The sequence below is a fragment of the Notamacropus eugenii genome, chromosome 5 (genome assembly GCF_028372415.1).
Source record: "Notamacropus eugenii isolate mMacEug1 chromosome 5, mMacEug1.pri_v2, whole genome shotgun sequence".
Taxonomy (NCBI): Eukaryota; Metazoa; Chordata; class Mammalia; order Diprotodontia; family Macropodidae; genus Notamacropus; species Notamacropus eugenii.
In genome coordinates this window covers 153,524,255-153,596,343 of record NC_092876.1, presented here as the reverse complement: position 1 = coordinate 153,596,343, position 72,089 = coordinate 153,524,255, and the positions used below count along the sequence as shown (strand labels likewise).

At 37.8% G+C, this 72,089-nt stretch overlaps 2 protein-coding genes across 2 annotated transcripts; both read right to left on the bottom strand.

Moving 5' to 3' along the window:
- Window positions 1–13,006: 13,006 nt before the first annotated feature.
- Window positions 13,007–42,883, bottom strand: MMP27 (matrix metallopeptidase 27). Its single transcript, XM_072611250.1, has 10 exons — window positions 42,718–42,883; window positions 41,437–41,675; window positions 30,262–30,410; window positions 29,513–29,641; window positions 25,811–25,972; window positions 25,497–25,617; window positions 24,582–24,712; window positions 23,305–23,464; window positions 22,773–22,876; window positions 13,007–17,401 (listed from the first exon to the last, which is right to left on the bottom strand). Exons 1-10 carry the CDS (start codon window positions 42,817–42,819, stop codon window positions 17,160–17,162), a joined length of 1,539 nt encoding a protein of 512 aa, XP_072467351.1. The 5' UTR covers window positions 42,820–42,883; the 3' UTR covers window positions 13,007–17,159.
- Window positions 42,884–57,396: 14,513 nt separating this feature from the next.
- Window positions 57,397–69,869, bottom strand: LOC140508948 (neutrophil collagenase-like). The gene is made up of 10 exons (XM_072616873.1): window positions 69,765–69,869; window positions 67,912–68,156; window positions 66,635–66,783; window positions 66,421–66,546; window positions 62,925–63,086; window positions 62,226–62,343; window positions 61,480–61,613; window positions 59,294–59,445; window positions 57,937–58,048; window positions 57,397–57,500 (listed from the first exon to the last, which is right to left on the bottom strand). Exons 1-10 carry the CDS (start codon window positions 69,867–69,869, stop codon window positions 57,397–57,399), a joined length of 1,407 nt encoding a protein of 468 aa, XP_072472974.1.
- Between the last annotated feature and the right edge of the window lie 2,220 nt (window positions 69,870–72,089).

The window sequence follows — 72,089 nt, the reverse complement described above, 5'->3', positions numbered from 1 at the left end:
TTGTGAGCATTTGCCCAGCCCTTTCTCAGGATGCTTCTCTACCTTTGGTGTCTACCTGGCATTCAACTCTTGCTTGTGGCTCCAAGGAACTGTAGCATATGCAGTGGCCACACCCTGGTAAACCATCTTGGCAAATGAGCTAAACCCCGTTGGTGAGTTATTGGGGGTGTCTACCCCAACCACATGAAGACTTCCCTGGTGGAATGGGTGGAGGAGAACAATTTGTTCCAGTCACCTTGAAAGTGACTGAAGTAGGCACTGGGAATTCTCAGAACTTGGTCAGACATCAAAAATACCAAGGTCGTTGTCAGTTGTCTTGATTTTGGGCCTTTGATCACTCTGAAAGAGTGAGGTCGATGACTTTGTGCACCTCTGCCTCACTTATATCCAGTTCACCCATGAGTTAAGCCATCACCTGTGCTGTCATTGGTCCTCTTTGAAAATGAAAGACAAACCACCTCCACCACAGTGTTTAGCACAGTGCTTATTAGTTTATTTAACTTTATGTCAAATTCAATGCTGAACTCCAATTTCTTCTACCACATCCTCAGAAATGGCATTCCAACATTCTCCTGAAGACCTTGAGGGAGGAAGAACCTATTCCTGCTGGAAGTGACCTATTCCATTTTGGGATAGCTTTAATCATTAGGACTTTTTTCTTTACTTCAAGGTAAAAATCAGTTTCCCTGCCAATCACTGCTTCTAGTTCTAGTCTATAAAGCCTTCTGAAGAGATTACAAGTAAAATAGGTATATAAACATTCTTACAAGTAAATACAATATAGTTTTTACAGTCCCCTACTCTTTCTTCAACCTTTTATCTTCCAACAAATCAGTAGTAAATATATACAAGTGGAGAGGTAGCATGCTATAGTGTGGTGGTTCCCAATATTTTTTCTTCTGTGAATTCTTTTCATTAAAAACTGAGTTATGATCCTCCAGGGTAATTTAATATACTATTTTCGATTTTTTTGTTATTTGCTTAAAATAATTACAATAATAATTTTTGCTCCCTCCAAACTCCAGATTAAGCTTACATAATGTAATAATGATAATAAAATTTTAATTTTAATAAATAAATTAAATTAAAAATTAAGTAAAATTTAAATTTTTATTATTCTCATAATGAAAACTCTAATATAAAATATGTATGAATATTTTATGTGAGACATTCTGTAAAAATTAAAAGAAGCAATCCAATAAAAACTCATGAGCACTATTATCTGAAATAAATCATATTAAATTTATTTTACAGATTTTTTGAACATAAATAATATTTCGATGAAATAATTTACACTTCAAAAGATATTTGTCATAATGTAATAATCATATGTAAACTTAATTTTGATGTCAGCCTTTTTTACTTGAATAAAAGTTTGTAACATTTATCCCAGCACCAGTCTTTAATCTAGTTCCTCATTGAGTTTATTTCTACATTTTCATTTAAAATAAGAATTGAGGGAAAAGTTCATGCATACAAATATGTGTTGCGAAATGGTAGAAGAATTTTGCAAGCTCTCTCATTGAGAAATAGAAATTTATTTTTAGCCAATAGGTGAAAACAAATAGCCAGTTAAAATATAAAAGGGTTATTTTTCTACTGACTAATGACCTCTGTACTAAATGGTAAATGTACTTAAAATTCAATTGTATGTATTGCTTCTTTTTTTTTCTTTTAACAATATTTATATGTAAGCTAACTTTTGCAAGGAAGCCATGTCTTTTTTCTCCTCCACCACTCCCCTGGCACACCAGCTACCATCTCACAGAAACTCTGTTGAGTGACTGACCAATCAGTTCACTTGAAAATACACCAGATAGAAATAACATAAGTAAAGGATAAGTTTAAAATTGGAAACAGCCTTAACATTGTGATGAGAAGCAATATAAGATTTATTTCTGCAGAATATTTGAGACAGTCCATAATGGTTTCAAGATGGCTGCTAATGCACATGCCTAGCGATCATGGTTTTCAAACAGTTTGCAATCTATGCTATAAGAACACAAACATTTGTAATATCTTAATTGTATGATTACATAGCTGATGAGGTATAATTACAGGGTTATAGGAAGAAATGAGGAAGCTATTCTGGTGTGTTGTACAGAACACATCTGACTGTCCATTGAGAATTTGTAGCCTAATTTCTCAGTGCTCTATAAGCCTATAAATTGTAGAGAAGGTGCACACCTGCATGGTAGAGGGAGAGTCCTCACCTAAGAGTTCCCTATACTGATGGTCCAGTCCAGTATCTATGTACATAGTGAAAAGAGCACTGGATTTTGAGTCAGACAACCTGAGTTTGAACCCTGCCTCTATACTTTTTAGTTAATGACCTTGGACAAACTACTTCTCTTTCCTTAGTTTCCTCATTTATAAAATAATGTATTTGAACTAGATGATTTCTGAGGCCCCATCCAGCTCTAAATCTATTATCCTGGGATCTGAATATTATTAAAAATATTTATAGGCTGCCATGCTCAATATCTGTGAAGGTTACTATGACAAAAACAAATCATGACCTAGATCTTTAAACTTAGACAATCTGGTCCTTGGATGAGAGAAACCCATGTAATGTTTGGGTCACTCCCCTCTCATATTCAGGAGCCTTAGAACAACTACCCTGGGGTCAAGGTCTTTTGTGGGCTCACATTCACTTAAAATAAAAGTTTACAAATCTCTGCTAATCTGTTTGCTTTTTCTTTGATCAACCCAAGAACACAGCTGGTTCAAAGAAAAGCCATTTAGTGAAATCACATGATAAAATGGTTTACAGTTGAACAATCTCCTTGTAAACATTGAAGACATGATTCTACAAACATACACAGCGTCAGTGGGGAGAATGAGCATGCATGAGGGAGTCACACTTGGGGAAGTATGGAACACTAGGAGTTCACATCTCTGACATTACAGGGTCCCTGATGTCTTCTGGTGATGACATGCTGTCGCTCTAATCAGACCTATTCCTCATTGGATATAGCATTTCTGCTGGGAGTGGTGCTCTACTGGGTTTTTTTGCTCCCTCCTGGCCTTGGTTTAAGGAGATTTCTTTTGGTCCTCTTGGATTTCTTTTGGGAATTAGTCTTTTCTGTCTTTTGAGCTCATCCCTTCAGAGCTAGTCAGGCCACCTAACTTCTACTTTACTAGGGTCTGGTGGATAGAACCTCTCTCTGATAAGGGCAGATTGACAGTTTTATAGTCATGGCCACTACCCTCACATAACAAAGCCCCAAGGCTAAGATAGGTCTTTTCTTTTCCACAGATATAAAGAAGGAGATCAAAGTCATATGGTAAGGAAGAGAAAACCTAATTTAAGGTTGAAATAGTTTAAAATATTTCCTATAGATTATAAGATTCTCTGTAGGTTAGTTGCAAAACATTTGAACCAGATAAAAAAGAAATTAACGAGGCAAGATTAGAGCACTGGATCTGGAGTCATGAGTTCGAATGTGGCCTCAGGCACTTACTAGTTATGTGACCTTGGGCAAGTCACTTGACCTCTGTCTGACTCTGTTTCCTCATCTGTTAAATGAGAATTATAAAAGTACTTTCCTCTCAGGATTTTGTGAGGACAAAATGAGAATAAAGTGCTTTTCAAACCTTATAATTCTATACAAATGCTAGCTATCATGATCATCATTATTATTCTATATGCTTAGCCTAAATTCCTTTATTATGAATATTGTTCAGTAACAAAGGCTGATTACTTTGGTGCTGTATTTTGTCTTCTTCACATAATGAATTATAGGATCATCATATATGAAGACTTCCTAACTTGGTAAGACCTATTAGAGCTTCTCTCTCAGTGGCAGTCTTCAAAAATCTGGTTATCTTCATGCCATGATCAATGAATGAGGAAGCATGGTGGAATGGAAAGATGACTGATCATGGAATCAAGAAGACCTGAGTTCGAATCTTGCTTTTGACCTTATTAGATGTGTGACCAAGGGTAAGTCTTTTAACTCCGTTCTGCCTTAGTTTCCTCATTTTTAAATGGAAGATTGTGATGTCTGTAGTATGTTCCTCATATAAAATATTACATGAATGGGTATTATTATATTATTATAGAAGAAAGATTTTTATGAACTACAAAAGCATGGATGAATTGTCGCAGTATAAGGCGAGAGATTAACTACCCTGATAAGATCACAGATCCACAGAGGATTGAAGTATGGTCATCCAAAAATGAGCCTATTATCTGTACCAGGACAGTCTATTGACTTGGTCAAGGAAATTATGGACAGCGTTTCCTTGCTGAGTTGAGAGGAATCTCATGAAATTAATTTACTTGTTCCTTTTTACATAAGCACTTAAAATCCTGGAGCTGGAAGGAGTCTATGAAGTAAGATACCAGTCTCATTTTACAAGTAAGAAAACTGAGGCCTGAAAAAATTAAATGACATGCCCCGGGCCATACATCTAATTGGTGATAGAGCTTTATTTCCTCTTATATGGCTACATTAAATAAAATTAATTTCTCTTTCATAGGCTCTCCATCCTTCTCTCTTCTTCCTTTCTCCCTCCTTTCCTTTCTTCTTTTCTTTCATCCACTAAGTGACATAGTGGGTGACCCTGGACACTTAAAATCACTTAGCCTCTATTTGCCTCAGTTTCCTCAATTATAAAATGAGAATTATAATAGCACTCACCTCCCAGGGTTATTGTGAGGATCAAATAGATATTTACAAAGTGCTTTTCACAGTGCTTGACACATAGTAAGTGCTTGATAAATGCTTATTTCCTTCCTCCTTCTTCTTTCTTTTATGTTTCTTTCTATTTCTCTCCTTTCTTACCTTCTTTCTTTCCCGCTTCTTTCCTGCTTCTTTCTTTCTTCCTTCCTTCCTTCCTTCCTTCCTTCCTTCCTTCCTTCCTTCCTTCCTTCCTTCCTTCCTTCCTTCCTTCCTTTCTTTCTTTCTTTCTTTCTTTCTTTCTTTCTTTCTTTCTTTCTTTCTTTCTTTCTTTCTTTCTTTCTTTCTTTCTCTCTTTCTTTCCTAGATGATGAAAATGGTAAGTCATGAAGTTTGTGAAGCCATCAGTCAATCAATAAACATTTATTAAATGCTTACTGTGTGCCAGATACTGTGCTACATGCTGAGAAAACTAATACAAGCAAAAAGAAAGATAATTCCTTCCTTTAAAGAGCCTAAATTCTAACGGGGGAAGACAAAACAAAAAGGGAACTGAAAAGTGAGAGGCGAAAGAACGTTACCCACAAGGGAAGAATAGTGACCAAGCTTGGAGAATGAGAGATGGCTGTTTTGAGCCTTTCCTCAAGATGGAAGTTTTTGGAAGAATTCATCAGGGGGAGAAGGCACCCATAGACTCAGTCAAGAGGCAGTCGAGGCATGGTGTGGGTAAATGACAGAGGGCAAAAAGTCTTTGTAGGAAGGAGAGAAAAGCAGAGAAAAGAGAGCCCTGTTCTGCTCTAGAAAAGTTTCACCAGGCTCCTCTGCCTCTGATATTTGAGGTGGGGCTGGAATGTTCAAAATCAGTTCTCATCCAAGTTTTCTACATTTTACGAGCAATGAAATATTATAAAAGAACGCAGGATTGTACCAGGTCAGACTTTTTTTTACAAGTGCCTTAGCACAAAGATTTTAGCTGTTTTTAAGAAAAAGACTAAGTAGGGAAAGCTAGGGACTCTATTTCAGGAACAAATTTAATCTAATTTGACTGGAACCTCAGTTGAAGAAAACAAGTTGGAACATAAAATAGTTTTATATAGCAGAGTTACCACTAGAGGGCATATGAAGAGCTTCAAATAATGCCATGACTGGTGAATACAACATGGAAACCTAAAAATCAGGAGGTCTGGGATCATGGCAGCCACCAGGCTATTGGTAGGTTCCACATAAAAAGAGAAACTGAAGTTTGTCTAGCACTCTGTGCTTGGAAGTGATTCAAGTCCAGTTGAAACCTGTGACTTAACTTCTAGGTGGGAGATCTTAGGTTTATGTATGGCCTCTAGTACCAACTGTGTGACTAGGCAAGGCATTTATATTTCCTGATGTATAAAATGGGATGGGGAGGAGGTGTTTTTTAATATCCATAATTTATTCATGCACTATTGCTTAGCAAGGACTCATGGCAGAGAGAGAAAAATATTGTATTTGAAGTCTAAGTACCTGGATTCAAAGCCCAGTCCTGTCCCTTTATACCTATGTGACCTAAGTGAGATCATTTGGGCCTTCTCAGGCTTTCTCAGAATTTCCTTTCATCCCTAAATCTATGATTCTCTCACCCTTCCTTTTTCTGCTAGTAGTAGCTGAGGTATCATTCTGGTTGAAATAGTTTAACTCACAGAAACTAGGCATATTACTGTATTTTTTTAAAAAAAGAAGGAATGGAGTCTTGAGAACAGAGAATTTAAGTGTCATTAAAGGAGAGTTTACTCTTGTAACTTAGAGACTGGAAGAAAAAAACTAAGAGAAGTTCTTTCATGAGAGATAGAGTGACAACTGTCATAGAGAAAGTCTAAAGTGACATTTTGAGAGAATTAGGTTTAACTTTTATTATGTGGAAAAGGTATCCTGAGAAGAGACTTTCATTGACATTCTAAGAAAGGTAAATGATGCAGCTGTGGTTCCACTGTCTGTGAAAGAGTAAGCAATTGCAGTTTATGAATAGCTGTGATCTTTTTTACAGCAAATGCACTATTGACATAATTAAGAAAATATAACTTTGTATTGTTAGATATTCTGTAAATAATTCATATAACTAGTGACACTGATGTGTTTTAAGCCTGTGAGACTGGAGTTTGAAATTGAAGGAGATGGAGACGAGAGAGAGAGAGAGAGAGAGAGAGAGAGAGAGAGAGAGAGAGACAGACAGACAGACAGACAGACAGAGACAGAGAGAGAGACAGAGAGACAGAGACAGAGAGAGACAGAGACAGAAGAAGGGAAGTATGGACAAAAGTTAATTTCTAAGCTGGGGTAGGTACTCATGTAATTAATTAATTAGAGGGGTCATATAATTCTATTATTAGTAAATATCAGAATATACTCTTTCATTGCTTTAGAATCTAGGTGGAGAATGGATAGGGAAATGAGCTAGAATCAAGTAGCAAAGGGTAAGAATGGGTACTATTACCATCTAGAACATAACCCCAGCTATATACCAAGACTATATAGAGTTCTTAAATTTGTTATATATGAATATTATACTGTAAAGTTTTCAAAGCACCTACAATTAATTTTTAATATTTAATAAATTTAATTTTTAATAAATACAACTTATTGAGCAATTACTATGTACATACATTGTACAGTCTCTGATATGATGGAGATTCCGTTTTACTAGTGGAAAATGACATGCTCACAATAGATACATGAAGCAAAACATGCAAAGCATAAACTTAAATGTATACACACAGTGATTTGGAGGAGGGCAGTGACAAATAAGGAATCAGAAAGGTCTTTTGGAGGTGGCCCATGGCTCAGCCTGGAGGTGAGGAAGGACTTCAGAGGGTAAGACATCAAGGCAGATGATGGAATGCAGTGCCTGGAGACCAGAAAGTAAGTCAATTTGAGGGGACTGTAGGATGTGTAAAGTGGATTACTGTGTAATCAGTCTGGAATGATCTGTTACAGTCAGATTGTAAAGGGCATTAAATGTCATCTAGAGGAAGTTGTATTTTATCTTAATGGACATGAGGAATCATTGAAACTCCTTGAGCAGAGAAGTGACAGTATCAGAAATGTGCTTTAGGAAAATCAGTTTGGTTGCATGGAAAATGAATTGTGTAACAGAGACACAGGGGCTAGGATGAACAAATAGTCAATCAGCCACTCAATCAATGACCATTAAGTGACTGCAGATACAAAGACAAAAATGAAAGAGTCCTTACCCTCAAGGAACTTATATTCTGAAGGGGAAGACAACATGTTCATACACACACACGTTTATATTTACATAAAAGTAAATATACACACACACATATGTGTGTGTTTAAGACAGAGATATAAAGTAATCTTTGAGGAGAAGGTTGGTAGTTGAGGAGACCAAGAAAGATCTTCCTCAGAAATTTAAGTAGATTAATGTTGGGGTTGGAAGCTCAATTCCGTGTGGACAGTCTCGGGCGGGTAAAGGTGGGAACTTCTAAATCTTAGAGCTCTCACGAGACCCCCCCAGGAAACGGCTGGGAATCGAGGTGAACCGAGCTATCTCGTGTATTTCTGCCTCTTCCCGTGAGAAACGTGATGGGAGAGAGATCTCCCCGCCCTCGAGATTGTCCCGGATCTGGGCACACTATTGTTATCTAACAGCACGGTATTCAGATGCAAACTATGCAACTGGAGAGTTAAGTAGGATCAGGGAAGCCTGAAAGCTCTCTTAGCACGTGAGGAGCCAAAGAGGACACAAGGCTCCGCTTTTCCTCTTTTCCTTCTCTTCCCTCCCCCTCTCTCCCCGCTTGTACTTCTACTTCCAATCTCTTATTGTAAGATCTTTGCCTCCTTGGGAGATTCTTCGCTCCCTCCTAAGGAAGAATTCCCCTGCACTTGTAACTAGACCCTGAAATAAAGCTCAACCCTTGTTCGACTCTGGAACGTCCTTTCTCTCATACAAGCATCCAGTTTGGCCAACCGAAGACCTCGGGAGGTGAGGTAAGAAGACTCAGGTAGCCCACAGGCCTCTAGGCCTGGCAGATTAAGTAGATTTAAATAGATTAAGCTAAACCTTGAAGGAGACCAAAAGTCATAAGTAAGAAGGGGTATTCTAGTTTTGAGAGCAAGTCAGTACAAAAGCATAGAGATGGGAGATGAAGCACCTGATGTAAAAAATACAGAAGTAGACCAACATAACCTATATAAACATGGTGAGGACTTCATAAACTTTTGTTAAATGAATAAGACCAATTGGAAAAACATGCATTATCCTCAGTACTACCTAGCATTTCCTACTCATACAATGTGTCAGATGACCAAACTTTTTCTAGGTAGAGAAAGTAAGATCTCTTTCAGAGCTCAGTCAAACGTCTTTTGTGCACCATGGATGGTTTAAAAATTATAGCCCCTATATGTTTCTACTCATCAAAGGTTTTGAGTTCTCATATAATGAGCAACTTGACTGATTGTAAAATATATAGCTGTATACATGGAAAGCAGAATTTTCTGCATTTATTTAAAAGAAACATTAAAAACTGTCTCTTGGGTGTATAACTACCAACTGTGGTACATCAATGTAACAGAATATGATTGTGCTGTCAGAAAGGATGAACTGGTTAAATACAGAGAATCATGGAAAATCTTTCATGAATTGACCAAAGTGAAGTTGGCAGAACCATGCAAACAATAAGGCAATGGAAAGAGACTCTACTGAAAATGGGAAGGAGAACAAACACAAATGCAAACACAATTGTCGCAAAATTTCAAAGAGCAAGCTTGGCTTCAAAGAAGAGATATGAAAAGATACCTCTGCCTCACTTCTTTGCAGAGCTGAGATGTCACAGGTGCATGAAATATTGCATATGGCATCAGATTATTTTTTAATGTGTTGATTGGTTTTGCCAAATATTTTTTCTTCTTTTAAAAGTTTATTTGTAATAACAGATAGCTCTCAGAAGGGGAAGTGATAGAGGAGGAAGTTTAGGCTATATAAAAATAAATCTATAAATAAATTTTTAAGTACCTTTCATTGTACCCCCTCCCCCATCCTTCGGTTTCCTACATGTTTTGCCTGGAAGCTGCTTATCTTGTTTACCCATAGCCCTGGCTCTAGTCTCTTTTCTTGAACTAAACTAAAAACAAGTTTCTTTTCCAAGTCCTATTAATTCAATGAATGCATATATGCCTCAAACCAGTTCCTGAAACTTCAAGCCATGCTGCCCTCACATGGCACATTGACGTTGGGTTTTATAAACCATCTCAATGCATTCCAGGAGCCAGTTTTTTAGGGTCAGAACAAGAGAATATGCTTCCCTGCAGTAAGACAAATAAACAGCACATTTGAGGGTTGCTAGCACTCTTGATTTGGTCAGACAGGAAAGACACTAAGAAGGGGTTAATAATCTTTATTCTAGTCTAGTTTTCTCAGAATAAGATTGCTGATAACAGGAGCATACAGCATTCCCTAAACACCCTTCTCACAGGGGCTGGTGAAAAAGGTGGGCAACTACCCCTCCATCTCAGTAGGGTCAATCAAGACAGGTACAACTTGTGCATCCTCTAAATCCCCTCAAGCTTCGATGGGGGCCAGTTGAGACACACACAGCATTTGTGCATTCAACCTTAAGGGTTCCCTATTCACTATCTAGTGACTACCTGTTTTATAGGACAACAGGCAAAGAAGGCATATTGCCAGCAATAACCTCACAGGTTTACATCACTGTACAGCTGCAATGGATGCTTATATTATTTGCCATTATATAACTTTGCACAAGCACAGTGGAGATATTTTGAACCATAACTGTAGGAACTCATAGCTAGTACCTGGGAACTGGAGATTGTTATGGCTATGGATTCTGGGAAAAGTAACACTGAGAAATAATAACAAAATTCAATTTACATATATTAAAATCCACCTTATTTACACTAAAATTCACCTTACATACACCTACCTGAGCAGTTTTTACCTCCAGGGGTTGAAAAGATGTTGGCTGAAAAAACTGAAAGAATGGTATGTTGGCCCATGCTTGATATACATCTGGTGCCCACATCAAAACTGCTGAAAGTATAGGATAAACGCAAGCATTGTTGGATGACTTGTTGATATGAATCCTGAACCTCAATCTATAGGAGAAGTAGTTTATTGCCTAAGGAGTATGATCTGAGATCCCTTCATTTCCCTGAACTCCTTTCTGGTCTCCATCATTCTGCATGAAGTTTAGAGTGGCTGCACTGAGAGGGTTAGGGGGCTGACATGCTGACTTTCAGTACAGACTTGATGAAAGCAATTGAAAGATGCATGGTGTGCAATGTAAGATACTGCAGGTGGAAGAGCTTGAGATGGCATAAACTTGACTTCCCTCATAATGTGACTTACAAGTCTGGCATTTCTGAGGTCAATATATTTAGCACCCTTACAGTCTTGTGCTAGGATTGCTTAAAGGTGTGGTGCATCTCCCCTCTGTTCTTTAAAGAAATTTTGCAAAGAAACCACAGTGATTATAAAACCAGAGAAATGAGTTGCAGAAGTGCCAGGAAACACACATTGCAAAGAAGTTTCTTGATGCTTCTGAAAAACAAATGGATTAGAAGGAAAGACCATGCACTGGCATGTGCGCGTATATATGTGTGTGTGCTCTCACATGTGCGTGAATGGGTATGTGTGTATGGATGTAGTCCCAGAGGGGAGCAGGGAGGAGAGTACAAGAAGATGAGTAATAACTTCCCTCAGGGCACTCATAAGAGGGAAGCTAGCACAACACGTGAATTCCTAAAGTCCAGAAAGGGACAGTTCCAAGATGAAATAATGAAAGTTTTGGAAGCATTTTCCAAGCACTTTCTTAATTTACATTTGCATTTTCCGGCTCATATCCAAGAAGGAACATGATGAGCTGCAGACAGAGAGAGAGAGAGAGAGCCAGTTTTGGCCTCAGTAAGAGTTGGGCTGAAGTTCCACCTAGAGGCTGTGTGACCCTGTGCAAGTCTTTTAATGTCTTAGTGTCTCAGATAACGGCGATAATGAGTTGCAGAGCATTTGCTGATGTGTATTTATGGAAGCAGGTTTCTATTTCAATGAAATCACAGATAGGGATTGTTTCCCCCCTACCCTGTACCAAATCAATCAATCAATCAATCAATAAACATTTGTTAAATGTCTGCTGTGGGCTAGGCACTGTGCTAAGTGTAGAGGATATAAATAGAAGCAAAAGGCAGTCCTTGTCCTCAAGCAGTTTACAATCTAGCAGATTAGTTCATATCAGTATTAATAAGAGCCTGAGACTTTTATATAAACACTGTGTCCCCAGTATTCAAAGGTAAATTTGAAAGCCACAGTGTTTTCCAATTGCTGAATCAGATGACAGCCTGATGACAAGTAATGGTTCCTTTAACGTTTTTTATATTGTAAGGAAGGGTTTATGGTTCATGAGCAACAGACTATGATGACTAAGCAGATGTGTCTAGATTTTAGGGCAGCTCTGGTTTCATTGGTATTCCTTCCATTGATGCAGATTGCAAACCTTCCTCACCTTGACAGCTTCATCAGTTACTAGGACTCTCCAAATTCATTGTCTGGTGGTCAAGTTTCTGAGCATGAACAGTTTAGGTTGTATGAGGACAGTGAGTAGGATGGAAAGAAGACTGAGAATCATGGCATTTGGGAATCATTTGAAGGAGCTGACCGTGGCATCATTTCCTTCCTCAGGAAGTTTCTGTAGGTTCATATTGCCTCTACGTTACAATACCAAGTCCTCTGTTTGGCATTTAACGTCCTTTGCAGTCTGACTCCAACCTCCTATTACAAGCTGACCCTCCTTTTACTTGCCCCATAGCACCCATTTTAAACTTTTTCTACTCTTCTGAAGTCCACACAGTCCTCCTCCACACTCAGTGGCTGATCCTTTTTCTATTCTACTGAGAAAATTATATTTATGAATTTTCTCAGCTTTTCTTGAGTTATAGAGAGGCATATCATGTGCAATAGATAGAGCATTGACTCTAGAGTCAGGAACACTTAATTCGAATCCAGTCTCAGACATTTACAAGTTATAGGCTTCCGGGTAAGTCATTTAGCTTCTATCTGCCTCAGTTTTCCTCAGTTGTGAAGTGGGGATAATAATAGCACCTGCCTTCCAGGGTTATCGAATGAAACAATATTTGTGAAGTGTTTGGCACACATTAGGCATTCAATGAATGTTTATTTCCTCACAACCTCAAAACTTCTGTGTCTGTTCTTTCTGATAAGTCACCAGATTCCTGGGAGTGGGGAGAAAGATGATGGTAAGAAACTATTATTATTCAATTTATTTCAGCATTATTAAGTAATCTGGGCTAAAACTTAATACCATTCTGTAATAGCTCCTACCCAGTGGGAGCTGTGGACCAGTCTTCAGTAACAGGTCGAATACTCCCATCTTCAGTGGGGTATCAGACGGGCCCCCCTGACCCTTCTACTCCTTCAAAGCAATGTGTAAGCTCAGGTAGAAAAGCAGTGAATCCTGCCTTTTCAGCTACTACTTACTCCTTTCCAATCTTCTCTGGACCCCACTAAAAGTCAAAATCAGACAAACCTCTCATGGGTGTTCACAAAGTTTGGTACCATATATATAACAAGGATTTCATGGACCAGCATCCACTACATCAGATCCAATGAGTAAGTGTATAGTTCTATGAAATGGCAGTATCCATATACCAAAGAGGAGAGTCTGTGACACAGTGTAATAGTTGGAAGGCTAACATAAACCCATGACTTCCACTGATGGCTGATGAGATTAATAACTAACAGGAGGATAAGCTCTCAGAAAGCTGCCTGGCTCTGGGGAGTGAAAATATCCAGTGTAATATTCCCAACAATAGGCGTGGCACCCTTGGCAGCAGCAAATTTTAAAACATCATGCTTGTCAGAAACAGTGAGTGAAATGACACGTCAGTTGAATTTTGAATACCAATAACGGCACAAGTCATTAGCAGAAGCTTTTTTCAGGTTGTCCTCAGATTTGTAGTATAGATGTCTTCACTTTTTTGTACATATTTGGAAGTACAAGTAGATGCCACCTAAGTGATTTCACATAGCAAGGCATTTGAACTTCTCCTTCTTCATTGAGAACTTTAGGGTTACAGACATTGTGAAAGTTCTCTTTAAAGTTACAATGGAAATGAAGTTTAGCACTATAGGGAATCCTGCTCCAGGCAGAGCAGAAACTCAAACTGCCAAATTCAATGGCCTTTGCTTTTACCCATCATCCTTCACTTTTTGCAGGATTTGCTTCTGGTGATGAGTCCCCTTTTTGTCTACTTCCTTAGGTTTTGCAATTGTTTTCCTCCCATATCTCTGACACTACTTTTTTTCTTTCTGTCTTTCTTTCTGAAAAATGATATATTTCCCTAAATTATTTTTAACACTTCTTTTATTTTTTTCAGTTCTTTTCCTGGGTGATCTCAAAACACAATAAAAATGAAAATTGAATAAATAAGTTGAATACACTTCTGGCACATGCTCTGAAGGTGGACAGGTTTAGAATGAATGTTGAATGGGGACAGAATATATGTGATTGTGCATTGGATGCAGCTTTGTAGCTCAGATATAGGGAAAAACACCCTAAAAGCATAGTCTATAGACAAAGATTTATCTATTTAGGAACTTCCCTAGAACCTAAAGACAAACATCTGAGGGAATGGATTTCAAGTACAGTTATAAAAGTGTGGTCTTAACAAGGTTGAATCAAAAATCTCCACAAGTCAATACACAAAATCAGCTTTCTGAGTAAGTGATTCATTTCTGAGGCCCACCTTTAATACATTTCTTTCTTTGTCTTGAGATAAGGGGTGAAAAAGTTATCTCTGCTTGATGAATATGCTTTCATTTCCCTTCCATGGTGATGATTAAATTTTACTATCTTGGATCAACATGGTTTATATGGGTGAGATCTCCAAGACAGAATGATAAATGTCACAATGTCATGTTTTCTGTCAGCTATGGAGCACCGTAGAGGGATAACCAAGGAGCCTACTCATCTCTTTCTGAGCTCAGCCATTTGTCCATGAGGACTTATACAACAATAGCATCATAGATCTAAAGTTAGGAGATCATCTGGCATGATCCTGGAGCTTGGAGAAATGGAATAACTTACTTGAGGTCACACATACATAGCCCAGTTCCAGTCTTGGTTTTCCATTTGTTCAAATGGGGTGAGAGAAGGTTGCACCCACTGCCTTTCTTCAAATCTCTTTAATCATAATAATAATGATAATGATTATTAATATAGATGATATTTATATGTCCTTTGATATATTTATGTATTGTAGCTTATACATTTATATATTTAAAATTTGCAAAGAGCTTTAAACAAATAACCTCATTTTGTTCTGACAATATCCTGGGATGTAGGTGCTATCATGGTCTCCATTTTACAGATGAGAAAACTGAGGCATACAGACGTTAAGTAATTTACCCAGGGCCACACAGCTAGTAAGTATCTGAGGTCATAGTTAAACTCAGGTCTTTCTGCCTCCAGGTTCAATGGTCTATTTACTATGCCACCTAACTCTCATTCTAATAGTTCTAATATTTAGATCCATATTAGAAATCTGAAGAGATATGTCTGGATTTTTTTAAGCAGAAGTAAATAGTAGGAGTCAGAATGGTAAAGGGTAAGGAAAGAGGTATTAAAGTCTGAGAATCTGGGTACCAATCCTGGCTCTGCCAATTACTACCTGTGTAACATTGAATAAGTCTTTTAAGCCCCCTGGGTCTGTTTCCTAATCAGAACAATATTTGATTTTCGACAAGATGAACTCTGTCTCCTCTAGCTCTCAACCTATGATCCTATAATATTCCAAGAAATTGACCCTCTTCCATTCTTGATCATTCTTGATCTTTCCTATGAGGATTCTCTTTTTTAAAAGTTAAAGAGAATAGCAATCTGGAATTTTAAAAACCAAATTAAGCTGTTTTGGGGATAGTACCACCTATGTGTGGGAAACAGTATGGTATGCTAGAAAAAGTACTGAGTTAAAGTCAGAGGACCTTAAGGTGATTAATCTCCTTGAGTCTCAGTTTCCTTAGCTATAAGCTGAGGTTATTAAATGGCATCGGAGGTTCTTTCCAGCTCTACATTCATCTACGTTTATGTTTTTTATTGAGTGCGTAAGTCTTTCTCCCTCTCCCCCTTCCCTACTCCATGGTAACAAAAGCAAATCCATTCATTCAACAAATATTTATTGTGTCTAATAAGAGAGACATTATATTTAAAAAATAGTTTTTACCTTACAGGTGGTGCAAAGCTTTAGGCAGCAGTGTGGCATCATGAGTATTGAGTTTCTAGTGAAAAAATCTGGGTTCAAGTCCTGGCTTCTCACATATGAGCTGTATAACCTTTGACTAGTTACGTCACCATTTGGAGACTCAGTTTCCTTATCTGTAAAATGGGGATTGACTACATTTCCACTACCTACCTCACATGATTTCAGTAAGGAATACATTCTATCAACCTGTTCAGCTATGCAGAAATTTGGGCTATGAATATTAGATGAGATTCACTAAAATGCCTTCGTTAATCTGAAAAATTCTGATCTCAGGGAAAATAAATATTCACATGGCAAGTAAGAATGAGTCTAGTAAAGATGTATAGTACCTGTGACATTTTTCAGTTTCTGTACTCCGTCTCTAGTGGCATGTAGTTCCTATATTCACATCCAATTAACATTAAATGAGAATGAGATTCTCACATTTTCCAGGATAATGCACAGAGGGCTTTGCTACTAAGAAAAGATCTAGAATTTGGGTTGGTGACTAATGGTGCGAAAAAACAAATGCCAGAAACAGAACTGTGTGTTTGAGTGACGTTGAGTCAGGAAGACTACGGTTGAAATCTTGCCTCTGACGTTTAATCAGTTGTTTGATTTTTGTGAAATCACTTAAATTCTCTGAGCCTCCATTTTCTCATCTGTAAAATATGGGTAATAATACCTGTAGTACCTATCTCACAGGGTTATTATGAGGCTCAAGTGATAAAATATATGCAAAGCAGTTTGCAAACTTTAGAGCACTGTATAAGTGTCAGTTATTATTAGAAGTGAAGGGTATCCAAGAACATGGTTTACAAGAGGAATGATAAACATCAGAAAAGACACTTTTCACATTCACATGCCTCAAGTCAAATATCTATTGTTCAGGGTCACACGAGAGCAATCTGTCCATTATTCAGTTTTAAAACTTTTAAGTTATAGTTAGACTGAATTATTTGATCTAGTTGAAAAAGAATTTTGAGTTTGGTTTAATAAATTTCTTTAGAATTTGGTCATTACTTGTCACTTACTCAAGTCTTCTTTATGCCAACAAAATACTGGAATTCTCATACGGGAGCTTTAATAACTTCTTAATGCTAAGTATAATAAAACACTGAACCTGGTAACTCCCAAAGGTCATAGAGTCACCATCCATATTCTTTAATGAAGGGATTTATGGTCATTCATCTGGAATGATTCTGGCACATTTTGGCGCACAAGTCTAGAACTGATGACTTTTTGAAATCCCTTCTATATTATGTGACAATTCTTTCATCTTTTGTAGATTTCTGTCAGAAGATAAGCAATACAGTAAATAAGTAATATAAAACTCTGTTGAGAAATCACTTGTACTGATTTTGAATTTGAATTTTTTTCCTGGCTAAAACCGTAAGGTGATGAGTTTAATGTTTTCTGACACTTGAACCAGCTGTTGGCCTTCAAAACTCGAGTAACATTCTTGGTAACAGGGTTAAACTCAAATTGTTTTGTCCCACTGAAGAAATAGAAGAATCCTAGAAAGAAAATTAAGTCCCATTATTACCTCATGCAGCTAAATAATCATGTCTCTATCTCTCACTCTGAGAGGTTCTTAATAGTTTTAAGAGCATAAAAGGGTCCCCAGACCAAATATTTTGAGAACTGCTGATCTAGACCAACTGCCCCTGAACAGCAATCTCCTCTACATTATCACTGACAGAACCTGAAGTAGGCAGCTAAGTGCTGAAGTGGATAGTAAAAGGCCTAGAGACAGGAAGACTCATGTTCCTGAGTTCAAATCTGACCTCAGACACTTACTAGCTGTGTGGTTCTGGGCTAGTCACTAACCCCTGTTAACCTCATCTGTAAAATGAATTGGAGAATGACCTTTGCCAAGAAAACCCCAGATGATGTCCCAAAGAGTTGAACATTATTGAAATGACTGAACAAAAGCTATAACATCTAGAGCCCATTTAAAGACTTACAGAGAAGCAGAGCCCCTTCCATTCCTAGGCAGCCTGATCCAATTTTGGATAACTTAAACTGTTAGAAAGTTTGCTTTTACATCAAAGACTTTCTGTAACATCCACTCCTGGTTCTGTCCTGGAACACTGAAAATAGTTATCATGTCCTTGTATTTTCTCCATGCTAAATAGCCTTAGTTCCTGCATTAATCCTTCTGCAGAGGGCCATCTCCAGTTAACCTCATCTATATCTTGCCAGTAGACCCAACTGTCTCCAGAGGAGACTTTGCACAGCCCTGCCTCACTTAAATCCAATTCATTTTTATGTCATGACATCACCTCCATGATGTTATAGTCCTCTTTGAGAACAAAGGATGAACAACACCTGTGAGTAGTAGTAGTAACAGCTACTCCACTGGGGACCCAACTGGAACTGGCCAGTTGGGCAACAAAGCTCTCTCCTTCCCTTCCCTTTCTTTCCACCCTCCCTCTTTTTTGTTTGTTTCTTTCTTTTTCTTCCTTCCTGTCTTCTTTCCTCCCTTTCTCTCTTCCTTCCTTTCTTCATTCCTTTTTTTCTCTTTCCCTCTCTCTTTTTTCTTTTCCTTTCTTCAGTCCACAAAGTCTTACCTGTGGGTGCTTTGTTCAAAGGAATATAAATTTTGATGGTTGAAGCCTCCCAAGATAGCTTGGGGTTTATGGGCTAGATATATTTCTTATGGACCATCCTTAAACCCAAATCACTCTGGCTCTTGTTGATTGGCCAACAATAGGTCCTAGGCTAAACGCCACTTGGTCATTGCTTGGGCTCTGCTTGGCTCAGTGAATGTAAATGACAATTGTTTCCGTTTGGCCAGAAACCCTGATGGTGTTCCCCTCCCAGATTGACTTTTTGTCTTTTACTAAGTGTTTTGCCTCATTTATATAGCCTTAATCACTAAATGTGTGTTGCCTCAAGTCAGACTGAGACCTGTTAAAGATCTTAGCTTAAAAAGGTCTCCATTCAGGGCCATCTCCAATTGTCTTGATCTATATCTTGCCACTGGATCCAGATGGTTCTGGAAGAGAAAGTGAGGCTAGTGACTTTGCACAGCTCTCCCTCACTTAAATCCACTTCACTTTACATGTCATGGCATCACCTTCTTGATGTCATGGTTCTCTTTGAGAATGAAGGGCAAGAACAGCTTCTTGTAGTAAAGTATCTGGTCCTTCTCACTATTCTTTTAGTTGTCACTGGACATGCTGTAATTCATCAAATCCTTCCTAAAATTTGTCAGCCAGAACTGAAGGCAATATTCTAGTGGAGAACTGAGCAGCATGAAACACAGTGAGATGATCACTTCCCTAAACCCAGGAACCATCCTTCCCTTATGCAGCCAAACTTCATGATAGCATTTTTTTTAACTTGTAAAACACACTTGACTCATCTTGTGCTTGCAAAATACCAAAACTCAGATATTTTTTCATATAAGCTGTTGTCTAACCACAACTCCCTATCATATACTTGTGCGGTTAATTATGAAAAGTCCAAATTTAGGAATGTAAATTTATCTCTATTAAATTATACTTTACTAAGTTTGGCCCATCTTTAGGGATCTTTATCAAGACCCTTTTGAATTCTTACACTGTCATCCCACAAGTTTTCTATCCTTCCTAGCTTTGCATTAAATTTGGTAAGCAGATTATCTATGCTGTTAAATTATTGATAAAGATTTCCAACAGCAAAGAGAGGAATGATCTTGGGGGCACTCTACTATAATTCTCCTTATAGGTTGATATCAACCCTCTAATGGTTACTTTTCAGGTCATCTGATTGGTTCCATATCCACCTAACCTTACTTTTGTTTAGGCAACATTTCTCCACCACATCCTTAATTTAGCATAACTGTTGGTAAAATACTTTGCTGAAATCTACGTATAGTAGTCTGTGGCATTCCCCTGACCTAGCAGTATAATGTCCCTATCAGAATAGAAAATGAAGTTACATTGGTATGCCTGTTCTTAGTGAAGTCATGGTGGCTTCTAGTAATCAGTAAGAAGTAATCAATTCCTCTTCTTCCTTAAATGCTCACAAACCATCCCTTTTATAATATTTTTAGAATATTTGTAAGGAATCAAAGTCAAGTTCTGCAACCTATAATTTGTAGACAAAATATTCTCATATTACATACTTCAGTCCCTTTCCTATTCTCCACAGTTTTTTAGAGATCCCTGGTAGCAGCCCAGTATTGACACAAGTCATTTCAGTAAATAAGGTTATAGTTCATTTAGTAATATGAGCTCTTTGAGGATAGATGCTATATCCTCATTTCTCTCGGGGGTACAGCTCTCTTTTTAATAATTTTGCTCTCTCATGAATCCAAAAATATCTTTTCTAGATTAAAAAAAATAAAACAAAAAAATTAGTAATTTTGCATTCTCTTCATCATACATTATCATAATTCTATCCATTACAAGTGAGAGTCCCATCTCTTCTTTGGTCTGTTTCCTTGCTAGAGCTTAATGTAAAATAAATTCAGTCTTTGTGATAGGTCTTCCATCTGAAGAATGGTCATATAGGAAAGTGACTAGATTTCCTCTGACTACTTCCAGAGGGCAAAACAAAGTAAAAAAAAAAGATATGGAAATTGTAAAGAGGTGGGTCTCAGCTCAATATACTGAAAAAGTTCCAACAATTAGAGCTGTCTCAAAGTAGAACAGGCTTAGTAAGTAAAGACAGTCCCTATCTCTGGAACAATGGGTGACATATCTGGAGATATGGGTGACAGTGGCACTCTTGGACCATCTATTTTTTATTAATTGTTCTTGTTTTGAACTTTCCTTATTTTGAAATCATATATTTCCTTAACAATATTCCTTTTTGCCATTTATTTCATACTGGTCATCACTGAAAATCTTCTTTAGTCAGTTATATACCCACTGAATATTCATCTCCTTTTGAGTTAGCCGTGACTTTGATTCTCCAGATACTGTGGTATTCTAAGGTTTTGAGCCTTACAACATTGCCAGGAGATCATGTATGTTATTGCATAGGTTTTTGTGTTGAGAACTGGTTTGACATCTTAAAACGACTGTACAATTTCCAAAATGCAATTGTCTGTACTCTCCCTTCTATTTATTTTTGCATTCAATTCATTGCCCACCCAGAATGTGCATCCTAACTATATGTAACTGACATACTAACTCAAAGATCTGATGATACAATGATATGTCACAGTTTGAACAACAATCTTTTTTCATCCATTTTGTTTTTCCTAGGTGAACTGTTAGACCAAACTCTTTTAAATAATCTTGGGATCTCTTTGAAGAGACCCTGCAGTCTTTCGGAGTTTGATGTAATCAAACACTATCCTCTGCAAACAGAATCATTGGAGAATCTTTCCTCTATTTGTATCGTGAGCAGGGCATCCTCCATGATAGTGAGGAACAACTTATAAGGATATGTCTCCTTATTTTTTACCCTACTTGACAGTAACAATCAAAGTCACTGAAACTTTTATCTCTATAGTTTCACTTATCAGGAAAGTTTATATAATCTTAATGTGGGCACAAAAGACTCCTTGTTGGAGGAGAGCTTCTAAGGTTGCCTTTTGTTCTACTGAGTCAAAGATTTTTTTAAAAATAATTACAAATACTAAGTGCAGGGAGGATCTTGTTCTCTGCAACTTGCAGTCAGATGAATGACTATGAAGCCATGACTTATTGAAGAGAATCAGTTGTGAAAGGATTCTCTAGTTGAAGATTATTGTCATAAGAATTGTATAAAGAAGGGAAAATAAAACATGTGGGTAGGTAGGTGTTACAGCAGTTTCAATCACTTTGGAGTGATTATTAAATTTTTCTGTGATTTTTTTCTATTCTTTTCAAATCTTGTCCTCTTATAAAGCGATCCCTCCCATTAGTTTCAAGATTGAATCACCTTCAGTTTGGAATTCCCTTGTTCTATGTTGGCCTAGTCAAATCACTCCTCTCAACATTGTCTTCTTCAGTGACATTACTACATAATTCTTATGTGTTGGTGCTTCTGCTGTGCTGCTGTTACTTCTTCCAGTACTACTCTTGTTATTATTATTATTTCTATTTTAAGCATTGTCAATTTCTTTTTCACCAGTGGTTCCTTACCATACTCCAACAAAAATAATCATATCTCCCATATCCAAAAAAGTTTTTTCTTAACTGAGTGTCATGCCATGTACCTATGTATATGCCCTGCTACTGAGGTGGTTGGGGTCAGTGTATTGCTTGAGCTGAGGAGTTTTGAGATATAGTAAAGCTAAAGCCAAATGTGCATCCTTACTAACTCCAGCTTCATGATGATGAGCCTGTAGGAGCAGAAGGGCTACCAGGCTGGTCAAGGAAGTGAAGATTGGGCCCATTCTGGAAATGGAGAAGGTCAATGCTTCTGTGCCAATCAACAGTAGAATTGGCATGAGTGGCTACTGAAATTCCAGTCTAGGGGAGAGAGGGTGAACTACTCTCAAAAAAATAAAGCCTTCCCTTGACCTTTCTACTCCATTCAATGATTATGTCATCTCTCTTTTCCCTTTTAATAGTGATTTATTCAGAATGTTGCTTATATACAATGGTTTTACTTCCTCACTATTCTTAGCTTATCCTCCCTTATGATGCCCTTTTTTACCACACTATTTTAGTGAATCTGTGTTTACGCAAGCCACCAATGACTTCCTAAATTTTATATCTGGTGGCCTTTTTTCCCATTTCTCATACTCCTTGACTTCTTGGTAGCATTTGATTCCATTGTCTATTCTCATATACTGGATATCCTTCCCTTAGCATCAAAGATACCAAAATCACCTGTTTCTCTTGTCTATGGCAAATTCTTGAAAGCCATGAAAGTACATATTTTTAAGAAGGATTCATACTTTTACTCATTTAGAATAGTTCTATTTCCCATCTATCCTAACTGCTTGGCATTTCTACTTACTCTTATACTGGAATGCAGCATCAACTGGGAGACCAATTCCTGGAAAGAGTCCTGCTATCCGTCTAGGGTAGCCTTTTTCCATGGATTGACTTATTTCATCATATCTGCAATAAAAAAATTAAGCAAGAACTAGAAGTTTCAAAGAGAAAAACTTAGAATTTATTTAAGGGAAACAGTTCCTAACAATTGAAGCTAATGTGAGTGAGGTAGAATAGGTTGCTGCAGAAGATACTAGGTTCTTCTTCAAGGAGAGTTTGGTTCACCGTTTGTTGGGTTTCTTTGAGAGGGTCTTCTAATTCAGGAGTGGATTGAACTAGGTGGACCCTGAGGTGCCTTCTGATCTAGATATTTGTAATTGGTACATGGCATGTGCCCCAAAAGATGCTGACAGCAAAATTTCTTTTGATCAAAACATGCACTACAAAGAATATAAGCCAATACTGAAATATCTTGCTTCCTCTCTAAGGACCTAGAAGCTCTATGGGCACTTTTCACTCTAGGATAAACAAAGAACAGTGCATTCTGCTTTTACCTCCAGTACTTATCTTCAACAAAGAAATAAGTTTTTCTTGTCCTCTTGTTGAAGAGAGCAGCATCTATCTTTTTTGTGCGCCTTGAAAAGCCAAGGTCATAGATGGGCTTGGGATAACCTGGCAGAATGGTATATGAATTGATCATCCAGAAATTTGCATCTAGAGTGAGAAAAAGAGATAATCTTTGAATATCTTGTTCTCAGGGTGAAAAATAATTGTCTTAAGAGTCATGAAAAATCTTTAGATCACAAGGTCAATTCTGCACACCAACATAATTATTTATTTTATTCCCTTCATATCCAACCTTCTCCTTCTGCTTATCAAATCAGTAGATTTAGGGAGATAAGCATCTACCTCTAGAAAATACCTTGAGGCTATGTTTACCTAGGGAAAATACTTTGATTTGCATGGTCAACTTTGACTAGTTGTAGAAGTCAAAATAGCCACATTAGTCTGAGCATATCCAAAGTACCACTAAAGATGTGTATTCTTATTGGAAGCCAAATAAAAGCCAAACAGCATGGAGGGGAAATGCATGCTATTAATATTTTTTAGGAAAAGGTCTCAGTTCTTATGATACTCACACAGGTCGTAGGTATGTTGATATTTAATTTCAGAGCTGTATACAAAAGACCTGATATTTGTAGATACAACTTTAACATATGCACGTTGTCTTATACTCTTCAGCATAGTCCTTTGAGATAGTTAGTACAAATATTACCACCACATTTTACAGGTTTAGAAACTGAGAGAATGAGAAGTCAAGGGTCTTGTCCAAGGTCACTTAGCAATTGAGTGACAGAGACAAAATCAAAGTCAGGTCTTCTGATTCCAAGTCAAATGCTCTTCACACTGTATTTCAGCTGTCATCTCAGAAATACATACATGCACATATTGGAGATACCTTATGATGTACTTGTTATAATTTTCTTTATGATTAAGAAGCTAAGCTCAAAGTGAGGGCAAATCAGTGGTTCCATGAATAGAGCACTGGGTTTAGAGTCAGAGAGATCTGATTTCAAATATGACCTCAGCAGCAGCTGTGTGGCCCTGGACAAGCTACATAAACTTCTTTCATCAGCTTAAAAATGGGATAATAACCCCCTAGGGTTGTTGTGAAGATTAAATGAGATATTTGTAAAGTAATTAGCACAGTGTGTGGTGTGTTTTGACTTTATAATAGGGAAGCACTTTAATTCTGGATCAATGGTGATATCTGTTTTCCTAATATTTAAATTAGCCACAAATGACAGAGAGATATAATGAAAGGAGTTACCTTTAAAAATCACAGTTTCATCCCTGTCATTTTCATATGCAGCTTGAATACCATCTGGCAGAGATGGCCAAAATGAAGAGATTAATTCAAATTCAACTTCTGAGACTTCATAATAAATTCTCCACAAATGCCTGTTTCAGACACAAAACAATCTTATACGTATATAGAGCATAGATGTTGATGGCAATGAGATGCATGTAAGTGTCCATAATCACCACCATCATAATTTATAAGAATCTCTTGTGTATCTCTAATAGGTGCAATAGCATTGAAACTACCCTCAGTTAGGAATCCTAAAGGGAAATGAACTTATTTTTATTTCTGTGGACCGGTCAGAAGAGATTGTGTTCCTTATGGACTCTCTAAAGAGTGTCTACTAGTGAAGGAATTTCTCAGACAGGACCACAACTCTAGGAACATAAGGTCTAGGGGTTGCTTAGGGTTGGCATTCTGGGATGGCCCTTTCAGCTCTGGCATTTGTTGGAATGAAAAATGTCTTCTTTGCCACCACAGAATGCTAGAGTCTGTCTTAACTTTTGAAGGTACTTTGGAGGTTGTCTAATCTGCCTGTCATCCAAACCAGGAAAGTTCTCTAATCTAGTTATCCAGGTAGTTCTCCTGGGTCTACTTGAACACTAAAAATTAGGAGTCTTTTGACAAATGCAGAAATTACATAAAGAACAAAACTGAGCTACTATGGTTGATCAAAGCCTAATTCAATATGGCACAAGTCCCTACCACAGAATATAGTGTTCTAGGACCAGATTTAAAGACTTGTGCAGTATCCTGTAAAATAATTGTTTCAAATAGACACTTCACCCTTTGGCATGGTGGGTATTCAATAAAACAAAAATTCATTTAAAGACAGCAAATTCCAGAAGAGGAAGAGACCTTGTTGAGAGAAAAATGGTTTACCTGTCTTTAAAGAACATTACTTCTCTGCGGAAGGTGGTGACAGCATCGAAAGTCAAATTAGGGTCACAAGCTTGGGGGATAGTGGGTCTTTTTGGCTTAGCAGGTACCTTAGATGAGGATCCTTCAGTGAAAGAGCAAGACATTTGAAACAGCCATAATGAATGACAAGAATGTGAGGAAATAACATGAGTACAGATGAGGCTTGCACAATGGGAGTTTTTTTATGAAAAAAATTTAAGAAATGATTTACCTAATTTCCTTTCTGAAAGTCTTCTTGTTCAACACCTTTGTGCAAAGTCTAGAACTCCACTTACCATAGATGGCCTGAATGCCCTTGATATCATCCTGAGAAAGGGGAGATTTGCTGGGATCAATGAAGGCATAATTTGGGAACATCAAGGCACTTGGATCATTGGAATGGGAGAGGCCCAGGGAATGGCCAAACTCATGAGCAGCTACAAGAAACAAGTTGAATCCTTAAAAAAAAAAAAGAGGAAGGAAAGAAAGAGGCGATTAGCCAGTCAGTCAACAAGTGCTTATTAAGAGCTGCCTGTTTTTCTACTATATGCCAGGTACTGTACCAAGCAGCATGAAGACAAAGAATGGCCAAAACAGCCTTTTCTCTGAAGGATCTCACAATCTAAAGGGGGATAAAACACTCAAATCATTATGTAAATACAAATCCTATATAGGGTAGGTGGGGTTGTTAGTCTTTTGCCCCAAGGACTGAAATGGAAAAGATGTTTGACAGCACTTGTACTCTTGTGTACAAACAGCTATGAAGCACCTGATTAACAAGGATTAGATAAAAAAAGGAAGCCTGAGGATCATATATTTCCTCTCCTTCAGGGTCTGTAGCCTGAGAGAGAAACTCCTTAGACCACCGCAACTGCTCATCATCCTCTCATCACATTCTAGAAGCAGCGAAAGGTCTCACCCCTCCTCTAACTGAACTGTCCCAAATAAAATTTTTCCTTATGTTTCTGCCCAAGGGAGTTTCAGAGATCCCTATGATTGCTATGCTAGGAAGACAACCAACAATTATTTACTGTTAGGACTGTAGACTACTATCCTGTATCTTTGAAGATGCTGCTGATAGCACCACTCAAATAGTCATGTGGATTTATAAACTCATTGATTTCCATAGTTTGCCAAAAAGGGCGATATTGCTCCTAGGGGATGCTGGATTGATGATGGGGTAGTGGGGTGGTGATAGTAGTTTGAAATGATGTAAATTTTAAAAAAAATGTTAAAGGGCTAAAGAAAGTAGATTTCCAGGGAGGTGCTAAGTAATTGTTTTTGAAAAGGATGAAGTCAAATAAGTTTGGGAAACTCAGAACCATTCACTCATAATTATAACCCAGCTATATCTGCCTATGATTATGTGCCTTTTGTCCATATCCTTCCATAAGTTTGCCAGTGGATCAGAGTCCCTCACCACTTTCTTCTGATAACCTGAGAATACCAGTGGAACATTTTCTGTCAATCTGTTGTCCATTGTTCTTGCCATAGGACCAGCCCATTTTCTTTTCTATCAAGCAATTTCTTAATTGGCATTTTTATTCCCATTCTGTTCATGCCTATCATTCTGTGGATTTTACCTCTGTAACATCTTGTGTGTAAATCCTGTTTTCTCCACTGGCACCACCACCACTCAGCTGAAGGCCCTCATCACCTCACTCTTGGACTATTGCAAAAACTTACTGATTGGTTTCCCTGCCTTAAATATCAACCTAACTGAGCTCATTCTCCACTCAGCAGTCAAATTGATCTTCCTAAAGTTTAGTTCTGACCATGTCACACACATACATACACAGAAACACACACTGCTTCTCCTCCCTCATTCAATAAACTTGAGTCACTTTTGTTCACCTCCAGGATACAAAGTCATCTTTTTGGCATTCAAAGTCCTTCATAACTCAAATCTTCCTACCTTTTCAATCTTCTTACACTTTATATCTCAACCTATACTTTTCAGTCCAGGGACTGGCTTCTGTGCTGTTCCTCAAACAAGACACTTCATCTCAACTCAGTGAAAATTCACTGGCCATCTTTCATGCCTAGAACACTCTTCCTTTTCATCTTTATCTCCTGCTTTCCTTAGTTTTATGCAAGTTTCAGCAAAAATCCTTCATTTTTCAAGAAGTCTTTTCCAGTTCTTCTTGATGGTATTTTCTTTCCTGTGGTACGTCTCACCAAATGATCCTGTATATATTTTGCATATGCATATAGTTTTTTTCTTTTGTATTTTCTCTCCCCTGTTAGACTATCTTTTGCCTTTCTTTGTATCTCCAGTGCTTAGCACAATGCTTGGCACTTAATAAATGTTGTTGACTCTTAAGTGACTGACTGATCTTAGTGAAATGTCCTCCCCACAATGGCCAGATATAGAAATTTATCTGTCCTTCAAATCTTGGCTTAAATGTCATCTTTTCCAAGACACATTCACTGATCCTCCCTAGCTAGGAATTATCCCTCCTTCTTGTTCACAGCACTTCCACAGCATATCATATTTTGTAATAAAAATCATTGAAATAGTTAATATTTATACAGTGCTTTAAGCATTTGATTGTCCCATTTGATCTTTACAATATTTACAATATGCTATTATTATCCCTATTTTACACATGGAGAAATTGAGGCTGATTGAAGTCAGATACAGTGTTTGAATCAGTCTTTGAATTCAGGACTTCCTGACACCAAGTCCAACACTGTACACTGCACCACTCTTACAGTTACCCTCACTTGTATTATATGTGTTTGTGTGCCTTCTTTACCTTTGTTACTAGACATGAAGCCTCTCAAAGCAATGTATTGTATTGTGTTGTATAGGCTGTTATTTTGCATAGTACTCATCTAGTGCTTTGCATGTAATAGGTCAAGTGTTCCCAGTCATTTATGCATTTACCCACAGGACATACTAGAAGCTTGTCAAGAGCTATGGAGAATATATGGTTCTCGAAAATATTTGATCTTCTACTTATGTAGGTGTACGGCAAACAAGGGTTCACAAGATTACTTGGATGCCTAAGGGTGTGAGGACTAAAGAAGATTGGAAATCTCTGTCCATGGTAGGCATTGAAGTACACACATCTATCTCTATCTCTATCTCTATCTCTATCTCTATCTCTATCTCTATCTCTATCTCTATCTCTATCTCTATCTCCATCTGTATCTCTATCTGTCTAAAGAAAGAACTGTTCTCTATATGCAGGATAACCAGTCCTGTAAGTGCACAATGTGGAGACAGCTCTTGTTTTTATTTATTTTCTACTAATAAAGTTGGTATTTGTACTTGGTGATATTGTGCTATGTAGAGGCTAGGGTCTTGAGGAAACCTTAAGAGCTTGGAGAAAAACTGTTATTGGCAAGCTACTATTTTGGTGGGATGGGGAAGAAAGGAAGGAAAGAAGAAAGCAAGGGAGGAAGCCAGGAAAGTATGGTGGGAGGGAGGAAAGAAGGGAAGAAGAAAGAAAAGGAGGGCAGGAGAGACAGAAAGAAAAGAAAGAAGGGAGGGGGAAGGAAAAAAAGAAGGGAAGAAGGAAGGAAGGAAGGAAGGAAGGAAGGACATAAGTACTTATTAAATATCTACCATGAGTCAGGCATTATGTTAAGCAATTCACAAATATTATCTCATTTGAGCCTCAGAACAAGACTGAGATATAAGTATTATTCCCATTTTGTAGCTGAAGAAATTGGGGTGGACAGAGGGAATTAGCATTTTTTAAGTACTTACTATATTCAAGACACTGTGCTAAGTACTTTACAAATATTACCTCATTTCAACCTGAGAACAGCATTGTGAAGTAGGTGCTATTACAATCCCCATTTCACAGTTGAGGAAACTGAGCCAGACAGAGTTTAAGTCACTTGCCCAGGGACATAGAGCTAATGTCTGACACAAGATTTGAACTCCTGTCTTCCTGATTCTAGGACTATTATGTAATCTACTCCTAGGCTGATTTAAAGTAATTCCTTAAAAAGAAATACTGGCTATTAAAAATCTTAGAACTCACCACTTGAATCTTTGGTCCAATGTTCATCCTCATCAAAGTGGGTATCTCCACCAATTCCCCAGCCAGGAGGAAAAGCATGGCCCAGGACTCCCAGTGGACCATCAAAATGCCGAGGGCATTTACCATGGACTGTAAAATTAATAACAGTAATACAAATTATATTATTATATAATATGCGTATTATTATATAATATAAAATATCATTGTATTGTATATTTTATATATTATTATCTAATACATTGTATGTAATATAATAATCATATACAATATAAATATATTGTTGATCTAATATATTAAAACTAGTATAAATATAACATAAATATAATAATGCAACATTAATGAATATATTAATAGCAATAATAGCAACTAATAATAGACTAACATTTATACAGGATTTTAGATTTACAAAGCATTTTACAAATATTATCTTCTTTGAATGAGAATATATTTGAAAGAGCTATTTACAGAATCTCAGAATTTCAATGTTAGAACACATCTATGAAGGATCCCCTCTGTAATTTTCCTAAAAAGTGGTCAGATAACCTTTCCTTGCAAACCTCTGGTGACAGGGAACTCTCTACCTCTCAAGGCATCCCATTTCACTTTGAGAATCTAATTATTAGAGAAAGTTTTGCCACCCATTACTCACTATTCTTCACTCTGGGGCCAAGTAGGACAAGTCTCAGCTAATTCATACAACCCAAGATGAAAACACCCTGATTTATTACTCAGTCATATTGTAACTGTACCTCTGGTCCTAAAAGCAACCATGATGTCAGCAGTGCCTTTGGAAATTCTGGTGAATGTTAGTGGGGTCACCTTACTCCACATTTCCAGAGCCTTTTGGATGGCTTCCTCCACATCAGAATATTCCATATCAGGAGTATAGTTCAATATCCTTTAAAATTAACATAAATATTCATGCACATAAACATGTGTTCATATATACATATAGGCATACAGATAACTAAATCACTGGTGTCCCATTACACAAATTCCACATCTGTTACACAGAGCTTTTTGTCTAATTCCCTATTAGAAATACAAATATATGTGCACTTAGATGTATACACATCTGTATTTATAGATATACATACTTGCTATGGCTATAAAATAATGAGACATATTCTTAGATGAATTATAGAAATCAGCCTTACAATTTCTGTGTATATAGACATGTGCACATACATCATTTGTTAATTAATCTATATTTCTACTCATTAAAATTCTTCCCTCTGAACCACTAAGAGCTACCCAGGAGAAAATGTCCCCCTTATTTACTAGTTAGTCAAGAAACATTTAGAAAGTGCCTACTATGTGCCAGGCACTATGCTAAGCTCTAGGGATACAAAGAAAGGTAAAAGATAATCCCTGCTCTCAAGAAGCTTATAGTTTAAAATTTTGTATCATAAAATACAAAATACATTTAATTAGAACTGGAACTTTAGAAATCATTTCAGTTCAACATTTTTATTTTACAGATGTGGAAACTGAAGCCCATGGAAATGAGGGGACTTGCCAATGTGTTAAATGTTGGGGATAAAAAAAACATAAAACACTTTCTGCTTCCCAGAATAGCTTGAATTTTATTATAGGAGGCACATAAACATAGAGTACATACAAAATAAATGCAAAACAATTTTTTGTTGTTGTTGAGGAGAGGCAGTAGCAACTGAGGGAATCAGGAAAGATCTCATGTGAGAACTTTTAAGAAGCCAGGGTTGCTAAGAGGTGGGGGTGAGAGATGAATGCTTTCCAGGCTTGGGGAGGGGGCAGTCTGTACAAAGAAATGTAGATGAGAGATGGAATGTTATGTATAAAGAAAATCTAAAAAGTCTGTTTTCAATTTGCTTTTGTGCATAATTAGAAAAAATAAAATGCTATTTTAAAAAGAAAGTCAATTTGGTTAGGATGTTGAAAAGAAATTATGTCAAGATGGTGAAGCACAGGCCTGCTGAACTCTCCCAATATTCTTCTCCAACTTTAAAAAAAAACCCCAAATCAAATTGCAGAGTGACACAACAAAAGGTGAGAAAGAAGCTTTTTCTAGCCTAAGATAACTTAGGAGACCCAAAGGAGAAGTCCGCAACATTGGGGTGGGTACAGTCTTGGAGGTGACCACAACCTTAACAGCAAAAGCAGCAACTTTGGGAGCTCTCAACCCAGAGATGGTAATGGGGTCAGGCAACTGGTTATAAAGAGATTACAGGGGACCTTGTGATGGCCCTAATTGCAGCTGGTACTGATTGGCAATTTTATTAACCATATGTAATTCTGGGTCTCAGTTCCAGGGCTAGAGAGAAGCTCTTGTGATCAGTCACAAGGAGCAGGAACAGTTCCAGAACCAGAGCACAGTTCCAGAGGAGCACTGGCACTTCAGCTGAGGAGAACAGAGGACCTGTTCATAGTTCTAGGGCCAACATGAGTACCAGTACTTGGGGCTGCAGGGGAGCAGCCCTTTTGGATAAAGACCAGAGCCTATACAAGGAGAGCATAACCACACATCTCCCAGGATATCACTAACTTGGAAGCACTGAAAAATTGGAGACCCTGAGAACTAACTCTGAAAACAGCAGCATGAAAAAGTCTGAAGCTTGGCATAGTGCCTGGTGGACAGTCTCGGGCGGGTAAAGGTGGGAACTTCTAAATCTTAGAGTTCTCACGAGACCCCCCAGGAAACGGCTGGGAATCGAGGTGAACCGAGCTATCTCGTGTATTTCCACCTCTTCCCGTGAGAAACGTGATGGGAGAGAGCTCTCCCCGCCCTCGAGATTGTCCCGGATCTGGGCACACTATTGTTATCTAACAGCACGGTATTCAGATGCAAACTATGCTGCTGGAGGGTTTAAGTAGGATCAGGAAAGCCTGAAAGTTCTCTTGGGCGGAGGGGCGTGGAGCGGACAGGACAACAAGGCTCCGTTTTTCCTCTCTCTTCTCTCCCCTCCCCCTCTCTCCCCACTTATACTTCTACTTCCAATCTCTTATTGTAAGATCTTTGCCTCCTTGGGAGATTCTTCGCTCCCTCCTAAGGAAGAATTCCCCTGCACTTGTAACTAGACCCTGAAATAAAGCTCAACCCTTGTTCGACTCTGGAACGTCCTTTCTCTCATACAAGCATCCGGTTTGGCCAACCGAAGACCTCTGGTAGAGGTAAGGGAAGACTCGGGTAGCCCTCAGGCCTCTAGGCCTGGCACCTCCCCACCCCAAGGTGGTCAGAGCTCAACTTTAAAATAAAATTCAAAGGAAATGAGAAGTTCATCAGGGAACAAGTTCAACAAGTTCAAAGGGAAAATGAGAAAACAGCAGCAAAATAAAACAAAAAACCACAACTTGACCATGAATAAAAAGCTACTTCAGTGGAAGAGAAGACCAAAGCAGAAACTTAAAAGAAGGCAAGAATATGAAAATAGCCACAAGCAAAGCCTCAAAGAAAAAAGTGCTAATTGGATCCAAGGTCAACAAGAATTCCTAGAAAAGTTAAAGAAAGAGATTAGAGTGGTAGGGGGAAAATTAGGAAAAGAAATGAGAGCAATACAATAAAATTATGAAAAGAGAATTAATGGTTTGGTAAAAGAAGAACAAAAAATAATGAAGAAAATTAAAAAAATAAAAGAATTGTCCTAATTGCAAAAGAGGCACAAAAATTCATTGATTAAAACAACTTCTTTAAAAGTAGAATAGGCCAAATGGGAAGGGGGGGGGGGGTTAAAAAAACTCACTGAAGAAAAAGACTTCTTTAAAAGAAGAACTGGAGAAATGGAAGAGTTACAAAAATTCACTGAAGAGAAAAATTCCTTAAAATTAGAATTAGACAAATGGAAGCAAATGATTCCATGAAATTTCAAGAAACAATACAACAAGATCAAAAGAATGAAAAACTAGAAGAAAATGTGAACTATCTTTTGGGAAAAACAGCTGACTTGAAAAATAAATCCAGGAGATATAATTTAAGAATTATTGGACTACATGGAAGCCAAGATAAAAAAAAGCCTAGACATATTTTAAGAAATTATTAAGGAAAGCTGCTCTAATAATGTAGATCCAGAAGGTAAAATTGAAATTGACGAATAAAACTGATCACTTCCTGAAAGAGATCCCCAAATGAAAATTCCCAAGTTCCGGAGCTTACAGGTCAGAAAGAAAATATTTCAAGCAGCCGGAAAGAAAAAATTCAAATTTTATGGAGCCACAATCAGGATCACACAAGATTTAGCAGTTTCCACATTAAAGGAATGGAGGGCTTGGAATATGGTATTCCAGAGGGCAAAGGAACTAGGATTACAACCGAGCATAACTTACTCAGCAAAATTGAGTATAATATTTCAGGGGGAAAAGAGAATATTTAATGAAATAGAGGAGTTTCAAGCATTCCTGATAAAAAGACCAGAACCAAATAGAAAACTTTGCATTCACACTCAAGCATAAAAAAGTAAACATGAAAGAGTTGTTATAAGGGACTCAATGGAGTTAAACTGTTTATACTCCTATGTGGGAAGATGATACATGTATCTCCTAAGAACTTTATTATTAGTATTAGGGTAGTTACAAGCAGTCAGATGTAAGGCAATTATGCTGGAATGAGCTCTAAAAAGATAATGTAGGGGTAAGAAAGAGGCATTCCCTGAGAGAAGGGGGAAGGGAAAGGTAGAATGGGGCAGACTTTCCCACATAAAGGAGATGCAGAAGGAAGAGTTGTTGTAGTGGATGAGGAAATTGGTGACTGCGGAACAATGCTTGAATCTCAGAGCAATTGGTTCAAAGAGAGGAATATATAGATATAGATAAATAGCTATAGATAGATATGTATATGTGTGTATGTATATATATGCACACACATATATTCATACATATATATACACATACATACATACAAAGTTGGGTATATAAATCTGTTTTACTCAATAGGGAAACAGGAGAAAGGGATAAGACAAATGGGGGGAAGAGAATGATGAGGATAAGGACAGAATGGGGAAGGCAAAACAGACTTTTGAGAAAGGATAGGATAAGAAAGAGAAAGAAGAATTAACAGAGGAAAATGGAGTGGGAGGAAATGCACAGTTAATTATAACTGTGAATGGGAATGGGATGAGCTAATTCATAGAGTGAAAGCATATAGCAGAATGGACTGGAAACCAAAATCCAACAATATGTTACGTATAAGAGACACACTTAGGACCAAAAGACACATACAGCATTGAAATAAAGAGCTGGCACAAAGTCTATTATGCATCAGCTAAAGTGAAGAGGTTAGGGGTAGAAATCATGATCTCAGGCAAAGCAAATACATAAATAGACCTAACTGTAAGAGATAATAAGGGAAAGGTACATTTTGCTAAAAGGTACCATAGACAATGAAATAATGTAAAAAATTTTTACCAGAAGTTTCTTTGATAAAGACTTCATTTCTCAAATATATTGGGAACGGAGTCAAATTTATAAAAATAAGAGCCATTCCCCAACTGATAATTGCTCAATAGATGAATGAGCAGTTTTCAGAAGAAGAAATCAAAATTGTCCATAGTCACACACACATAAAAATACTCTGCTATTGATTAGAGAAAGCAAATTAAAACAGCTCTGAGATACCAACTCACACCTATCAGAAATGACAAATGCTGGAGGACATGAGGGAAAATAGGTATATTAATGAACTCTTGGTGGAGTACAGATAGGAGAGATTTGAGAGAGAGAAATCAATTATAAAGCTTTTGCAGGATTCCAGGAAAAAGGTGATGAAGTTTTAAACTTAGAGGGAGAACGAGATGAACTAGAGATGTCAGTTGAGGTGGAATCAACAAGACCTAGCATTGGACTGAGTTGATCAAATATATGGGTTTCTTGTGTGTTCATCCTTCTTTTTTGAAGAAGACCATGACATCAAAGAAATGATGACATGACTTGCACCTGACTTTGTTTTGAGTGAAGGAGGGCTGTGAAAGGTCACCAGTCTCACTTTCTCCTCCTGAGCCATCTGGATCCAGTGACCAGATATTCATCAGGATGACTGGAGATGGTCCAGGGTACAATGAGAGACTTTGGCCTTTTCAGGAACTCACTTAGAAGGAAGTAACGCCCATTGAGTGAACAGGCCTCTTTAAGAAGTAGTCAGGGAATGACTCTTTTAATGAACAAAAGAAAAAAATAACTAAATCACATCGGGAGGGAAAGAGAGTCCAACTTAGGGCCTTCAGAGTGCATTGAGTTTATCCTGATGTGGAAAACAGTGTGGCAGGCAAGGTCAAGCAAATCTGGGGAAAGAAAAGTTTCAAAGAAAATCTTAAGTTTATCTCCTTGCAAAACAATACCAAAACCATCATATACAAACATGGTATCTATTTTATTCTAAAGAATCCCAGGAAAAGGACTTCTATAGACCTTTTATAAATAATCAGCTGGGTGTCTAATAATCCTTCCAGTAAGGTCTTCTTGAATCTAACTTAAGTCTTCCTGCTTGGTTTAAATGAAATTGGGAATTATGCAAATATGAGGACTAAAATGTCCTTATGCCTTGCCTCAGAGATTGCACTAATAGGCTTATACTCCTAGGAGTAACTGGTAAGAAGTCAGTCTTCTTATACACCAAAATATTTATAGCAGAACATTTTGTAATAGCAAAAAAAGTTATTCACAAAGCAGATAACCCATCAACCTGGAAATGGTTAAGCAAATTGTGATATATGAAAGAATGGAATATTGTTGTACTATAAGAAATGTTGAATATGATAAATACAAAGGAGCATGGAATGATCTACATGAACTTGATGTAAGGGAATAAGAGCCAAGAACACAATATACATGACTACAACAATAAATACAACCACTACTACCAAAAATAAAGGGGAATGCTGTAAAATTACAAAGAATAAGCATGGCACCAAAGAACAGGTATGAGAACACAATTCCACCCTAGACATCTGCAGGGGTACAAGGTCAATTACTGTGGTGTATCATATATATTTTCAGACATTTTCAACATATTAAGTCAGTTATGGTGATTTTTTTCTTCTTTTTATCTTAAAGACAAAACTCATTTGTTATTTGTAACAACTCTCTGGAAAGGGGAAAGAGAAGAGATACTGGGGGAATTATGATGATTTAAAAAGACATCAATGAAAACGTTTCTTAAAAAAGAATAAAAGCTCTAAATCACTAATAGAGAAATGAATATTAAAGCAACTTTGAAGCTCCAATTTACATGCATCACTTAGGCAAAGATGAGAAAAGAAGGAAATGACAAATGTTGGAGGGTCCAAGAGAAAACAAATACAATAGATAGTTTACTGTTAGTGGAACTATGAACTAGTCCAGCTCTTCTGGAAAGCAATTTGAGCTGTACTCCAAAAGTTTTCAAATTGTATATGCACTATCATCCAACTATAATACTATCAGACTTGTACCTCCCCAAAAATCAAAGAGAGTTGAAAAGATCCCTTACCTACAAAAATATTTGTAGCATCTCTTTTTGCAGTAGTGAAAATTAGAAAACTGGGTGGAGCCAAGATGGCAGAGTAGAAAGACGTACCTCCTCTAGCTCTCCTCCTAAAACCCATAAAATACATGTAAAAATGACTCTAAACAAATTCTAGAGCAACATAAGCCACAAAACAACAGAGTTCAAGAGATTTCCAGTCCAAGACAGCCTAGAAGACTGACAGGAAAGGTCTATCACACTGGGCACAGAGCAGGGTACAGCCCAGCCTTGGTCATGTAGCACAGCAGGGACAGGATTGTAGCAGGGTTCAGGGCATGGAATCTTGGGCAGCAGCAGCTCCCAGATTTCTCAACCCACAAACACCAAAGACAGTTTCAAAGGTCAGTGAGAAAGCTCTTTCATGTGAGTGAGAAGGGAACATGGTCTGGCCCCAGCCCCAGGGTGGCGGCAGTAGCTGAGGCAGCAGCATCCATTTTAGGAGCCCTCAGCCTAATGATCCTGGGGGAACTAAGCAGCTGATCTTGGTCTCAGCCCTGAGTGGGGGCCCTGGGGTGAAAGGAACACTAGTTGGTGGAGCTGGTGGAAGCTCTGGACAGGGAATCCTACAGCAGATCCTGGGCAGAAAAACTTGTGGTTGCTGACAGACTAGAGTGTAGACTAGGAGAGCAGTAAACTCCTCTCCATTGATTATGCTACCTTGAAGGAACTGAGAACTTACAGGTCCCTAGAGTACACACTTCCCTTGACCAAGGTCTCAAAAGTCAAGTAACAGGCTGGGAAAATGCCCAAAAAAGGGAAAAAAATAAAACTATAGAAGGTTACTTTCTTGGTGAAAATAGTTCTTTAAAAATTAGAATGGAGCGGATAGAAGCTAATGACTTTATGACAAACCAAGAAATTACAAAACAAAACCAAAAGAATGAAAAAATTGAAGACTGTGAAATATCTCATTGGAAAAACAACTGACCTGGAAAATAGATCCAGGAGATACAATTTAAAAATTATGGAAGAGCCTAGACATCATCTTTCATGAAGTTATCAAGGAAAACTGCTCTGATATTCTAGAATCAGAGGGTAAAATAAATATTGAAAGAATCCACCAATCACCTCCTGAAAGAGGTCTGAAAAGAAAACTCCTAGGAATATTGTAGCCAAATTCCAGAGTTTCCAGGTCAAGGAGAAAATATTGCAAGCAGCTAGAAAGAAACAATTCGAGTATTGTGGAAATATAATCAGAATAACACAAGATCTAGCAGCTTCTATATTAAGGAATTAAAGAGCTTGGAATGTGATATTCCAGAAATCAAAGGAATGGGATTAAAACAAAGAATCACCTACCCAGCAAAACTGAGTATAATATTTCAGGGAAAAAAATGGTAATTTGGTGAAATAGGGAACTTTCAAGCATTTTTGATGAGAAGACAAGAACTGAATAGAAAATCTGCTGTTCAAAAACAAGAATCAAGAGAAGCATGAAAAGGTAAACAGGCAAGAAAAATCATAAATGACTTACTAAAGTTGAATTGTTTACATTCCTACATGGAAAGATAGTATTTGTAACTCAAGACTTTTTTCAGTATTTGGGGAGTTGGGGGAATTATATACATATAGACAGAGGGCACAGGGTGAATTGAATTGGAAGGGATGATATCTAAAAAAAAATTAAGGAGTAGGAGAGGAATATATTGGGAGGACAAAGGGAGAAATGGAATGGGGCAAATTATCTCTTATAAAAGAGGCAAGAAAAAGTTTTTTCAATGGAGGGAGAAAGAGGGGAGGTGAGACGGAAAACGTGAAGCTTACATCACATTTGGTTTAAGGAAGGAATAACATGCACACTCAATTTGGTATGAAAATCTATCTTACACTACAGTAAAGTAACGGAGAAGGGTCTAAGTGGGGTGTGGGGAGGATGATAGAAGGGAGGCCAAATGAAGGAATGATTAGAAGTAAACACTTTTGGGGAGGGACAAGGTCAAAAGAGAGAATAGAATAAATGGGGGCAGAATAGGATGGAAAGAAATATAGTTAGTCTTTCATAACATGACTGTTATGGAAGTCTTCTGCATAACTGCACATATATAGCCTAAAAAATAAAAATAAAATAAAGAGTTGCAGAGTGAAAGGAAAAAAAATAAAATTGGAAACTTAAGGGAAGAGTGAGGAGGATAGAATGGTGTAATAGCTGTGAACTGTGTGACTGGAAGGATAGTGAAAGAGGAACCATTGGAAGAGGACTGTGTTTGGGAGAGGGAAGATCATGAGTAAGGAAATGGCAGAGATGATGTCAATTGACTTTAAATTCAGACCTCTCTGGAGGAGGGGAAAAATTGGTAATCAGATTTATAGCATCTGATTGGACATTCTTATTGGCTTGTATCATTGAATACAAAAGACATTGGAACCCAGACTGAAACATATGCTCTTTCCATTCAGGAACCAATACAGAACTAGACATGCCAGCCTTAATGTTTACTTTAGTAACTGTTCTTTCTCCCATATACAGACTCATTGTATCTTTTCCTCTGTCTTCACTATAGTTAAACTCTCCATGTTACACTTAACTTATGCCTCCTGAATGATGATGATGGTAGTGATGATACTAACGGCTAGCATTTACATAAAAAGCTTCACTTACATTATCTCATTTGATCTTCACAGCAACCCTGGGAGGTAGACGCTGTTATTATTCCCATTTTATGCATGAGGGAAACTATATCTGAGAAGTTAAGTGACTTGCCCAGACCCAGAACCACACAACTAGTAAGTGTCTGAGGAAGGATTAAACTCAGGTCTTTCTAACTCCAAGTTCAACATTCTATCCCTCTTCATCCTAGTCGCCTAGCACAGAGTGAACAACTACTGACAGTCTATAAAAAACTTTACTTATCTGCTAATTCAACCATTCTGGAGAGCAATTTGGAACTATGCCCAAAGGGCTACAGAAATGTGCACACCCTTGGACTCAGCAATATGGCTTCTAGGGCTGTATCCCAAAGAGATCGTAAAAATGGGAAAAGGTCCCAAGTCTACAAACATATTTATAGCAGCTCTTTTTGTGGTGGCGAAGAACTGGAAACTGAGAGAATGCCTATCAGTTGAGGAAAGGCTGAACAAGTTGTGGTGTATGAATGTCATGGAATATTATTGTCCTATAAGAAATGATGACCATGTAGACTTCAGAAACTGGAAAGCCTCATACGTACTGATGCTGAGTGAAATGAGCAGAACCAGGAGAACATTATACATAGTAATAGCTACAGTGTGCAAGGACTGTTTTTGATAGACAGCCCTTCACAGCAATGCAAGAACCTAAAATATTCCCAGAGGACTCGATGCAAAATGCTATCCACATCCAGAGAAAGAACTATAGAATCAAAGCACAGAATGAAGCAGCCTATTTTCTCTTGTGGTATGTTTTGGTTTGGTTTGTTTTTTTTTTCATGGTTTCTATCACTTGTTTTTATTTTTCTATGCAACATGACTAATGTAAAAATGTTTTTAATAAGAATGTATATGTAGAACCCATATAAGATTGCATACCGTCTTGGGGAGGGGGAGAAATTTTAAAACTTATGAAAGTGATTGTTGAAAATGGAAAACAAACTAATTAATTAAATATAAAAACCATTAGCTGTCTGGCATGTGTTTTCTTACCATAAAGGAGACTGGCTTCCACCAGGTTTTAACATTAGCAATGAGAATAATTTCTGTAGGACATAAATATACCTGGGGAATAATTGGTAGCGGTAAACAGTTTTGTGTCCTTGCCACCTCTCACATTTTCCTTGGTGTCCTTTGATTTATCAATCTTTTCACCAAACTCAGGAGCAGATTTAGAACCACTATTTTATCTTCCTGAGCCTGCTGTTTGCAAATCATGTCTCTAAGGTATAGGAATAAAACTAATAGTTAGCGTTTTTGTAGTACTTTAAGGTTTACAAGGCATTTTACAAATATAATCTCATTTGAGCCTCTCAACATCACTGGAAGGTCGATTATTATCCCCATATTACAGATGAGGAAATTCAAGCAGGCAGAGATTAAGTGATTTGCCCAGGGTCACACAGCTAGTAAATTCTGATGCTGGATTTGTATTCAGGTCTTCTTGACTTCAGGCCCAGGACTCTATCTCCTTAGCCACCTACATAGAACAAGACAAGAGGAGCTGTGGGAAAGATAAGAGGCTTAGAAGGTGCATAGACTTTGCCCATTTCCTTCATTCTAAATTAGGAACCCATATGATTTATTGCAAGCCAGTTACAGTGATCCATATTTTATTACAGCTTTAAAGAGAAGATTCCATAACTTTCCTCAAAATCTATTCTAATATTTAACAGCCCTCACAGTTAGGAAGTTCTCCATCATCTCCAATGTAAATTGGCCATGTTCTAGTTTCCATTTACTTTTGGACACATTTCATACAGCCAAGCTTACATTGTAATTTGTGAGTACAATAGTTACAGGGTGTTAGAGAAGACGGAAGCATTACCTATATGTGAGGTTGTGTTTTCTCCACCCAGGTAGAATATAGCCATATTGACCCACGTCAGGCATCCCACATCTGGGCTGTTTCATGATCTCAAGGGTGTTAGAGTCAAGTCTCCCAGTCACTGTCAATCCAAAAAATGCTTGCATTTCCCGGAGTTTTCCATCTAAGGGGACATTGCTCTTGTTTTGAATAAGATGGCTCCCTTCTGTTTCAAGTGTATAGAACTGACCTAAATATGCCTGACCCAAAAGATAAAAACAAGACAAAACACATACATGTACACTCAAAGATACAAACATAAAAAAGAACTATACACTTTAGGATATAGTGATCTCTATATTAAACTCATTGAACAGAATGATTTGGAACTGACCAAAGAAAACAAACCCGAAAACTTCTCAGACCCCAACCACACCCTAGAAGATATTGGGCTTCTTTCACTTGTTGAATGATGTTTCTGTTTTTAATTATCTTGACTGCTATGTGCAGCCTGGTGTTTTCTAGAGACAGATTTTCTATTTACAAATTCTTTGCTTTATAAATACAATCAGTTTCAGGCACATAGCACCACCAAATTATGATTATTTCTACAAGCCCACTCCCAAGTTGCTCATTGGTTCACATTGTGAAAACAGGTATTATAAACTAGTAGTCTGGGCTATCCTAGGCAGTCTCAAAATCTTTCCTGGTGCATTCTTAAGGTAGTTGTCACTACTATATCTGCTTTTATATCTCTGTCTCTATCTCTGTTTCTGTATGTTTGTCTATGTGTTTGTGTATCTGTGTTTTTGTCTATGTCTGTTTCTACCTCTGGTGTCTATCTCTGTGTGTCTGTGTCTGTCTATGTCTATCTGTCTTTGAGTCTTTCTGTCTATGTCTCTGTGTCTCTGTCTCTGTCTCTGTCATTTTGTCTGACTCTCTGTGTGTCTCTGTGTGTGTCTCTCTGTTTCTGTTTCTCTCTGTCTCTCTATCTCTGTCTCTCTCTTTCTCTCTCTCTCTCTGTCTCTGTCTCTCTGTCTCTCTGTCTCTGTCTCTCTCTGTCTCTGTCTCTCTCTCTCTCTTTCTTTCAGCATTAGTGTTCACTTTCCTGCTTTGCTCAGGACTTAACTGTTCGTCTCCCTCATCACCATTCAATGCCTCTTTCTAGGAGCTTCCTCCTCTTAGAAAGGTCAGGGAATCATTTTGCTAATGCTATAAGGTCCTTAGGTGAGGGTTACAAAAGTTGCCTCTATTTTTCATTGTGTTTAGTCTGTCAGTCAACAATGCTGATTGAGTAAGTACCTGAGCCAGCTGCCTGCTTTCTTCATGCTCCATCTTTGGATCTGCAGGAAAAGCAGAAGAGGACGCTAGAGAGAACAAGAAGAGAAGGGACAAGATCTTCATCTTGGTTCCCACTTCTGTGCCTTGTTTTTGCAAGACTCCTTCCTCTTTTCACGTGAAGCCCCGTCCTGCTTATACAGAACTTCAACAAGACAAGTCAGCAGGGCCATGACTCATTGATTATATCATCATTTAATTAACAACAGAGAAGTGCATTTCTCATAAAGCTTGCCGTGATAGGGTTTTATTTTCTTCTCAAACTTCATTTTGCAATTCCTAAATTTCCTTTTAATAATTAGATGCAATGATTCTCCATGGCCCACTTGACTCTATTATGAAGTCGGCCACGTAAGTGTAACTTTACTTTTTGTAAAGTTGATTTTTAAATATAAAAATACTGAATAGATTTTATAAAAGCATTTTCACTTCAATTGAAATCAATAAGGTTAGCAAGATATATTTTCCTGTAAATAGTTCAAAGTATGTTTTTAGCCTTCATTTCACACATTTTTTCCATGAAGAACCATATACATTCAAAGTACCCAACCCCATTATTAGAAACACACAAAGAAAGAAAGAGAATGAATGAATGATTGACACTCTCACCATATAGGCTCGGTATTTTAATCTATTTAGATCACAAACATACATTAGCAATGAGATATACTTTTAAAGAAATATTCCTCCTTTTTCTCCTTGAATTTAATTTGATTCTTCTGTTCAGACACACAGATACACAAACACACAGACAGAAGCAGAGATAGAGACAGGCACAGAAAGAGGCACACAAATAGAGAGATGAGATAGGGACAGAAACAAAAGCAGATATAGTAGTAGCAACTACCTTAAGGAAGAATTTTGAGATTGACTAGAATACCCAAACTATTGCTCTATGATAACTGTTCCACAGTGTGAACCAATGAATAACTCAGGATGGGGGTCATCTACTCAGTGCTTATGTTAGGTGTTGGGGGTATTAAATAAAAAAGAAAATATTTGTCAAGTTTCCTAAAAGCATCAGTTTTGTTGTGGAAAAAAGCTATATACAAATGGAACAAGGGAGGGTATTTGTAAAATTTAAAATATAACCCAGTGCTGAAATGGAATAGATAACGATAGACAATAGAAATGATGAGAATTTGAGGATGTCAAGAAGAAGGCTGTGGTGGTCATGGAGTGTGCTACACTAGTGTGATCTGAACTGAAGGCTAGACAGGACTTAATTATAGAAAGGAGAGTATTTAAAGTGGGAAGAAAAACACAAGCAGAAGCACAGAGGTGGGAATGAGTTTAACATGTGTCACAAATATTAATGAAAACCTAAAAAAAAATGTCTATGTGGAGAATTATGGGAGAAAGGATTAGATCATGTAAGGTGTTGAATTGTAGGAATGATATAGCCATCCTTGGTAATATGATAATTATCATCTGACATGTTTAAGCTACTTGGACTAGAAGGCTAGAACACTGCCCCTACCCTATTGGGCTTTAGTCAGAATGGTGGATATCAGGAAAATAGTTCCCACTGAGTCATGTTACTACATTGAGGAAATGACTTTCTTTTGTTAATAGGGCAGGGCTGCTTGGATTCAAAAGAGCATACTAGCATAATATTCTAGATGGAGAACTAGAAGAGACCTCAGAGAACAATACCTTCCAATACCCTCATGTTACACATGAAGGAGGGAATGGTGGTACAAGGAGGTAAAGTAACTTTGTTTAAGGTCACACAGCAATAGGTATCAGAAGTAAGATATAAACCCAAATCCAATGATTCCAGAGTCAGTTCTCTTTGTACTTTTGCATGTTTCCTTCCTTATTCAAAATTAACTTGTTACTTGAAAGCTAAGGACACCTCCACTGGCTCTCAGATTTAGCACAGAGTGTGGAATGTGGAAGGTATAACATTAATCTCAGCCCTGAAAGGTATGTGAGGAGCAGTAACAAATTCTGTCAAGAAGGATAAGGTATGACTCCACTAGACTGAAAGTATTGAACTGAAGTCTTCTGAACTCATTCATCTTTTTCTTGATAGGTAGAAGCAGAAGATAAATTTCTCTTCTTTCTTCTCCCTTCCGTTATTTCCCTTGGTTCTTCTCTAGAGACTGGGTCTAAGACAGGTAAAGATGAATAATCCAATCATATTTTCTTCTCAGGAAATCTTGTGTATACCTTTATAGGTGCTCTTAAGAATGATAAACACAAGACATCTGAGAGTGACAACACTACTACTCTCCCACCTCATCCATAGACAATCTGTGCTACTTTTAGTGCAGTCCTGATAGCCATCATCTGGGGAAACAAATCCTGTGGAGAAGGTGCTAGTTATCCTCACTAACCACCAGCCAAACTGGGAGAAACAGGAGGCATCATGTTATAGGCAAGTCAAAGTACCACCACCATCTTGATTTCCTTCAGGATCCTGATGGAGACAGCCCTGAGTACAAGAATCTTTGGAAAAACAATGCTCACAGCCTAGTACCCATGGCAATCATCATCAGAAGCAATCCCTATGAAGATACAGCTGGCAATTGCTCCTTTGGGATTACAACCATATCTATTTAACACCCAGAAAAGAAAATTCTTGTCATTAAAAGTTCTTGATATTGCCAAATGGTTTGACATCAGAAATTGGTATAATTTTCAGTGAAAATTACATTAAAAAGAAGGATTATCTCTGGCTTTGCCACTGCACCCTTAAGACCAGGGGACCTTACATTCTGATTTCAACTGAAACCTTCCATTTGGGGAGTGTGCTGAAAAGTATTTAACAGCCAGATCTTTTTAAAATACATTTTGAAGTTTAATCTGCATCACTAGCATTTCCTCCATCATGTTGTTAAGTCTAGAAATCAACAAAGCAATAAATCAAGCCCTGATTTATAGCATTTGTCAATTTCTGAGGTACAAATGCTCACACTGGAAATTTAACAGTTGGCTTTCTCAAGGTGGTTTGAGCTGACACCAGCACGCATCTTCCTTCCTTATGTGTTGTCTATTCAATTAGAATGTGAGCTCCTTGAGAGCTTTTTCTTCAATCTCTTTGAGATACAGACCTAGCAGTAATATTATCTAATCAAAACACATACACAGTTTTATAGCTCTTTGGGCATAGTTCCAAATTGTTCTCCTGAATGGTTGGACCAGTTCACAACTCCATGAACAACAGTGCATTAGTGTAAGACAGATATAATTTGAACCTGGTACCCCCTCTCTGAGGGAGAAGAGTGGTCAAGCTTTGGGACCTGATCTCCTGCTTCCCATTCTGGCAGGAATTAAAGTCTTCTTTGGAGAAGGATGGGGGGAAAGGCTAGAAATGTCATTCCTTCTCTCTTTGAGCCACATAATGATATCTCTCTGTTACATGTGGGAGATACCTGTCACTATGTCTTGAAAATCACTATTCTATTGCTCAGATACTAAAGAAAAGGAAGAGGCCACCTGACTGAGATCTCAAAGGCCCCAGACCAAAGGAAGAAGGCATAAGTGGAAGGTGATCTACTACCCTGCAAAGGTTTGTCTAGGAGGGTAGGAGCTCATGACTTGTAATTGGGTAGGGAGAGATATACCCCACCCACCCACCCACTTCTCTAGACAGCTCTGAGAGTTGTCTTTATTTGTCAAAACCAACAAGGAAAGGCTGAGGAACAGGAATTGCCTCTATATGTCTATGGAGTGCCAGCTCATTAGCCAATTAAGACTTTACATGACTATACCAACAGGAAACAGACATAAGATATCCGTGCATGCTCTGGCATGGGATACACAGAAGCAGTGCACTCAAAGCTTCAATGTACTACCCTGTGTTCTGACTGAGCATGCTGCAAGAGGATGCTACATTAATTTCAACGTGAAGTATCATAGCATTTTTTCACTCCCTTCTAAATTTCCATAAGGAATTTTTTCTATTTGTTCTCATTTATTTTTCTATATATGAGCACAGCATGCATTACATTCTTTTGGTTAATACAGATCATTTTGATTGATCTGGGTATTTGTACTGAACTAGAAATTTCCAAGAAAGCCCTTATATCTTCAGGTACTCATTAAATAGTTCTCTTTCATTTGCTTATGAAGTTGTTTATTTGATGTAGTCCAATACATCAAACTTCTATTTCTTCATTGCCTAGATAGAACAATGATTCCGTAGTAGTGTCAGAGGCCACCTAAGGAGCCATGATCTGATTCCATGGGGTCTACGGACCAATCAGAGAGTGAGAAAATGGTTTATGTCCCATTCAGCCCACTGACCTTTATCCTTTGATACTGTCTGTCCTTACTCCACTGTGCAAATTCCCAATCTTCTTACTTCTGCATTGGGAGTTAACCCCTCACGGTACTTATGGAGAGGGGATAGAACTAATTGCTACCAGAAGTGGTAGCAAATATCATTGGAAAAATTGATGCCCCTTTTTTTCCCCTGGATTCCTTTTTGGATGTGGCAGGTGCCTCTTGAAGGGTGGACTCTGGCTCCAGAGCAGTGACCAATAAGTTAAGAATATTACCATCCAGGGGGAGGAGCCAAGATGGTGGAGTAGAAAGACACACATATGCTAGCTCCAAACCCACAGCCTAAAAAATACATGTAAAGAAGAATTCCCAACAAATTTGGGAGCAGCAGAAGTCACAGAAAAAACTGAGCAGAGGAGATTTCTGTTCCAGAGAGACCTGAAAAACCGACATGAAAGGTCCATCACGCACTGAACTGGAGCAGAGCCCAGCACTGCCTTGGCCGTGTGGCACCTAGAGGAGCAGATGGGATGGAATCTCCAGCAGCCCTGCAGGTCCCTCCACCCACAGGTGCCAAAGGTCAGTGAGAGGGTCTTCTCGGCTAGCTGAGAGGGGAGTGGGGTGTCCCCATAACTCAGGTCCCCTCGGGAGGCAGCAGGAGAGGCAGCAGCAGACAAGGGCTCCCAAAGCAGGCAGGAGCTCGGATCCATTGTTGAAGGTCTTCACATAAACCTCCTGAGGGATCTGAGCCCCGTGAGGAGGCCCTGCCCCCACCTGAGCACCTGAATTTAATCTCACACTGAATAGCAGCTCTGCCCCTGCCAAAAGCCCTGAGGCTGGGAAGCACATTTGAATCTCAGACCCCAAGTGCTGGCTTGGTGGATCTGGAGGCCAATTGGGGGTGGAGAGGACAATCAGAAGTCAAGTAACTGGCTGGGAAAATGCTCAGAAAAGGGGGAAAAAATAAGACCACAGAAGGTTACTTTCTTGGTGAACAGATATCTCCTCCCTTCTTTTCAGATGAGGAAGAACTGTGCTTATCATCATGGAAAGACATAGAAATCAAGGCTTCTGTATCCCAGACATCCAAAATAAATATTCAATGGGCTCAGGCCATGAAAGAGCTCAAAAAGGATTTTGAAAATCAAATAAGAGAGGTGAAGGAAAAACTGGGAAGAGAATTGAGTGACATGCAAGCAAAGCATGAAAAACAAGTAAATACCCTGCTAAAGGAGACCCAAAAAAAATGCTGAAGAAAATAACACCTTGAAAAATAGGCTAACTCAATTGGCAAAAGAGGTTCAAAAAGCCAATGAGGAGAAGAATGCTTTCAAAAGCAGAACTAGCCAAATGGAAAAGGAGGTTCAAAAGCTCACTGAAGAAAATAGTTCTTTCAAAATTAGAATGGAACAGATGGAGGATGATGACTTTTTGAGAAACCAAGAAATTACAAAACAAAACCAAAAGAATGAAAAGATAGAAGATAATGTGAAATATCTCACTGGAAAAACAACTGACCTGGAAAATAGATCCAGGAGAGACAATTTAAAAATTATGGGACTACCTGAAAGCCATGATCAAAAAAAGAGCCTAGATATCATCTTTCATGAAATTATCAAGAAAAACTGCCCTGAGATTCTAGAACCAGAGGGCAAAATAAGTATTCAAGGAATCCACCAATCACCACTGGAAAGAGATCCAAAAAGAGAAACTCCTAGGAACATTGTGGCCAAATTCCAGAGTTCCCAGGTCAAGGAGAAAATATTGCAAGCAGCTAGAAAGAAACAATTCAAGTATTGTGGAAATACAATCAGGATAACACAAGATCTAGCAGCTTCTACATTAAGGGATAGAAGGGCACGGAATATGATATTCCAGAAGTCAAAGGAACTAGGACTAAAACCAAGAATCACCTTCCCACCAAAACTGAGTATAATACTTCAGGGGAAAAATTGGTCTTTCAATGAAATCGAGGAGTTTCAAGCATTCTTGATGAAAAGACCAGAGCTGAAAAGAAAATTTGACTTCAAACACAAGAATGAAGAGAAGTATGAAAAGGTAAACAGCAAAGAGAAGTCATAAGGGACTTACTAAAGTTGAACTGTTTACATTCCTACATGGAAAGGCAATATTTGTAACTCTTGAAACTTTTCAGTATCTGGGTAGTTGGTGGGATTACACACACACACATACACACACACACACACACAGAGACAGAGAGCACAGAGTTAATTGAAGAGGATGGGATCATATCTTAAAAAAATGAAATTAAGTGGTGAGAGAGAAATATATTGGGAGGAGAAAGGGAGAAATGGAATGGGGCAAATTATCTCTCATAAAAGAGGCAAGCAAAAGACTTTTTAGTGGAGGGAAAAAGAGGGGAGGTGAAAGAAAAACGTGAAGTTTACTCTCATCACATTCCACTAAAGGAAGGAATAAAGTGCACACTCATTTTGGTATGAAAACCTATCTTATAATACAGTAAAGTGGGAGAGAAGGGGATAAGCAGGGTGAGGGGGGGGATGATGGAAGGGAGGGCAATGGGAGGAGGGAGCAATTTGAAGTTACACTCTTGGGGAGGGACAGGATCAAAAGAGAGAATAGAAGCAAAGGGGGGTCAGGATAGGAAGGAGGGAAATATAGTTAGTCTTACACAACACAACTATTATGGAAGTCATTTGCAAAACTACACAGATATGGCCTATATTGAATTGCTTGCCTTCCAAACGGAATGGGTGGGGAGGGAGGGATGAAGAGAAATTGGAACTCAAAGTTTTAGGAACAACTGTTGAGTACTGTTCTTGCTATTAGGAAATAAGAAATACAGGTAAAGGGGTATAGAAAGTTATCTGGCCCTACAGGACAAAAGAGAAGATGGGGACAAGGGAAGGGAGGGATGATAGAAGAGAGGACAGATTGGTGATAGGGGCAATTAGAATGCTCGGTGTTTTGGGGTGGGTGGAGGGGACAAATGGGGAGAAATTTTGAACCCAAAATTTTGTGAAAATGAATGTTAAAAGTTAAATAAATTAATTTAAAAAAAGAATACTACCATCCCTTTTCATTTTGAGTGAGTCAGGATGAGTTGCAGAGGATAAATAGGCGTGGCTGGGTTACAATATGCACTGTAAGGCCTATTACATATTTCCTTTCAAACCCACTGCTCTTCTGAACTTGAATCCTGAATTTTTAGCAAGGGCATTGCCATCTTTCCAGGTGCCCAGGTTGCCTCTTTGGTGGCATTTTCACTGAAATGTCAGAGTCATGTTCAAATCCTCACTCTCCCTCACTGTGCATATCCAATCAATTCCTAAACCTTATTGTTCCAACCTCTACAGCATTTCTCAAATCCATCATCTGTTCATCATACATCACCCCAATTTAGGCCCTTTTCAGTTCTTGCCTGGACTATTGTGATAGCCTCCTATTTGGTCTTCCTGCTTAAATTCTCTTCCTACTCCAGTCCATCCTTCAGTCCACTACCAAAGTGATTTTCCAAGTCTGATTATATAATTCTTGCTATTCAGTGAACCCTAACCTCCATTCAACAAACTTCAATGGTTTCCAACTAATTTCACAATCTAATATTATTTCATTTTTACCTCAGCATTTTACATTTGTTTTTGGTGTAAGTTTTATTATATAAATAATTATTAGTATAGCAATATATATGTATATATAACGTATAAATAATACACATATTGGTGGGACATGTTATTTTTTTAACTGATGGTGAGGCACATTTTAAAAATGGAGACTATTGACTTAGAAGATCAGAAGTTATTATGAGGGAAAGAGAAAGGGGAATCAACAATAGCCCCAATCTCTTCTTTGATGAGTATGACTTAATAGATTTAGAAAAAATAATGACTGTATAAAGTTTTAAAGAGAGAACACACTGTCTTTAATTGAAGATTTTGACTTTGATCTGCTAGCTTACCTAAAAGTTGCCTTAGTGTAGTGGAAATAGTTCTGGTCTTGGAGTCAGGAAGACCTGAATTTAAATTCTCCCTCAGCTACATAATAGTGAGATACAATGGTGTGGGAGAAAGAGCATTGTCTCTAGAGTAAAAGGATTTGAGGTCATATTTTCTTCTTGCTTCTTAACTATGTAACCTTGGAAAAAGATAGAAAAAGAGACCAATTTGCATAAACTGATGTGTAGAGCAAAAACAGACAAAAACTCCCTCAAGTTTATGCTGAAAGATTTAAGATCTCTGATCAATTAAGTGATCAAACATGATTTCAGAGGATTAACAAAGAAGAACACTGACTACTTCATGACAGAAGGATGATGGACTAATAAGAGAAACAGGTTTTTGGCCATGACTAACGAGGGTATTTGTTTTTCTTTACTGTACTAATGTGATATAAGAATGTTTTTTTCCTTCATTTCTTCCTTCCTTTCTTCCTACCTTCCTTCTTTCCTGTCTTTCTATCTTTCCTCCCAATGTATAGAGGGAGATGGAAAAAAGGGGGGGGGGAAGAATGCTTAAAAAAGAAAAACATTTTTAAAATTCTCATAGACCTCAGTTTCCTTAACTGTAAAATGAAGGTGCTGGACTAGGTGACCCTCTAGATTCTTTTCAGCTCTAGATATATGATCCTAATAAGTAATATAGAGTCACTGTAGGCTCCTCAAACTTACTGGTTTGTCTTATCCTCTTTCCCCAAGTCATTTTCTGAGGAAATTACAAAAACATCGTCACTACCAAGGACCTCCTCTTCTTGATTGTGGGTTCCCTTATCCTATTTAATTTTCTTTTCCTGTCTTTCAGGATAGATGGAAGGGGAAACTTTCTAACAATTTGATTTATCTCAGTGAAATGGGCTGCCCCAGGAGGCAATGGGTTTCCTTTCACTGGAATTCTTTATAAAGAGTAATCATTCTTTAGGTGTGTGGTAGAGAGATTCTTGTCTAAGATACAAGTTGCACAATGTGGTATCTAAGTTCCCTTGCAACCCTGAGACTTCAGGATTCAAAAATACATTTTTATGCCAATTTATTCTTCCATATTTTCTTTATCAATGATGTTGTTGACCAAACAAATGTTCTGAGACATCTCTAGTGACTATGCAGTCCATGTTCCCTCATTATTGTCCTCAAATGAAAGCTAAAATTTTACCTTTGCCTGATACCTGTCTATAAGGGTTCAATGTCTCTGTTCTGGGTTTGTAAAGATTCAGAGCTTCCTTCTGGGTCTTAGTCCTTAATAGTTTCCCTTATTGTATTTCACTGAATTTTTTACTCACTTTTTTCACTGTTTTCCCACTTCTACCACTGGGCAGCCTTTGAGTGGCTACCATCTTGACTTTTACACCTGAGTCCTGATTGTATTCTAATTTGCTTCAGGATGAGGTAGAGGGAAAGGATATAGGAAGGACTATCTCCCTTTGTCAGGGAATCAATTAGTTTGTCTAAAGCTATGCAGCTGTTTAAATGACAAATAAAAATTATGATTGTTACATCAGCTATGTCTGACTCTTCATGATCCCATTTGAGGTTTTCTTAGTAAGCTACTTAACCTCTGCCTAATTCACTGAAGAAGGAAATGGGAAACCACTCCAGTATCTTTGCCAAGAAAGCAGATTTTTTTTCATGTATATAACATTATTTTTAGAATTCTAAGTCCTATTAAATAATTGAAAGGAAAACATTATGCTACTTGATATAGTACAAAATATGACTGACTTGACCATGCATATTGTGGTATAACCAATAGGGAATTGATATGAATTTTCTGACTGGGCCAGCAGAGTATTGGGTCAATTGGATCAATCCAATGAGACTTCCAGGTTTGAGTTTGAGCCAAGAAAGATACACACACTCAACACTGCATTGATTGGCAAGATGCTGGCCTGGAACATGTTCATTTCATGCATTGTGATCTATAGCCCACAGATTCCTGAAATACCATAGTATCAGCTTCCAATGGGAGTCCCAACTCAGTTTTGTGACTGGAGAATCCATGTTAATATCTCCAAGCAGTATTTTAACTTTCATAGGCTTATGGCCCAGGAAGTGTCACAGCTCAAGGATGTCACAGTTCTCAGTGTTATGGCTCTCTCTGGAGGCCACTGAGGATTTTCCTTTGACCTTGATACAAATCAGAAACCCCTAGGTAGGTAAAACGGCAGGCTACTTAGAAGTACTCATTTTAATATAGTTTCCAAAGTTCCAATCCTGAATCATTCAGACAGAATTTTCCCAACACAGTCCTAGTTCTTAGCCAGGCATCATAAATGCTTCTGTGTTCCAGCTCAGTCTTCTGCACTAGTGAGTACAGGGGATGTGGGTCATCACAGGGATCATTAGCTCAAGCCTTTCTGTTCTATCAGCATAAAACTTACATCATCAGAAAAAATGCACATGGAGCTCAGTGCCATTATCCCATGTTCCCCCTTCTTTGTACTTCTTTCTTCTCTTCCCAGAGTTCCAATTCAAGCTAAATTCCTGGTTACTTCCTTTATTGGCTTACTCTTCAACTCCTTTCAAAGCCTCCCTTGGCACCTGGAGTTTCAAAATCCAACTTTGGAAGCTTGGGGAGTGGGGTTGGTACTTGAGACACAAGGTTCTTAGTTCATTCCACCCTTTTCTGATTACCTAATGGAACAGAGTGGTCCCTTAATGATTTATTCTAGACTAACAAGAAACCAGTTTAGGGGCGTGAAACTCACTCTCCTAACCTCCCCATGCACAATGATAGATCCATGTGTCTCTTGACAGATGGATTCTCCTCTTGATTTATTCTTAAATGAAAGTAAGTGCTAATAATAGAGCACCACTTACCAAAGGGACAAACTTACTCCCGCTCAACATTTACCTGTTAACAGACAAGGTCTCCAGGGTAAATGTTACTTTTTGTACTCTTAAGAAGTTGATAATATTGTAATTATTCATCCGTATATTTTTAATGATAGTAACAATAATTGAGTTGTTTTTCAGTCGTGTTCCACTCTGTGACTTCATTTGTGGTTTTCTGGGCAAAGATGCTCAAGTGGTTTGCCATTTCCTTCTGCTAATTTTATGGATGAGAAAACTGAAGCAAACAAAATGATTTGCCGAAGGCCATACAGCTAGTAAGCGTATGAGGCCAAATTTGAACTCAGGCTTTCCTGAATCCAGGCCTGGTACTGTATCCTCTGTGTCAACCACCTTCTAGTTTTTTAAGATGGAATATACTCACTTATATTCCCTTCATCACCCTACATCTTAACATTGACTTTTGGGAAACATGGAAACACTGTTTCCCAGGGTGATTGAAGAGGCAGTTTACTTTTACTAGCAGTGTTGGACCTTCTTGGCACAAAACTGACCTTAACTCTGTCTACCTTCAAATCTATAATGTTTGAAATGCAAATAATGTGACTTCTGCCCCTCTCCTCGTTCCATTCTCCAGACCCGTATGTTAAGGGGAGCTTTGGAGCAGGCATAAGAGACTCTAGCAATGGGGGAAATGATTATACCTGACATAATTATTAAATTATCAAAGTTGCTTTTGAAAGATTTCCATTTGGATTAAACTAGAACTCTTGCTTAAAGTCTGTTTATTTGCAAGGGAAAGGGACAAAGGCTGAACTTGTGATTTCATTGGTATAGAGAACTCTTAGGTAGGGAACCCTCTTCTACCAAGGAAAATCAGTGTCTTCTCCTCTAATTAGAGGTTTATAATATTTTCCAGAGCACTGAGAGGTTAAGTGACTTGTCCAGGATTTGTCAAAGATGGGATTTGCCTTTCTGGCTAGTTGTCTAACCATTATGCCACAATGGTTCTCAGGTACTTTTTTAAAAAATTATTTTTAATTTATGGAATAAAACAAGCATTTCTATAAAACATATTATAATAAAAAGACAATTGTACATGAAACTGCAAATCTACTATGCACAATTTGCTATTCCTTCCAAATAAGCAACAAAATTATTATGTCATTTTTTTCTTTTTTTTCCTTCCTCCTCCACCCTAGAGATGGCTATCATTAGACATAAGTAGGTGTGTATGTATGTATGTAAAATTATTCTATACATTCTTCTATTTGTCAGTTCTTTCTCTAGATGCTAGTAATGTCTTTCTTAATATGTCCTTTAGTAATTAATTTGGGTATTTATAATAGACAAAATAACTTATTCTCCCAATATCATTCTTACAACCAAATTGCTGTTATGGTATACAATGTTCTCTTGGTTTTGCTCATTTCTCTCTTTATTATTTCTAAAATCATTGAGCTTATTATTTCTTACAACACAGTAGAATCCCATCACAATCATATATCACTTCTTCAACCATTCTCCAATTGTTGGGCAACCTTGCAACTTCCAGTTCTTTGCTACTGCAAGAGAGCTGCTATAAATATTTTAGAACATGTAGGTTCTTTTCCGTTTTCCCTAATCAGCATTGGAAATAGACTAAGTAGTGGTGCTGCTGGTTCAAAAGGCATAAGGTAGTTCAATAACTCTTTGGGCATATTTTCAAGTGTTTATTATCATACTTTGCCTCTACAAAGATTGCTAAAAAGTATCAATAAGCTCTTCTAGTTTGTTTTATTTTTCTTATTGAGGGAGATCTAGCTAGTCCACCACTTCGGTGATAACATTAAAAAGACCTATGGGATGCCCACGAGGGAAGAAGAAGCAATTGGGCTCTGAAATCTCTTTCTGGAGCAGTAATCACATTGCCCATAATGAGGTCCCAGATGTTTACTCTTGGCAATTTCTTTATTCTAGTGACCAGAAAAGACAACCGGGTATCCTATAATTCTCATTAGCCCCAATAAAACCCCAAATACGGTGGTAATATTCTGATGTAAGAAAATCCAATAGAAAATATAAATTAGTCATGATTTCAACCAACATTTGGTTTTGAAATCCACTTCAAATTTTATTTGAGTAGAAATAAAGAGAAAAACTAATAAATCAATGATTTACTCATTGTAAAAACTTAGAAACATGGAATACATACAAACAGACTGATGGGCAGAGATGTTTAAAATTCTACTCAATCATCAATATAAAACAGTATGTTGATTCATTATTATATTCCAAAAATTAAAAATAAAAAGTTGTGACACATTTGATGTCTGAATGTTATTTCTAAATCCCAGGCAGGTGTGGGGAACCTGTGGCCTTCAGATCACATATGGACCTCTAGCTCCTCAAGTGCTGCCCTTTGACTCAATCCAAATCCAGATCCCCTTCTGTGAAGTTTCAGTTCAGTCAAAGGGTCACACTTGAGGACCTAGAGGGCCACAAGGCTGCAGATTCCCCACCACTGACTAGATAATCTAGATAATATTTTCAAAAAAAAGCGTCGACAATAAATTCATTTATGAATTACAGAGTAGTTTAATAAATTCATCAAACTTACTCATCAACATTGGGTTCCTCAAAACTTCTGTTTATGCAATAAATCCTTTTTACTCATCATAGGTGACTTATTGAGAATCAAGGCAAACAACAAAAGCAGTAACAATGAATGCAACTAACGTATGAGACATATAGCAAGCTAGAAACATGGAAAAAGGAAAAGGAAGAAAGTCTCAGTTTCCCTAACAAACTGGGTTAGGGCCTAGACATAGAACTGCATTTTTTTTCTCTTCCCTCAGAAATTTTCCTCACCAACTCTAATAGGAACCAAAGGAGTCATGAAAATCAATCACCTTAATTATGGAGGACTACATTGGGTAAAATGGCACTGAATCTCCCATGTCCCAAGGGGCTATGGCCATGACTTGCACCAACTTCCCTTCTCAACCAGATGCTCAAGTGCTTGGGCATCAAGTCCAGAAAATCAATATACCAAGAACATCTGATTTCCTCTGTGTAGCAACTCTTTCCTTTGGGGCAGATTTCAGGTCCTTGATAGGTTGTTGCCTTAGAGAGTTGCTTAAAGCTCAGAAAGAATAAGTTGCTTGTTCATAGTCACACAGCTAATAAATGCCAAAGCCGAGATTGGAACTTTTTGACTCAGCTCTTTTATACTCAAAGTATAGCACTATACAATCTCTCTATCTTGCAATTTAGGGAAAGTAAAAGGGACTTGAAGACGCCAAACATCTTAAGGATCAGATAATGGATTGACAAAATGACAAAGAATGTGTATAAAACAAGGACTCACTGGAGGACTATTCTGAGTAAGAATCACTTGTAAGTTGAAGAGTGTGTATGTCTTGATTACAATGGTGTCAGGATATCAAAGTACTGATCGAACCTCATTCCTTACTCACAATTGAAATTTGAACTTATTTTACTAAATGGCACAAAAACTGGAAAGATGGCAGAAGAAAATAGCAGTAGTTAACAAAAGCTTAAAAAAGCCTTAAATATTGGATCTTCAGTGACAGATTAAAAAAACCCAACCATTTCTTGATACATCCAAAAGACACCTTACTTCTAGCTTACATTTTAATCATATCCTATCTACAATTTAATAACCGGTTGCTTCTTCCAACAGCAACGATTCTTCTAGCACGGAGATCAAATTTATAGGATATTGGTCCACTAAAGAAGTAGAAATAGTCTAAGAGAAAAAAGAAATCAAATAGTTACCTTACAGATATGTTCAAACTTTTCATTTAGAGAAAATTACACTTGTTTCAAGACTAACTTTTCTTAATGCTCTATCTTTTCTCTGGGTCAGTGATTTTACTGATGTATGAGCATCGAGTGTGGAAACTCCTTCTGCCAATGTAAATTGACAGCTATCTGGTAACTTACAGCCTTAGTGTCTGATGCACTGAGAGGTTAATGTGACTGCCTCCTGGTTGCAGAGCTAGTATATCAGGGGCAAGACTTGAACCCAGGAATTCCAGACTCCATGGCTGGCTCTCTATCATACATTATCCTATCTGTGCTGCCTCTGAGGATTTATGGTTCAGACCTATCTTCACAGGGTCAGTGTTATTTCTACAAATACAGCTTTTAAAATGTTCTACGAAATAGGTATTTCTACTTACTATTTTTATGGAAAACAGCATCCACATTGCTTGGCAACCCTGGAAAGTTATCTGCTATATTTTTAGGATAACCAGGATCCATGGCACGTCTTCGATGATCAAATCTGATAAAAATAGATATAGGTTTATAATAACAAGTAGCTCACACTTAAAGTGTAATTTATATTTTTCAAAGCACATTTTCTTATTTGATCTTCACAAGTATCCTGGAAGATAAGTGGAGCAAGGTATTTATACCCATTTTATAGATGAGAAAATTGAACTACAGCGTGGCTAAATGACTTACCTAAAGTGAAGGTGTTGAATCAGCACTAGAATCCTAGCCTCCCATTGTCAGTGTTATTTCTAAAATAAGCAATCTTATGGTTTACAAGGTCATCAGTATACCTGCACAAAACATTGCATGAGCCCATACATGTTTTTATTTAATACCACATCGATGTTGAGAGTCATGGCCACCAAATTCTCTAGTCCATCTGCAAAATATTTCCTTCAGAAGAATGAGCTGAATCCCTTAAAATGAGCATTTCCATTACCTTACTCTTCCTTACCATTATACTAGAGTGTTTCAGCACAGACTTATGTTTTCTTTTTGTATATAAGCTGCCATTCCATTATTTGGATGAGGAATTTCTGGCAAAAAAGGGGGACCTTTCGTAGACCATAACGTTATAAGGACAACATATAAATCATGGAAAGGGCACTGACACAAGATTCAGGACACCTAAGTGATATGGCACTTCATTATTTTGATCAATTCATTGATATAGCCACTCCCTCTGTGAGCAAGGTCAGAGTTCCTCCATATCATTTTCTCCTCTGTAGTAATCCATATCACCAGTCATATACTTTGTACCACTTTTTGCATACAAGTCATGATCATACTGCATATAGAAAATGAGGTCCATAGACATAAAGTGGGTCCAAAGTCACATGACAAATAAGTGGCAGATTTGGAACTTCAGTCCAAGTCCTTTGACTCCACAATCACCACACTTCCTTTTCATGTTTCCCCTTTGTGCTATTTTTCAATTTGAACCTTCTGATGTAGATATTCCATGACTTCAAACTATATCTTACAGTACCAGGAGAATATTAGTATTGAAGAGATGGCCTTCTGTCTCAAATGATCCCCAAATAGCTATGGAGCCCTGAATAAACCACTCTTTCAGAAAACTGGACTAATGAGTACCTTGTAGCAACAAATGTTCATTTCTTTGGAAATCACTGGAGAATAGAATTACCCATTTTCTTTTGGATTTCTTCATGTTGTCCAGAAAGAGCAAAGATGACTTTCTGTCAACTCAAAAACAGATTTCAACTTCTGGATATGGAAACATGTATCCTTACCTCCAGTTTGGTTCTTTACGAAGAAGTATGTTTTTCCATAGTCACTACTTGAAACCGCTGCATCTATGGCTTGTACAATTCTTGGGAAGCCAAAGTCGGAGATATCTTTGGGGAAGCCAGGCCTGATTTCATAACCAAATAGAGCCCAGTACCGGTTACCTATACATAGTGATGGAAAGTCATTATGTAAAACTCCTCAATTTCTCTGAATAGTTTCTATCACAATTTGCCTCATTGCAAATCATTATATAAATGAAATTAGGGCAAATGTATGTTGTTATTTTTATAATAAACAATGGTATACCCATTCTGCTAAGTCACAGTTAATGGTACTTTTCACCACTTGCACAATAAAAGCTAAATTCCTTAGCTTGGTCCTCAGTGATTTGAACAATACTTACCTCTTCAAAATAATTTCCCATTAATCCTCTCTGCTCTAACCAAACTGACCTACTGAGCAAACAGTGATTCCTGTCACATGTAAAAACTATTCCCATAATAGCTCCTCTGCTCACATGATTTTCTCTATTGGTGATGTCTCCCTCTCTGCTCTTTTCATTTCAAAGTCATTGCCTTCCTTCCAGTCCTAGAAAAAGAGCTGTTTCCCTCATGTAAATTCCTGTAGATTCTGTTGCCTTCACTATTTGGCACTTAGTACAGACTTATTTGTTAAATCGCTACTTCATTTTTGTTGTGCATAGTCTATCTAGTGACACTGCAAGTTCTTTGAGAACAGAGGTAAGGTCTTACCCTCATCCCTACCCCAACACATACCCATAAACAGAGAGAGAGAGACAGAGAGACAGAGAGAGCAGAGAGACAGAGAGACGAGAGAGAGACAGAGAGAGACAGAGAGAGACAGAGAGACAGAGAGAGACAGAGAGAGACAGAGACAGAGAGAGACAGAGAGAGACAGAGAGAGAGAGAGACAGAGAGAGCAGAGACAGAGAGAGACAGAGACAGAGACAGAGAGAGAGACAGAGAGAGAGAGAAGAGAGAGAGAGAGAGAGAGAGAGAGAGAGAGAGAGAGAGGAGAGAGAGAGAGAGAGAGAGAGAGGAGGGTTTAGCACAGGGTCTTCCTTGAAAATAGTAGGAATCCAAGGAGTACTTTTCATTGGTGGTGATATTCATTCCTTGTCTTGCTAAGACTTATAAAAGAACTTCTGTTATTGTGAGAGACTTCACAGGGTAGATACCCAGCAAGAAGAAACTAGATTTTCCTTTCTGGAACTCTCAGCGTTATTGTCAGTCTTTTTGTCTGTTAATCTAATCTTGGACATGTGGGAATGTGGTGAAGTGGGTGCTTATCTCCAATGTCAGTGTCCCACTAGTAGGTTCTCAAAGAACCTTCTATTGTTCTAGGGAAAAACCCCAAGTAAAATGCAATACCTAATCATGTATAACTTTTTTAGTCCAAACTTTGAAATAACATAGAATAGCAGATAAAGCATTCTCCTTGGAATCAAGAAAACCTGAGTTTGAATTCTGCTCCTGAGATAAAATAGTTGTAAGACCGAGGGCAAATAAACTAACCTTTTAGTGTCCCATTTAACTCTCTATGACTAAATGACTACCTACATCAGTGTAGGAAGTGTCTACACTAGATATTCTCCATACTCATGAAAAACACAGAACTAAACCCTGAAATCTAGGTATTAATGTGCAGTAAAGCATTGGACTATTTTCAAAAATTAATATTTGGGAAGTAATTAGATAATTAATGAGAGGAAATGCTATATGCTTCAGTTATTGGGAATGTTTCAGGCAAATAATCCATAATATATTCTCTGTTTGAGTTTATATAGTCTTATCCTAACTAGATTTTCAAAAAAATAGTTCAATACCTCACTATGAAATGATATAACTTTTCTCCTCACATTCATGTTTGCCTTAATTTCCCCATTTGTAAAAGGAGCTGGAGAAAGAAATGATAAATTGCTCTATGTCAGGAAAATGGAAATCCCAAATGGAATCATGAAGAGTCAGATGTGACTGAAAAATGACTGGACAACATGAAGATTTATCTTCAGTTGAGTTCAGTATCATCCAAAAAGTAACTTCTTTAATTCCTTAGTCCAATGTCTAAAATGATAGATTCCTGACATAGGAAAGGACAATAAATGGTAACTGAAACCAGATCATGCCTCTCTCTGGGCAAAACTAGAGTAACAAGAGAAATCCAGGTGCAGTTACCTTTAAATAGAAAAACTAAATCCTTTTCAACGTCCTCATAAGCAGCTTGTATCCCAGATGGTAATGATGGCCAGAATAAGGAAATCTTATGGAGCTTAGGCCTCAATAGCTGGTGGTGCCTTCGCCAAAAATAACTGATGAGAATTTTCGAAAAAAAGAAAATAAATTAAGATGGACAGTAATAGTATGTCCTTCAATAAGTGAACCAAGATGGATGTAATGAAGTCAGTTTTGGTTGTGTCTCATAAAGGACTGATTTACCAAAATCACGGAGTGAAACTGATTTAAGAAATCATCTTGTCTCAAACCCTTCTTGCATCTTAATCTATTCCACAAAGATATCTGTAATTGTTCTCTTTTGCTTTAGAACAGAAGTTGGCAAATTATGGCCCACAGGCCAATTATGGTCCTTTATTTGTTTTTATTCAGCCTGTGAACTGATAATGGTTTTTACATTTTAAAATTTATTATAATGTGTAGTTTTGGGGTCATACAAAAACAGTCAGTGAATTACATTCAGCCCATGGCTCAAAGTTTGCTAACCCCTACTCTAGAGGTTTAAAGCAGCAAAGACACAACCATTATTTCCAAAGAAAACCATAATCAACCAACAACAAAAACACATAGAATAGAAAAGAGGAGAGTATTATTAGGTTATGAGTTAAACCCGATCACTTATTTTTAAAGTGTATTGGGATACATCTACAAAAGAAAAAGTTAATGGAAGTATTGATTCAGCTTTATACTTGTCTTTAAAGATTATGACTTCTCCACGGAGTGTAGTAATTGCATCAAATGTCAGCTGCGGATCACAGGTTCCTGGTGTAGTGGGTCCAGTAGGTTTGATAGGATTATTTGAACTACCTTAAAGACAATATTTAAAGAAGCAAGATTTTAAAAAGTAAAGGGTTACAAGACTATTGTGATGCTTTTGAGGTAATCTAAGAGGGAAAGCTCTAATAACATAGGCGAGTGTTGGGGAGATTAGGGAAAGACCTCTTGGAGAGATAGGTTTTGCCCAGTCCTAGCGGGAGAAATGTCTTCACCTCAATCCCATTCATTGTCATATTCTTATTTAAGGCTTTTGATGTAGCCAGCCCTTAGGCCATCACACAGATCCAACACACTGTATCTTTTTGGAGGAGGGAGATTATACCTGTAGTCGGTGGTGTTGCCAAAGCAGAAATTATAGTAATTGTTAGAAGAACGTTATTTGAGCCATTTAAAAATGAGAACAAACAAGATCCTTGGTATCAGCAGCTTACAAATGCTAAAGGAATCCAACTTGTGGAAGAGAACCTTCAAGAGAGTAAAAGGTAAGTTCTTCAGGACCTATGTAGGTCCATTCCTGGAGTCCTCTAAACACAAAAATGGACATGGGACTCAGCTCATAATTGAATCTATGTCACTAAGAACAGCTATTCACAGAGGAAAATTCTGCTTACCATAGATAAACTGAATGCCATCAATGTCATCCTGAGGCAGTACATAAGTGCTGGGCTCAGAGAAGGAATAAATGGGGAACATCAAGGCACCAGGATCAGTAGAATGAGAAAGGCCCAATGAATGGCCAAATTCATGAGCAGCAACAAGGAATAAGTTGTAACCTGAAACAAAAGGGTGGTCATAACTTTTCCCTATATCCAAGACTATAGCAATTATGATTGTTGGGGTTGACATGCCCAAATCAAAAATGGCTGAAGACTTCTCCTCTCACCCTATAATTAAGACCTTATTCACACATAGAATCAAGTAGTGGGAAGTAGATGAATCCAGACACTCTTTATACAATTTGAGAATAAACTAGTGAATTTTTCTCATGGAATGTTTTGAAAACTAACCCCCTCATTTAACATGACAAAAATGAAGCAACAGAAAAGTGATGTCATTTGTCCAGGGTCAGAAGGTAGTTAGAGGCAGATCTAGGACTTGAAATCAAGTCTCTTGACTCCCATTTCAATGTTCTTTCCATTATACCTCACTTAGCCTCCTTTATTTTTTCATTTGCTTGTTCTTTCTCTACTCTTTAGTCTTCCACATCCTTAATCCTCATTGATATGGTTATGGCCAACTTCATAATATGAATGAGAATGGGTATCCAGGGTAGGCACAGAGGGCCAAAGAAGACATTAATTTTGGCATTTAGTCTAATACTGCCTTGCATTGTTTTATTTTTGTTTCTTTCCAGCATCCTATAAAGTTTTTTGAAAACCTCAAAACCTTGATCCTCAGATAAGACACTCCATCTTCTAACTTGGGGCATTTTCACTGACTGTCTTCGATTCCTGGAAATCTCTTCCTCCTCATCTCTGCCTCCTGGCTTCCTTCAAGTGCAAGTTAAAATCCTAGCTTCTATGGGGAGCCTTTTCCCATTCCTCTTAATTCTAGTGCCTTCCTTCTGTTGGTTATCTCCAATTTATGCCGTATATAATTTGTTTATAGATAATTCTTTGCATGTAGTCTCCCCCATTAACTTGTGAGCTCCTTTTGTCTTTTACTTTTCTTTGTAGCCCTAGGTTTGAACATACCACTTGGCATATAGTAGCTATTAAATTGTTTGTTGACCAACTGACCAAACATGAGCTCTTTTTATTATACAAACTTTCTACTGCAGATAAAATAAGTCTACTAGTTTTCCTCAGAAAATGCCTTTATGTTTTCCCACACTCTTCCTATAAAGACTACTTGGAATTCTCTGCTTCCTTATATCTTAAATCTTATACATCTTTCAAAGCCCATCTCAAATGCGATCTACTCCATAATGTCTTCATATATCTCCCCTCATCCTCACCAGTTTACCATGCCTCTGCACTTCTGCAGCATTTATGTTATTTCTCAACCCTCCAACCCACTCACCATACAGTTGCCAAATCAATATTCCTAAAACACAGAGCAGACCATTCCTTTATCCCTATTCAAAAATATTTAATGCTCTCTATTGCTGCTGGGATAAAATATAAAATTCTTGCTTGGAATTTAACAATTTTTAATTTCATTTTCCAGACTCATTTTGTATGACTCATGTTCATATACTCATCATCTGGTCAAGTTGACATCACCGGTCCTTGTGTGTGACATTTCATTTCCATCTTCCACAGCTGTACACAGGTTACATTCCAATTCTAAAATGAACTCTCTTCATTTTTGTCTCAATCTCCCAAGCTTCCTTCAAAGCATGACTGAGGTGCCACCTCCTACTCAAGGCCCTTCCTGAGCCCTGACATGTTGTTAGTATACTCTCTGTCCTGAAATTCTTTTTCATCAGTCATAGATCTAGAATTAGAAGAAACTCAATGGCACCTAATTCTATCCTCTCATTTTACAGATAAGAAAACTGTAGTCCAGAGGGTTGTGACCTCCCCATGGTCACACAGATTATAAGAATAAGAAGATGGATTTAAATCCAAGTCTTCTGATTGCAAAGTTAGCATTCTTTCCATGATCTGGCATTGCCTCCTGTCCTTCAGGTTTACTTATTTGAGTACAACCCCAGTAGAACATTAGCTACTTGATGGCAAGGACTACTTTGTTTTTGTCTTTGTATCTCTGAGGTCTAACACAGGTATACACATTTTTTTTAGTCCATGTCTATGATTTCATCAATGTCAGGAACTCTCACTGTGGAAATACCTTCCACCATTGCAGATCAGCAACTTCTTTATAATTTCTATTCTCAGAAAGTTGCCTGGGCAGTAAAGGACAAGTGACTGTTCTACAGTCATTTAATAACTCTGTCTAAGAAGCTAGACTTTAATATAGGCTTTCCTGATTCCGAGGATAATTTTTTCCTCCCTCTTCAATAAATTTCAGTGCCTCCCTATTACCTTCAGAATCAAAAAAGTCTTCTTTTTGTCTTCAAAGCCCCCATAGCCTGGTCCCTTCCTACCTTTCCAGGGAAAAGCATGAGAACCTTCTTGTTCCAGTCCTGCTTTTGAAAAGCTAATGGTTTATTGAATAGAGACACATTTGGGGCATTTGCTTTGGCCTACCCATTAAGGCTTTCACCTCAGTGAGTTTATTTGGTACTTAATGATTCTTTATTCAATTTGGTTAAATTTATTGATTTAAGAGAGAATGTTTATACTAAGTAAGTGAAATGATTAGATATTTTCCTAATTGAGACTATTTCAAAATGCTTTGCATTTTTTAATACCAGAAGTTGAGTGGTGTGGTATAATGGAAAAAGTACTCATTGGACTTAGAAGAATGAGTATGAATCTGCTTCCATCAGTTACCAGCTTTGGGACCTTGAAGAAGTTAATTCTTTTCTCTGAGAATCAGTTTCTTTATCTGTAAAGTGGAGTTGGACTAGCTGGCCTGTGATATCCCTTCATTCCAAAAATGCTCAGTTGTCATGCATTAAGTACTTATTATGGTTCCAAAAAGGCATGGAGATGTTGGAATCTGTATGGGTGGGAAAAGTATCCATATCGATGGTTTCCATAGATCCTTGAAGTACTGGATTCAATCTAACAAGTGTAAAGTAATCCCCTTTCATGTTCCAGTCACCATGTATATATGAGTGTACATAAGGGAGGACAATGGGGTGGACGAAGATAGCTAAGACACAGGTTGTTCACACAATGTCTTCATATAGTAAAAATCAAGTGATACTCTGAGTTATGATTATACAAAAACGAACAAACAAAAAACAGATTGGAAAATTGTCAGTTGGTTAGAGTCTAAGGGAATTTTGTTGTTAGTAGCTTGTGCCATTCAGTTCTTCCCCTTTGTATTACAGATGAGGAAACTGAGGCTGAAAGAAATTAAGTGGCTTGTTCAAGGTCACACAGTTACTAAGTGTTAAAGCTAAGATTTGAATTTATGTCCTCTGACTCCAGAACTTTGTTCCACCTTGATTTTCCAGAAAAGAGATGTTAAGAGAACTGGGACAGGGCACTCTCAAAAGTATCAATTCAGAAAGTGTTTTTTGTAACTTACCCTTGGAGCCTGTGGTCCAAGTTTCATCTTCATCAAAATGAGCATCTCCTCCAATTCCCTGGCCTGGTTGAAATGCATGTGCAAGGATTCCATTCTTACCATCAAAGGGTGAGTTGTCACCATGATCTGTAATCAAATTAAAATCAATGTTGAGCCTTCCACTTTCTCAGATTGGTCAAAAAGGCTAAATTTAGCATGACCAGCTTGCTATTACCTCCTCGGACAAAAGAGATCTTTATGTCAGCTTCACCATTAAGGATCTTGGTGAACTTCAGAGGTGATGGATCACTCCAGATCTGTATGGCTTTCTCAATTGCCGAATCCACATCAGCTTTTGGCATATCTGATGTATACTTTATAATGCTTTTAAATGAAAGGAATAGATAAGAGACTTATTAAACTCATCATAGTAAACATTAATCACTTTGTGATTTCTTTTAGAGTTAGCTGGGTACTTGTTTTATCCTTTTTCATAGAAAAACATTCCTTGTGGGTAGGGTCATAGAATCAGAGATCTATAACTGAAATAGAGGGCATCTAAGTGGAACAGTGGATAGAATGCCAGACCTGGAGTCAGGAAGACTCATCTTTCTGAGTTCAAATCTGCCTTGGACACTTACTAGCTGTGTGACCCTTGGCAACTTAATCCTATTTGCCTCATTTTCTTCATCTGTAAAATGAGCTGGAGAAGGAAATGGCAAACCACTTCTGGATCCTTGCCAAGAAAATCGCAAATGGGGTCTTGAGGAATTGAACATGACTGAAACAACTGAACAATAAAAAGTCAAAGTAGACCTTAGAGATTATCTGGTTGAAGCTCTCCTTTTACATATGAGAAAAGTAGGACATAGAGACGTTAAGAGACTTGCCCATGGTCATACAGGTAAGAAGTAGCAGAGATAGGATTGGAACTCAGACCTTGTAACTCCATATTTGGTATCCTTTGTGGTATACCATATTACAACGCAATGGCTCATCTTTGTATCTCTGATGTCGGCTATAGTGCATTGCATATATTAAGGACTCGATAAATTCTGATTTTTTTTGTGAAAGTGAAGTCAGGTAGTTAATATCTCACATGATTTCTCTTTCCTGTTTTTGGAATAAGTGATATGCTACATTTTCCACCACTCTTTTGGAGAAGAAAGTACAAGTAGGTGCTGGACCAAAAGGACGAAGGTTCTATTTAGCTGATATGATGAAAGAGAAGGAAAGAGGAAATGATAATACAATTGATTCCCTCATTCAAACATCAGTTCACCAGATGTGGTGAAAATTTAGTGAACTGGATAAATTTGAACTAGATTCACCCCATTCTTTCTCTGGTGACAGGCTATTTGGATGCATGGAGAGACATCTTCATCCTATCAAGTTACTACTTAGTTCACTGGAGAATTGATTATTAAATAGCAGGTTTGGGGGAGAAGGAAACATGTATAACTTGCCATTCATTCTTTATATGTTGTCATCCTTGAATACAGGAAACTTTACCTGTATGTAATTTCATTCCTTTTCCACTTTGGATTTCCTTCAGTCAGCTTAAATTCACCTGCATCAGGATTCCCACATCTGGGCATTTTCATAATGTCTATAGTTTCCTCATCCGGTTGTCCAGTCTCCTCCAAGCCAAAAAATTTCTGCATTTCTTTAAGCTTCTTAACCAAGTGAGTACTATTCTTGTACCGTTTTATCTTGTCTCCACTTTTTGGCATACCATAAAAGTTTTCTAGATACCTCTGGTGAAAGACAAATATTAGAAATCTTATATGAAATCTGCAGTTATGTTTTCTGAATTATTCTTGTTTCAGGTGTAGAAATCACCTGCTTCTTGGAGTGTGAATCCATTGAGGACTAACATGACTCATGGCTTTGACTATAAAATCATGTGACCAGTGTTTTAATGAACAGACCCAAGCTTATACATCCAAATAAATGGTGTCACTTTCAAAGTAGACACCTTGGAAATCTATACATTTATGGTAAGGATATTAAGAACATTTCTGTGGAGGGTGGGCAATGTTGTGGGCATCTAAAAGATACTTAACAATCAACAAAAATATTTCATCAAATATGTGTGTGTGTGAGTGTGTGTGTGTGTGTGTGTGTGTGTGTGTGTGTGATCAGTACTATAACCAAAACAGAATAAACAGGAATTTTTACTAGGGTGCTGGTATGGACAAGGGCATACTTCCCACTGGGAGATCATGCTTTTTTCCCCATGTTAATTGTTGTCTTGCATTTTACCTTCCAATCTTAACACAGGCATTCACTGGAGCTGGTCCTGAGAAAACACCTTGGTTGCCTTCTACCCACCACCAGGACTGTCTTGTTGTTCTCTTATGACTGTGCTACAGTGTTCCTGCTCCTCTCTGTGGGGTCTATCCTCCTGCTTCCACATCCACTAAATTTCCTCTACCATTTCAGCTACTTATGGTTCTATGCAATATTGTTTATAGAAAGTTATTTTAGCAAAATTAAAGAGAAACAATGATATCACCAAACATGTTGAGTGCTTGTAGTAGTTTCATTAATTCCTTTTTTTTTATGATGTTGAGCTTTCATTCTGTAAAATGATGGCAAAAAAAATCTCTTAGATCTGCTTTTCTATCAACTCCTATGATTCATAAATAGACACTAAATCTGGTGAATAGGCATTGTGATTCCATTGTCAGGATCTACTGAATTGATTTTTCCTTGTTCTATTTTCCTGGTTCTAGGCTTCCCTCTATTCCTGACTGCAGATTAATTCTGTTAATGGAAAGCCAGTTAATAATAATGATATATAGCATTATTAGCTCTTTCTTTTTAACGACCTTGTAAAGGAGGTAATGCAAGTGATCCATTTTACAGAGGAGAAAACTGAGGCTCACAGAAGCCAAATGACTTTCTCAAGATCACAGAGTCAGTAAATAAGGGAACCATGGTTCAAATAAAAACCCCCTCTTCCAGTACACCATACTGCCCTTCTGTGGATATGTGAGTGTAGATTGTGGTAGGAGACAGGAAATCCTAATTTAGATAAAAGGATTTTCATGTAATCAATAATAAAAAGAATAATTCATTCTAAAAGTTTCATAGTGAGTAGTACTTGAGTAACAGCATTTTTATAAAAAGCTTGGCTAATTTTATTTTCTGCCCTCTGGGGGTGATGGGATATGAAGAGACAATATTCACCTTCTTTAAATCTTCTAAATCATGAAGTCAAACCTAAACCAAATTACAGAGAACAGTCCCATCCCTAAGTTCATTTTAGGACATTGCAATTGAGAAGGGAAGCAACATCTACTTAACTTCCTGAAAATATAATCAGCCACCACAGTAGGTCATTCACAACCAGATTTTACCTGAACAGTTGCCATTTTTTTCTCCTCAAGGCTTTTGGGAGATACAGGAAAAGCACTTGAAAGCTGTGTGTGAAGTAACAGCAGAAATAGAAGGACCTTCTCCATATTTGGTGTGACTTCCATTCCTTTCTCCCAGCAGCTTTCCTTTCCCCTCTAGGGAAGTCAGATTCTCTGGGTAAGGACCTTCTTTGCTTCCTTGCTTGGTGCTCATACCCTCCGTTGTCACTTGTTAATGTTCTCTTTATAAACCTGATATAGCAATGTCCAAGGTGATGGTTTCTTCAGAAGTTGTGAAGCAACCCCAACTTGTTACACTCTCAATTTTGTAATTTTATTCTGTGATTTATCGTAAGGAAGGGGGCTTTCAACAGAGAAAAGAGATTGTCCTGTTCGTTACTTCCTGGATTTTTCTACAGGTTTTGTCACTCTGATGTTCATCTCAGCAAAATTATAATTACAAGAGAAATCTACACAGGAGTAGGAAATAACTCTCACAGTTTTTAGTCAAAGAGCAGAGGTTTCCTCCTGCACAGATAAGATGCTGGGACAGGCAGGCTGTGCTTGTGTACATCCTACCTGTAATGTAGACTCCTTGAGTTCTGCCCACCTCATCGTACATGAAAAGATTTTGTGTCTAGCCATTGGATCATGAAGACAGGAGTTGTACATTGGGAGAAATGAAAAGAGAAATTTTTCAATGATGGAATCAAGAATGAATAGTGGTGAGGGAAAAGATTAAAAGGGCACAAAAGAATTAATCTCTAAAGATAGAATTTCAAGTCCTTTGAAGCCAAGGAGGGTCATAAGATCATAGATTTGTAGTTGGCAAAGGTCATTTAGTGTAACTCCCTCATTTGGCAGATGAAGAAGCTAAGTTCATGGGAGGTTAGCTAATCAGCACTCCTTGAATCATGTTTTCTCACCCCAGGTAAATTAATTCAGTCGGTCTTCAGACCCCATTTCTCCAGAGGCTGTGCTAAGCTAATTAGTGGATGGACAATTAATTGAAAATTATGTAGCTACTATATGTAGCTCCTCTAGGCCATGCTTCTTATCCCATCTGGTCATCTATCAGGATTTGTGGACCTACTTACTACTGAAATATTGCCCACTGCCTTGCTCTCAAACTCAGAGCCCATATATGCTTCCATCTCTTGTCCTTCCTCTGAGAACAATATTGAAATTAACTATCACAGCTGCTAGAAAGTTTCCTCAGACCAAAACTTCATTCCCAGGTCAACAGTCCTCCTTTCTGTTATTTCTTTCATTAAAATATAACTTGAAACTCCTTGAGAGCAATGGCTGTCTCATTTGTCTGCCCAAGGCCTAATAGTGCCTGGCATACAGTAGGTGCTTCATAAATGTCTGTTGATTGGTTAATTGCTTGGTTACCCACCATCCCAGAGAATCCCAAATCCAGTGTTCTTTCCACTGTAACCAAATAGTTTTGCCCACGGAAACCTTTGAGTAGTACTTTTCAAATTATAGCCTATAAGCAATATCCTAGCCTACTTTATATAAAATCAGCTCCTATATCATTCCAGAGTGCCTACTATACTCAAAAAATATTTATTGAATGAATGAATACGCATGCATATGTGACTGTTCCATAGTTCGTTTGAGATATGACTTCCGATCCTTTGTAATTTTTGCTGGGAAACTTTTGACTAACCTTAAGAGCTGGGACTAGATTAGTGTGGCAGTCAGGTGGTGTAGTAGAGTGCTGAACTGAAAGTCAATTAGTAAACATTTATTAATGTTTGCATGAATTAATCTAGTGTGTGCGAGGACCTCTGATAAGCTTTAGGAATACAAAGCAAGGCAAAAGACATTCTAAGCTCTCAAGGAACTCGTGATCTAATGGGGAAGACAACATGCAAATTACTATGTACAAATAGACTAAAAACAGGATAAGAGAGAAGGCACTGGAGTTCAGAGGGACTGGTAAAGGGTTGTTGTCAAAGGTGGGGTTTTAGTCACAACTTGAAAGAAGCCAGGGAAGCCAGAAGGCAGAACTGAAGAGAGAGAATTGTAGACAGGAGGGAGTCGGTGAAAATGCCAGTCAGCAGTTGTTGGTGTGTTTTGTTGGAGGCCAGGGTCGCAGGATTGCAGAGTATAGGAGGGGGATGGAGGTGGGAAGAAGATTGGAAGCAGGGAGCAGGTTAGGAAGGTCTTTGAACTCCAAACAGGATTTTGTATTTGATCCTGGAAGTGCTAAGGAGCCACTGGAGTTTATCGAGTCACGGGGTGACATGGATGTGTCACCCTTGCCTGCACCAGGGTGGTAGGTATATCAGAGAAGGGAGTTGATGAAAGAAATGTAGC

Excerpts from the sequence above, each read along its gene's own strand:
- MMP27 (XM_072611250.1), bottom strand. The coding sequence starts at position 42,819 with ATGAAGATCTTGTCCCTTCTCTTCTTGTTCTCTCTAGCGTCCTCTTCT. Across the intron at positions 23,465-24,581 it reads TGAAACTGTGATTTTTAAAG|ATGCAAATTTCTGGATGATC; the intron begins GTAACTCCTTTC and ends TTCTCACTCTAG. Across the intron at positions 22,877-23,304 it reads GTTGAAGATAAGTACTGGAG|ATATGATGAAATAAGTCAAT; the intron begins GTAAAAGCAGAA and ends TTTTTATTGCAG.
- LOC140508948 (XM_072616873.1), bottom strand. The coding sequence starts at position 69,869 with ATGGAGAAGGTCCTTCTATTTCTGCTGTTACTTCACACACAGCTTTCA. Across the intron at positions 62,344-62,924 it reads TGGCATTCAGTTTATCTATG|GTAGTTCAAATAATCCTATC; the intron begins GTAAGCAGAATT and ends ATTGTCTTTAAG. Across the intron at positions 59,446-61,479 it reads TTTAGTTTTTCTATTTAAAG|GTAACCGGTACTGGGCTCTA; the intron begins GTAACTGCACCT and ends CACTATGTATAG.